The 72,089-nt window shown below is 35.4% G+C and overlaps 5 protein-coding genes across 6 annotated transcripts; 2 read left to right on the top strand and 3 right to left on the bottom strand.

The window, feature by feature from the left end:
- The first annotated feature begins 63 nt into the window (after positions 1-63).
- Positions 64-2,652, top strand: LOC125668325 (kelch-like protein 24). The gene has a single exon (XM_056163743.1). It carries the CDS (start codon positions 528-530, stop codon positions 2,340-2,342), a length of 1,815 nt encoding a protein of 604 aa, XP_056019718.1. The 5' UTR covers positions 64-527; the 3' UTR covers positions 2,343-2,652.
- Positions 2,653-17,072: 14,420 nt separating this feature from the next.
- Positions 17,073-38,592, bottom strand: LOC125668326 (polypeptide N-acetylgalactosaminyltransferase 5-like). 2 transcript variants are annotated; one of them, XM_048902305.2, is made up of 12 exons: positions 38,527-38,592; positions 33,157-33,520; positions 29,632-29,785; positions 28,530-28,696; positions 26,894-27,058; positions 25,566-25,779; positions 24,684-24,801; positions 24,346-24,540; positions 20,569-20,697; positions 19,371-19,469; positions 18,932-19,060; positions 17,073-18,745 (listed from the first exon to the last, which is right to left on the bottom strand). In XM_048902305.2, exons 2-12 carry the CDS (start codon positions 33,485-33,487, stop codon positions 18,608-18,610), a joined length of 1,839 nt encoding a protein of 612 aa, XP_048758262.1. In that variant the 5' UTR covers positions 33,488-33,520; positions 38,527-38,592; the 3' UTR covers positions 17,073-18,607. The 2 variants fall into 2 exon arrangements, with proteins under 2 accessions (XP_048758262.1, XP_056019717.1); XM_056163742.1 differs by lacking the exon at positions 38,527-38,592 and having other exon boundaries at positions 33,157-34,911.
- A 2,197-nt stretch (positions 38,593-40,789) lies between these two features.
- On the top strand, positions 40,790-51,494 carry LOC125669144 (peroxisomal N(1)-acetyl-spermine/spermidine oxidase-like). The gene is made up of 5 exons (XM_056161455.1): positions 40,790-40,863; positions 41,779-41,937; positions 43,065-43,195; positions 50,520-50,693; positions 51,212-51,494. Exons 1-5 carry the CDS (start codon positions 40,790-40,792, stop codon positions 51,448-51,450), a joined length of 777 nt encoding a protein of 258 aa, XP_056017430.1. The 3' UTR covers positions 51,451-51,494.
- Positions 51,495-56,917: 5,423 nt separating this feature from the next.
- Positions 56,918-64,100, bottom strand: LOC130054311 (uncharacterized). The gene is made up of 4 exons (XM_056163741.1): positions 63,803-64,100; positions 60,609-60,821; positions 58,552-58,703; positions 56,918-58,374 (listed from the first exon to the last, which is right to left on the bottom strand). Exons 1-4 carry the CDS (start codon positions 63,828-63,830, stop codon positions 58,327-58,329), a joined length of 441 nt encoding a protein of 146 aa, XP_056019716.1. The 5' UTR covers positions 63,831-64,100; the 3' UTR covers positions 56,918-58,326.
- Positions 64,101-65,885: 1,785 nt separating this feature from the next.
- Positions 65,886-69,773, bottom strand: LOC125669142 (hemicentin-1-like). Its single transcript, XM_048903592.2, has 5 exons — positions 69,671-69,773; positions 69,119-69,283; positions 67,611-67,736; positions 66,802-66,972; positions 65,886-66,055 (listed from the first exon to the last, which is right to left on the bottom strand). The coding sequence occupies exons 1-5, from the start codon at positions 69,771-69,773 to the stop codon at positions 65,886-65,888; spliced, it is 735 nt and encodes a 244-aa protein (XP_048759549.2).
- Positions 69,774-72,089: the final 2,316 nt, after the last annotated feature.

The raw sequence follows: 72,089 nt of genomic DNA, 5'->3' as shown, positions 1-72,089 counted from the left end.
CTTTAATTTTCCCTAATTTGGGCTAATCCGCACCCCCCCCCCCCCCCCCCCCCCACACACACACACACCATCACAGTACCAAACACGGGGATTTAGACACTGTGCACAATCAAGAACCCTATCTGCCCTTCTCAAAAATCTACCTCTCATATGGGGTCATCCACCTTCCCTCACAGCTACAGACCTTTTGCTAGACCCTGCATGTTTTCACCAGAATTTCTTCAGCAACCGACCACGTGTCTTAGTTTCGTATTTGCACCCATCTATATGCTAGGAATCATGGTGACACCTACATGTTGTATATCAACATTTTTATTAAGCACTCAGCTACATTTGACATGCATCCTAAAATTATTGTATACATTTTTACACATGTAATATCACTTCAAATATGGGGTATTTCCATTTTTTGAAAAAGTTGACCGGGCCTATAGTGCGAAACTGTCCCCTGCTACCTAAACACAAGTAATCCCAGTCAGTTTGTACTGAGAGGATTATAAGAAACCTAATATACATACATTGTACTAATGGCAAATACAAAGAAATCAAATGAATGTTGTTGCTTTTATTCTACAGACTTGGGGAGAGAAAAGAAGAAGAAAGTGAAAATGGAAGAAGCACCGTCAAACGTTTGTGATTGTTTGCTGGAAGGCATCCGTAGAATGTACAAAACGCAGCGGTTTACGGATGTCATCATCCATGTGGAAGACCAGTCCTTCCGGTGTCACCGAGTGGTCCTGTCATCTGTATCTTCCTACTTTGACGTCATGTTCTCCTCTGGGATGATGGAGTCCAACTCCATGTCCACAACTATTCACAACGTTAGCTCTCAGACATTCGATGAAGTCCTGCAGTACATCTATTTTGGAAAAGATATCATAGAACCAGACAACGTCGGGGAACTCCTGCAGGTTTCCGCTATGCTCCAGATTGCGCATTTACAGTTTGAGTGTGAAGAGTTCATCCTGGGTAACGTCGACGTCAACAACTGTTTGGGGGTCTGGAAACTAGGGATATCTCATAACATAGAATCACTGACAGAAAGTAGTCAACCATTTCTCTTATCCAATTTCGACGAAATTAGTCAAAGTGACGACTTTTTAAAGCTTGAAAAGGACGAATTGGACCTCATATTACGCGACGAACGTCTTATCTCCTCTGGGGAAGAGATTGTTTGCAAGGCTCTTTTTCGTTGGATAGAAGCGGACGAAACTCGTCGAAAAGTTGCTTTGCCAGATCTCTTTGAAAATATTCGACTTACTTCAGTCAGTCTTGAATACTTGTTGGATCACCTAGATCAACATCCGTATATTCTTGAACATGAAAGTTGTCATAAGGAAGTCAAAAATGCAATCAAGTACCACGCCTTGCCTTCCCGGCGCCAGGAGCTGATGTGGGATGAGAAACCGTACAGATACAACGCTGAGCAAGAAATGGTTCTAGCGGTTGTAGGGAAACGCCTTGCCAGCGATGGTTTGATTGTTACAGAGTTCATGGGATACAGCTTTTCAAACAAAAGGTGGGTTGCGCTTCAACCGATCCATACCCCACTTGGAGACGACTTTGCAGTTTGCTCTTATGGTAATGACATATTCATAACCGGTGGAACTTCGAATATGACCTCTTGCTTGAGATATTCCGCCAAATTTTCACAATGGAGTAAGCGCTCGCCGATGTGCTACGGCAGATATAGACACTCAATGGTGGCAGTGCGAGACTCGCTTTATGTACTTGGTGGCTACAACTTCGGGACTTTAAGTAGCATCGAACGATATGACATGGAGACCGAGAAATGGGAATCGGTTGGAGAACTCAATCACGGGGTTGATAAATGCTCCGCGGCAGTCATGGGCGAGAAAGTTTTTATTTTGGGAGGTTGTTTAAGCTTTGCAGCGAAAACAGCCGGGATACAGTGTTTCGACACTAGGACTGGCACGTGCACATTAATTGCAAACCTCCCCAGGTCCCCTAAATTCACAAATGCTGTAAAATTCGACGACACTGTCCATGTTGTCTGCGATAATGGGGATATAATATCTTTCAGTGGTAAGGAGGAACATCACACACTGCGAAAGATCAAGGGCTTTTCCAAAAGGGACTTTGGACTTTTCATGGACCACGGATCACTGTGCATTGTTGGTGGGAACCTGAACTTGATTTCCGAAAAGGAAGAACTTTGTTGTGACGTGATAAAGGTCGAAGGTGAGGAACAACATATATGCGAGCACCTCGAACTACCGTTTCCTATGAAAGTCACCCAATGCTTACGTATTGTTGTTGAAAGGAAATATCCACTCTTGGATATTCATTCTTTAATACGAGACTTCGAGAACATTGAATGATTCTGCTGATCACTTGCTTCAAACAAACCTGGACTTGGTCACCTTCTTGAATGTACAATATATTGTTTGTTCCATCCAAATTACGCCTCGTGAATGAAATATCGTAGGTTCAAATCATGTCTAATTATACTATCTTTTTACGAACAATAACTTATTTGTTTTTACATTTATTAGCGTGTAGTACATGTATTCAATGAAATGATATATTTTAATGTATGTTCCAAGAACAATCAGATGTACAATTTCTAATATATTTACGGAAACTTCGTATTAACTAATCGGAGTTCCATGTCATAAATTTAAATCTTTACTGTTTTAGTTTTGTGATTTTATTCCAACAGAAGAACGTCCAGAGACGTCATGCGCTTTTTGTGCTACATTGATTTGTTATCGTTAAAATAACGTTTTTCACGTTACATATAAATTCAAGATTTCAATACCCACTGCAGTGTGGAACATTAATACTAAATTTAATGACACTTGCTGCAAAGAAACTTTTTTTTTTCAATATTATAAAAATTGAAATGAATTTTTGTGTTTTCATAAGTAAATTGAATACATTCATCGTATGGAATGTATTCTATTTCCATGATTTCTCAATTAAGTCTACAACATAGGGGAGAATGTGAACAGAGTTACATATGAAGAATGGAAGGGGTCAAGTACAACAATTTTTGAACATCATAGAAAAACAAGTCCCTTATTTTCTAAGAATTTTATATTTGTATTAATACTACCAAACTAAGTAAAAATTAGATATATTTAGAACTGGCAAACATTATTTATACATATTGCTAATAATTCGTTTTTGTTTGCAAGTCCAAGTGGAATACTAAACTAATTTTTAAAATGACACAATATTAATTGCGTCAAAAGTTTTATATATAGTTAGTGGGTTAAATCGACAAGTTGACTTATTCCAAGATATTGCAATTTTCTTCGGCGAAGTAAAGAATCCTATTTTGCTTAGACACATTTTGACAAGCGTGAAGCATAACCAACTCGGAAATGTTGCTTGTTGGGCGTTTTAATAGTTTATTCTCCATAACGGAATTTTCCGGCTTTTTTTTTTAACAAGTACATTCCGTGAATGACTGAAGTATGGCGTGTAAAACGTTGCACTATTATATTAATCTTGTTATTCATATTCGAAAACTTGTAATTTATATTCTAAAGCATATCATTCATATTCGAAAAGTTGTTATTCATATTCGATAATTTTATCATTCATATTCAAAAACATATTATTCTTATTCAATAAATTGTTATTCATATTGTAAACTTTTCATTCATATTCAAAAACATGTGATTCATATTCGATAATCTTATCATTCATATCCGATAATCATGTCATTTATATTCGATAATTATGTTATTTATATTCGACAATCATGTCATTCATATTCGATAATTTTGCTATTCATATTCAAAAGCATGTAATTCATATTCGATAATCATGTCATTCTTATTCGATAGTCATGTCATTCTTATTCGATAATTTTTAAATTCTTATTCAATATAATTTGCATTGTGGGTAATATTATCTGTTTGTAAAGTCTCTGCTTATTGGGTACATGTATGTGAAAACGAAAGTAGATTATGGTGTTACCATATCTGGACCACGTGTAAGCAGCACATTCATAGGTAATGAATGGCTATTGATTGATAAACTTTTGGTAAATGTTCATCGTATTACACTAACTAACATAAAGAATGTACACTTACCACCAGATATGGTAACGCCATAATCTACTTTCGTTTTCACATATATGTACCCAATGAGCAGAGACTTTACAAACAGATAATATTACCCACAATGCAAATTATATATATTTTTTTTTTTATAATTTATTTATTTTTTTTGGTTTCATACAATACATCAAACACTTACACAAACATACCTTTCATACATGCATACATCTCCCTGTGGTTTAGGTTACTTGCTGTACAATAGTGAAAGTAATAATAATAACAATAATACATGTACTAAAAATAATGACAAGTACATGTAGTAATAATTAATCAATTGCAAAAATATTTTCCCACTTCATCCATATTTTATCAAAGTTATGTATTTTAAATGCTTGAATTGCAGCATATTTCTCTACATGATATTTAAACTTTAAGTGACATAGTAATCTAACAAGATTTGGTTCTTTATTCTGCATTAAACAGATAAATATGTATTGTTTAGCATATAAAATTATAAAGTTTATGGCTTTATTATTTAAAGACAGTGGAATTTCACCAAATATTATATTTGACACATTAAAACCAATTCTTTCTGAAATTTTTCTATATATATGAAGACTTAACTCACTCCACAATGTTTGGGTCTTATTACACGAAGTAAAAATATGTGTTATTGTTTCAATATTACTTGTACAAAATCTACAGAGATCATCTGTTTTAACACTAATGTTTTTCAAATAATAACCAACAGGAAGAATTCTATGTAAAATTCTAAACTGTAGCCACTGAACAGAAGAATCACTAGATGTTTTGAAACAAATTTTAAACAGATCTTGCACTGAAATATCATCTACTCCATATGAAGATAGTTCAGTTTTCCACTTGCCCATAGAAGTTGGGATATCTTCTTTTGCATTTAAAATATTGTAAATAATATTAGAACATCTTTCATGTAATAAAACTGGTTCAAAAAATATAGGCATACATGGATTAACATTTTGTTTGGTTGAGTGTCTATCAATTGACAGACGTTTTAAATATTTTGAAATTGCAGTAATAATGCTATTGTATTTCATTACACATACTTCTTGAAGATTGTATAAACACTGAAATTTTTCTATGGTATGGAAGTTACAATCAGTATCAAAAAAATCTTGAACAGCTTTAATCCCCTTTTCATACCATTTCTCATAAAACACAGGTTTTCCCGCAATTCTAATATTAGAATTGTACCACACTGGAATATTATGGAAATTATTTTTAATATTTGGAAGATTTTGACTAGTCTTCAAATAAAAAAACCAAGCATTAAAAACATCCTTCCAAAAAACATTGCTTTTAACACATAATTGTTCCACAATAAAACTATCTCCAAAGTCATATAATTTCTTTAAAATATCATTTCCATACATGGCAAAAAAAATATTCATCCATGGTTTCTGACAGTTGGACCTAGTAAGCCTTTTAATCCAAGAGCATTTCAATGATGTAATAAAATTGCTTATATCAACCATCTTGATACCACCCGATAGATAGTCTTGTGTTATCACAGACCTCTTAACTTTATCTACACTAGATTTCCATAGGAATTCAAAAATAATTTTGTATAAATAAGAGATTGTTTCTTTCTTTGGAGTAGGAAGTGATATAAACAAATGATTCAATTTTGGAATAAGCAAGGTTTTAATGACAGTAGCCCGCCCAATGGGAGTAAGAATCCTTCTTTTCCACTGTTCAGTAAGAGCAACGATTTTTGGTATTTGAATTCCGAAATTTATATCTTCAATTTCTGTAAGGTCAACTGAAAAATTAATACCCAATAAATTAAAAGTTGTTGATCCCCAATCTAATTTCCATCTTGTATGGTGAAAAACTTGATCTGAAAATTTCTTTGAACCAATCCAAACAATTTTTGTTTTAGAAGAATTAATCCTTAGACCAGAAAAACTGGAAAAAAATTCTATCGTATCTAGAGCTGCAAAAAGCGATTCAGGTGATCCGTCAAGGGCTAGTGAAGAATCATCTGCATATTGCGATATTTTGTGTTCTGTGTTTTCTATACATATGCCTTTTATACTTTTGTTTTGTTTAATTAATATTGCAAGAATTTCTGCACATAGGATGAATAAATAAGGTGCAATGGGATCACCCTGCCTACATCCCCTTTGTATATCAAACTGTTCAGATAAGAAGCCACTCTGTAAAACTGAGGCTCTGAAATTTGTGTTTAAGATTTTTATCCATTGAATAAAGTTTTCCCCAAAACCAAAATACTTTAAAACTTTATATATGAATGACCATGACATTGAGTCGAAGGCCTTTTCGAAATCAATGAGAACTAGAAGGCCTGGGATATTATTTCTTTCAGTGTATGACATAATATCATATATAAATCGAGTATTCTCCCCTATATATCTACCTTTTAAAAAACCAGACTGTGTATCGGATATTATATAATCCAAAACTTGTTTAATTCTAAAGCTGAGACAACCAGATATAATTTTGTATAATACATTTAAAAGTGTAATTGGTCGCCAGTTTTTTAAAAACTGTCTTGGTTTGTCCCCTTTAGGTAAGCATGAAATGATTCCTAGTCTTTGCGAAATAGGAAGTTCCCTCTTATGATATATACAATTAATAGCTCTAACAACATAATATTTAATGTCATTCCAAAATTTTTTAAAGAATTCAGTTGTATAACCATCGCTACCCGGGGATTTGTTGTTTTTCATATTTTTTAATACTTTAAGAACCTCTGCTTCTTCAATATCATCCTCCAGTTTTTTGGTTGCATGTGTATCTAACTTGGGAGAATTGTAATCTGAGATGATGTTTTCCAGGTCGACATTAATTAAGTTAAAATCATTATTAGTATATAAGGCTTCATAATATTTCTTGACACCTTCTAATATATCTGACTGATTGTAAATTGTACCAGTATCCAACTGAATTTTTTTGATAGTTTTATTTAAATAATTTCGGGATTCTAAATTACAAAAGTATTTTGAAGGTTTTTCCCCTTCCTCTATCCAACGTGCACGAGACCTTATCATGTGACCTTGTAGCTTTTCTTTTCTAATGTTTTCAAGAGCTGCTCTCTTCTCATCTAGAATATCAAAATCAATAGGAGAGTCAGACTCTAAAATTTCAATTTCGTCTAAAAGTTTCTTTTCTTTGATGTCTTTTTCTCTTTTCTTAAATGCTGAGTATGATATAGTAATTCCCCTAATTTCCATCATTAAAACCTCCAGAAATAAACTTTCATCAATATCGTTTTTGCACTGAAAATTTATATTATCTATGTTATCCAAATATTGGCTAGTAACAGATTGAATAGTTTCTTTGACCTTCATAACATATTTTTTGTCTGTTAATAAATTGTTATTAAATTTCCAAAGGCCACGCCCTCTTGTAAAGGGATTAAATTTTAATTCAAGAATAACAACAGAATGATCAGATCTATATCCTGGCTTTATGGTACAGTTTTCAACCAAATTTGACAAACTATCAGATACAAGAAAGTAGTCAAGGCAACTTTGTTTTAAGGGATTTTTTTTCCGCCATGTATAAGCTTTTTTATCTGGATTTAGCACTCTGTAGTAATCTAAAAGTTGTAAATCGTCCATGATTTCTAGAACTTTAGCACGTGCTTTGGGATTATTGATTCCACAATAGTTATAAGTATCCAGTGAAGGGTTTAATGTGAGGTTAAAGTCACCACATAGAATAAAATATTCATTGTCATATTCCAAGAAAATATTTCGTACATTTTCGTAAAATTGAGGGTTATCAGTATTAGGCCCGTATATATTAATAAGAGTTACTTTGTTTTCTTCAATTGTCATATCAAGTGCAAGTAAATTACCTTCACAATCCCTTTTTACACCATGAATTTTAAACTCAAAATTATTATTGAACAAGATGCACACACCCCTTGAGTTTGACATATAAGAATTAAAAATACATTTGTATCCCCACTGTGATTCAATATATGGTTCACATTCAGAAATAAAATGAGTATCTTGTAGACATATAATAGAAAAACGCTTTTGTTTCAAGTAATTAATAACATCTTTACGTTTAGATGGAGTTGCCAGCCCCTGACAGTTCACTGTGGCTATTAAAATATTTTCAGACAACGACATCGCAGAAAAATAAGTAAAACAACTAAACATCTAGACATTTTCAGCAAGTAACTTACCCGTCCATCGTTTACCCATTCACACACACTAACACTCACATAATAACACAAACACATGTAAACAATTTGTATCGGTTCGATGATCCCGATCCCGGTCCTGTCGCTCATCAGATAATGGTATTTCAAACCCGATCCAAATTTGTTGCTCCCGCATGTAAATTTAAAGTTTGTTTAGCTTTCTACAGGGTAACAGGCTGTGTCCATAATATCGAACTTGTGTCGAACACCTTTCTGGTCCAACCCGAAAATTTTTCCGTTGTAGTACCAGGCACTCTGGATTTTCTCGTCGTTGTTGAGATCTCTTAGTAATTGAGAGTTCATCTGTGTTATATGATCGAACATCTTGAATCGTTTTTTGACTTCTTCCTTAGACCTGTTTCGAATAACTGTAATTTTAGATTCTGAGTTTTTGAATTTTGCAATTACTGGTCTGATTTTTCCTTTCGCCCCTGGAATTCTGTGAATGGCTAAAATATCAGCGGGGTCGATGGTCACTTTCGCTGCTTCCTTCATTATGACACACAGTTCTTCTCGAAGGTTTTCTTGTGGTTTCTCCTTCCATCCCAGAAATTTTATATTGTTTTTCTGAGAGTACTGCTGGTTGTGATTAGCGAGGGTCAACGCTGATTCCGTCAGGGATCGATATCTTTTCATCGTGCTCTGTAATGATCTCAATTCTTTAAGGTGTTCTTGAAACTTCTCTCTTATGTTTATTAAGTCCATATTCACCCCATCTTCAATTTCTTTAGTTTTCGACACAAACGTTTTTACTTTTTGGTCGACTCTGCTTTCAAATTCGTCTTTCACCTGAGCTTTCACGCTTTCAATGACTTCTTTTGTTAGTGTCTCTTTAACATCCGAGATGATTTCATTTTTTATTTCTCCCTTCATTTCTGACATAATCACTGCAACTATGCTTTTGATATCGTCTTTCTTTACCATAGATTCCCTGATCTCTGTTAGGCTTTCATGAATTCTTTTTAACTCACCCGATATGTCGGCACCTGGAGACATGGGTGTCGTGGGTTCTGCGTCGGAACTACTAGTCCGTTGTTGTAGCCTTTTGTCCGAGACATTCGTACTTCTTAAAGTTCTTATAGATGATGGTACCGAATCTATCTTCAGTTGACTCTGTACCAACCTTTTCTCCAGAGATTTTCCGCTGCGATCTGCTTGTTTCTCATTCTTTTTCTCTGTTTTCTCTTTCCCGTCCATGTTCTCCGATATTCCAGTGAGTAGATCTCTGCTCACGATGATTTTTAAACTTCAAGGAATACAAAGTCAAAACCGCAAAGAATACCACAGAAATTCCACAGAAACATGCACAAATCGGTCTTTCATTTGATTAGGCGTCTTTTGAAGCTTTTATAAAGTTTTTGAGAAACAAAATCGAATTTTAGCGGAGCGCTCAAAAGTACGTCAGCCTACTGCCATCACGTGACCGGATCTGTCTTTTTTTTTTTCAAAATTATAAAAATTGAAATGAATTTTTGTGTTTTCATAAGTAAATTGAATACATTCATCGTATGGAATGTATTCTATTTCCATGATTTCTCAATTAAGTCTACAACATAGGGGAGAATGTGAACAGAGTTACATATGAAGAATGGAAGGGGTCAAGTACAACAATTTTTGAACATCATAGAAAAACAAGTCCCTTATTTTCTAAGAATTTTATATTTGTATTAATACTACCAAACTAAGTAAAAATTAGATATATTTAGAACTGGCAAACATTATTTATACATATTGCTAATAATTCGTTTTTGTTTGCAAGTCCAAGTGGAATACTAAACTAATTTTTAAAATGACACAATATTAATTGCGTCAAAAGTTTTATATATAGTTAGTGGGTTAAATCGACAAGTTGACTTATTCCAAGATATTGCAATTTTCTTCGGCGAAGTAAAGAATCCTATTTTGCTTAGACACATTTTGACAAGCGTGAAGCATAACCAACTCGGAAATGTTGCTTGTTGGGCGTTTTAATAGTTTATTCTCCATAACGGAATTTTCCGGCTTTTTTTTTTAACAAGTACATTCCGTGAATGACTGAAGTATGGCGTGTAAAACGTTGCACTATTATATTAATCTTGTTATTCATATTCGAAAACTTGTAATTTATATTCTAAAGCATATCATTCATATTCGAAAAGTTGTTATTCATATTCGATAATTTTATCATTCATATTCAAAAACATATTATTCTTATTCAATAAATTGTTATTCATATTGTAAACTTTTCATTCATATTCAAAAACATGTGATTCATATTCGATAATCTTATCATTCATATCCGATAATCATGTCATTTATATTCGATAATTATGTTATTTATATTCGACAATCATGTCATTCATATTCGATAATTTTGCTATTCATATTCAAAAGCATGTAATTCATATTCGATAATCATGTCATTCTTATTCGATAGTCATGTCATTCTTATTCGATAATTTTTAAATTCTTATTCAATATAATTTGCATTGTGGGTAATATTATCTGTTTGTAAAGTCTCTGCTCATTGGGTACATGTATGTGAAAACGAAAGTAGATTATGGTGTTACCATATCTGGACCACGTGTAAGCAGCACATTCATAGGTAATGAATGGCTATTGATTGATAAACTTTTGGTAAATGTTCATCGTATTACACTAACTAACATAAAGAATGTACACTTACCACCAGATATGGTAACGCCATAATCTACTTTCGTTTTCACATATATGTACCCAATGAGCAGAGACTTTACAAACAGATAATATTACCCACAATGCAAATTATATTGAATAAGAATTTAAAAAATATCGAATAAGAATGACATGATCATCGAATATGAATTACATGCTTTTGAATATGAATAGCAAAATTATCGAATATGAATGACATGATTGTCGAATATAAATAACATAATTATCGAATATAAATGACATGATTATCGGATATGAATGATAAGATTATCGAATATGAATCACGTGTTTTTGAATATGAATGATAAGATTATCGAATATGAATCACATGTTTTTGAATATGAATGAAAAGTTTACAATATGAATAACAATTTATTGAATAAGAATGACATGTTTTTGAATATGAATGATAAAATTATCGAATATGAATAACAACTTTTCGAATATGAATGATATGCTTTAGAATATAAATTACAAGTTTTCGAATATGAATAACAAAATTAGTATAATAGTGCAACGTTTTACACGCCATACTGAAGCCCCTGAAAGAAAGGAACTAACCCACTTGTCTATTTTGACTCTTCGTAAAGTCTTTAACGTTCAGTTTATAAAAGTCATCATCGTCCTTCTCCGTGCACAGATCCTTAAAAAATAAGATGTCTCTGATCAAAAAAGTTATTCTCCTCAGAAGCGTCAATATATTTTCTGACTGTTCATCTTATTTCTATCCACCTACTGAGAGAGTCCGACTTCGGGTAAGTTCGTGCTCTGCTGAAAGTTTTCTCAGAAGTATTGATTTTCCCCCAACATATTTAAACATTCGTCTTTTGCACATGTGTTACAACGGTGTATTAAGATAGACTCTATTAAATTAAAATTCCTCTCTTCAAATTGCCTTATGTACACTGTACTGGCCAAGTTAACTTGTTCGAATAATTTCAGTTATTTTCAACCAGAATACTCTCTAAATCGTGTAAAAAAAAAATACTCATAAAAACCTGCTAGAGTGGTGCTCTGTGTGACGTCTATACACACAGTCTTGATAGAAACCAGCTAGGGTGGTGCCCTGTTTGACGTCTATACACACAATCTAAGAAATAGCAACACAACAAACATATGACTACATGTAGGACTGGTCATTTATTCAATCAAATAAATGACAGAGTAAACTTATGCAATAGTACGTAATCAAACAACAGTGGTTAAAGAACAATTTCACACATAAATGTTGCATTTTACAAATTAGTTATATCATAGTACCAAAAAGTTAAAACCCCGTTTTTCAAAGCATTTCAGGATCATTATGTTCTCCTGGATGCCCACACACATTATTATTTTGATACATGTAGAAGTCAAGGTTTAAATCCGTTTCTCTTCCCTTCTGTTTGAATGCTTTCTTTAAAAACCAATACATGAGATATTCAAGATTATATACCTGTGCAGTTTAGAAATCCATCATACAAGGATAAAATGGTTGATTTTATGGCAGGATAATGCGCCGAGCAGTGGGAGTTACGATAAAATATCAGAATTATCAATGTATGTCAAAATTGATGTTCTCCTTGGATACACAACTGCCTGATAAACCTTTATAATAGAAATGGTATAGTCGTGTCATGTCTGATAACCCACATTTATTGGAAAAAGTATTATCTTCATATTTCATATGAATATATCAATATCTAAGTTTGGAAATTCATGTTAAGAGGAAAGCAAATCTTGTCCAGTTTTTCTATTTGATAAAATCACAAATTACTGAATGAAATATAAATATTTCATATTTACTTTGACATCTTATGCTCAAAGAAACCTAGGAATTTCAAAACCTGCTTTATTAACAATTAGATATATTATGTCAAGGAGAAAAAGAATTTTGTAGACTGTTTATGATCACAAGATCTAAGGGCACTGTGTAACCTTGGCGACAATTTTTAAAATCGACTATACACATTTAGATTAACTGAAAGGTGACGGTCAGAGCTGTATGTCAAATGAAGGTCAAGGTCACATATTCTAAGACACGAATTGAACAAACACTGATTCATATGTATCGCAAACACCTTTTGTAAAAAATAATCGGTTTGATCCACATTTGCATTTTGTACATTTCGAGGAGGAACTTTTCAAAAAATTCCAAAAAAACCAAGATTTTAAAGAAGCATGTCTTTACTGTGCATCTGTTGATGATCTTTGAATTTGAAACATTTCCGGATCATTTCAGAAAATTATGTCGACTTGCGTCAAACAATTATGTCGACTTATCAGATGCTTATGTCGACTTGCAGAGATCTTTATGTCGACTTTTCAAATCATTATGTTGACATGTCAGATCATTATTTTGTTAAGTGGATGGCAGATTTTGGGCGTGAAAGCATTTTTACGGTTACTATTTAAAATTTAATCATTTGATAAGTGGACCAAATTATCCGACAAGTCGACATAATCAATAAGTCGAGATAATTATCTGACAAGTGATAGCAAAAATATGCCACCACACTTCATCAGGACTGAGGTTATCGTCAATGTTTTCTGTACGACTTTGTTCACATATATGTGGTATCAATATGTATTGCAGTGGTCGTCAATGACGAGGACACTTTATGGTAGAAATTTATAAAGTGTAATATATAAAAGATAATGCAACAACTTATTAGAAATAGGGAACAAGAACATTTGCACTGTTTTACATTTCTAATTGTACTTGTAATCATAGATCACATATCACTGGGTTGTTAGAATATAAAACAAATAAATTACATTATACATCCACTATCACATTGTAGCAAATTGAAGATTTTTATGATGTAGGCAGAGCATCGACCCTGTCGTCTACAGAACCAAGACAGCCTTGACATTAATATGACGTCGACGTTAGAACTAAGTCAGCCTTAACATTAATGTGACGTCGACGTTAGAACTCAGATAACCTGAACATGGATGTGCCACTCTTGATTACAGTAGGAGTAATGTACATCCGTAACCCCAAAGCAAGCACGGGAAACATGCAGCATTTTACACATCTTTGGAGTAAGTTTCACCATCAAGAAGTCTATGGGCCTTAATGGTCATCTGAGTAACATGCATCAACTCTCCAAAACAAGGTGTTAATTTTTTTAAAAGAAAAAAGATTTGTGTTTTTGCTTTTAATATTCAAGTAAAAAAAAACCCAATAGACTTTATTTCCACTTATATAGATTCTGCTCCAGGACACCTCAGTCTAGTGGTCATGGATTTTACAATCTTCAAAACCATAATTGTAACTGTTGTGTTTAGTCAAAATGCAGTGAAGTAAAGGGGATTATTATGTTTCAAATTAATTGTTCTAAGTCGTTCTTTTCATACTGTTTTGATTATGGACTACTTTATTTACCTGATCAAGATATAGGGCTAACGGCGGGTGTGACCGGCCAACAGGGGATGCTTACTCCTCCTACACACCTTATCCCACATCTGATGTGTTGAAGGGCCCGTGTTTGCCCTGATCTCGAATTTATATTCTTTATACGATTACGAAATTGACCACTGTTCGTTTATGGCGTTATCGCGAATATTTCTCTATATACAGTACATACTAAAACGGGGGCGGGCATTTCTCTATATACATTACATGTACGTACTACAATGGGGGCGAACATTTCTCTATATACAGTACATACTAAAACGGGGGCGGGCGTTTCTCTATATACATTACATGTACGTACTACAATGGGGGCGAACATTTCTCTATATACAGTACATACTAAAACGGGGCAAATATTTCTCTATATACATTACATACTAAACGGGGGCGAATATTTCTCTATATACAGTACATACTAAAACGGGGGCGGACATTTCTCTATATACATTACATACTAAACGGGGGCGAATATTTCTCTATATACAGTACATACTAAAACGGGGGCGGATATTTCTCTATATACATTACATACTAAACGGGGGCGGACATTTCTCTATATACATTACATGTACGTACTACAATGGGGACGAACATTTCTCTATATACAGTACATACTAAAACGGGGGCGAATATTTCTCTATATACAGTATGTACTAAAACGGGGCGAATATTTCTCTATATACAGTATGTACTAAAACGGGGCGAATATTTCTCTATATACATTACATACTAAAACTGGGGCAAATATTTTTCTATATACAGTATGTAGTAAATTTCATAGCTCAATGTCTAGGAGTCAAGAACATTTTTAAAGAAACAATGCATGCCCACGGTATTAATCATACAAACCCGCCCTAGCATCAGAACCTCTGGACCAGGACCATCTGAACTCATCATGATTACACACACAGATACAGGTTGTCTGCTCGATGTCCCTGAGTAAAGAAAATTTGTAAAGGTGGCATAATGTATTAAAGGTTCTAACCCCACCCCACAGGGGCTAACCCGTTTTGGGCCCGAACTCTGTGATACCATAAATATAGAAAGGGGTCTAACTCTGACACAGATAAAAAACTAACCACTCGCTTCAATTACCTAAAAATTCTTAAACTAGGTATGCTCTGCGTTGATGTGAAATTTTAATTGACAGGTCCGAAATTTTCCACACTAGTCTGAATTTCGCTGTTGTCACAGGCGAGAAACGACTCCGTGACCTGGACCAGTAAATGTCCTAGTAAAAATAAACAAGTGAAATCGAGAGAACGATGACGTACATGTATATCTTTGTTATTGTAAGAACCTGTGGCTTGAAATAGGGCATGCAAGTAGTGAAACATTCTTCTATGCAAGTAAAACGACAAATTACGCAGAACATACACTGTACCTAGCCCCTGTGCCCCACCCATCAGGCCCAGTGGCCATGCTATTCACAGTTGTACTTGTCCTTACCCCAAATTTGATATATAAAAAAAAACACGGCATGTACATATACTTAAAGATTACATTTCCAATGTTTTTGCCTTCGATATCTTTAACAACTGTAATGATGACCATTTCCTTGTGAATGCAAAGCAAGCAAATGTAAACAATGTGCGTACGAATCTCGATAAATATAGTACGTCTATTTCAACGCCTGGGTACTCCGACAGAAATGAAAGTAGAATGCAAATATAAAAGATATATTTCATTTTTGAATGTACATGAGGGTATGGACTGAAACGTGTCAGCATACTTTTTCATGAAGCTACTAACGTGCTTCGTGACGTCAGCATACTTTTCATGAAGCTACTAACGCGCTTCGTGACGTCAACATACTGGAGTAAAGCGTTGCAGTTCATATCCTCGTGTATTTTTGAAAATGTTAACGCACGACAGACAAATACCACTTATAATAGGTCAAAAACATACTGTGCTAACTCTATCGTGGCATATCTCCTTTCCTTTGTCCCCATTTCAGTCCATTGTCAATAACATTGGTGATTACAATTACTACATTGAAAATGAATTTACGACATTTTCAACGATTCAATGACCATATCATTATTTTATCCTGTCAGTGTTATGCAATATTAAAACAATTTTGTTACGCAATCCTTTATCTTTCTAGGCTTTTATATAGGAGAAAGTCCACTTGTAGTGAAAAGGTTACCTGTAGGTAAATGTGTTGATATGACATGTTGATATGGCTCAGTACTATAGAGTGGGTGAATATAAAACCTGCAGTACAAGACTACTTACCTGACACTGTCCAATAAGTGAACAAAAGAAACACACTTCTACGCAAGACTGGTTATATTGTCAGACTATTCAAAAATAGCTGTATTCATAATTATCATTTTCAATGGGTGAGACTGTCCATTCTTAGAACAAAAGATGTAATGTTTTAAGTAGGATATAAGCCTCAAACTGTCCATTCTGTGAGAGAAAGAACTGATCTCGGCCCTACAAATAACTGGTATTACTACATTATTTGCAAACACACCAAATGAAAGTGTGGAGAAATAAATTGAAGTCAAAGGGCAATAACTCAGCTAAAAGTACATGCATATCAAATGTATTTCCACAAATCCTGGGACTCCTTTGACAAGGCGTGATACAAGAGGCCTGGTATAAATGACAGTCAAACAAAAATTGTACGACTGACAACAAGCTTGGATAACTCAAGAGAAAAGCATTCAAAATATGGACAAACGTGTTTCTTATATGCACTATCGACTTCTGATTAGAATAATTAATCTGAAACAAATCCCATACACTGATTTATTTTCATGGAACATATTTTTGCAAGTGTAATACAATAAAACGCTTGTTGTTTTTTCTTTCATTTCCATTTTTCTTTGATCATTATATTGTTTTAAATACTAAGTGCGTGAGAATGTATTCATTAAAACATGACAGAGTGCGTGCACCAAGGATACACAAAACATATTATCATAAAAATCATATGCATAAATCTCATCAAAACATGTAAAACGGTAATGTTCGCATTTTCCGCCACACTCAACAATTTTTCAGTTATATGGTGGCGCCCAGTTTTTATAGGTGGAAGAGAGAACCCAGATACAATGCACCTGGGAAGAGACCACTGACCTTCCGAAAGTAAACTGGGAAACTTTCTCACTTACCGGCGCGAGCGGGATTCGAACCCGCGCCGACAGAGGTGAAAGGCCGTGTGATTTTGAGCGCGAAACGCTACCACAGAGGGAAAGTACAAAAGAGAAATCACGTGGTCTTAACTTGTGGACATCTGTGACTTTCGTATAATGAATCATGTTTTTTTTTTAAAGTGTGAATTGCAATTACTTCGTGATTGTTTGTGTGCATGTTTGTGAAAAAAAATGAACGATGACTGAGTAAACAAGTTCACATTTTGTCTATCAAAAAAAATGATAAGTCCAATCCAAACAGGTTTTCTCTCTCTTGACTTCAATCATGCGCACGGATAGAACTCGACGTATTTACCGTGTTATCCAAATATTTGTTTCATTTCTTTTTCATGCTTTTGAAAATGTGTCAATGCTTATAAAATTATGTTCAAAACTTTACTCGGCACATCTTCTGAAATATATAAATATATATATATATATATACCCCTAACAAACGAAAAAAAACGAAGCATATTTTAAAAATCTTGAGGATGAAATACTCCACTTGAGTACGAGAATGATTTTATAAAAGTTTTATAACCTTCACTTGAGTACGATTTACAGCATGGAGTTTGAGTAGGAAAACGTGCTCAAAAAGTTTTATAACCTAATTCAGGCCGGATCATGCAGCTTTAAGAAAAATATTGGGTGCTCTTCCACAAGCACACAAAATAGAGGCATTACAGAACTACCCAAACTTGAAACGGCGCAAAATGTACCTTAAAATCGATGTATAAAAAAGGCTTTAAAATTTCTAATAGGTGCATTCTATCTCAAAATTAATTTATAATAGTATAAATGAAAACCACAACAAGCAAACATGTTTCATATGATACTATTTTTATAACAATACGTGACCCTTTCTCTCTCCGCTGTACAATCAAATAAGCATCAACAGTGAATACAATTTCTATGCTCATTCTGGAAAAAATGAGGAATAAATTACATCTATTTTAAATTTTGACTGTGAAACTGCCTGCTACATGTATGTCGGAATTCTGATGATTTATCAGATGAATAAAACAAAGAAAACATCAAATACAAAATACTCGGTGATGAAATAAAAATGACACGAAGAGTTTATTAAGTAGAACTGTGAGTAAAGGAATATGTAGTTAATCATTGCACACAATAATCAAGACAGATTTATAGTTCTTCTGCTCCACGTCCATCTCTGCAGAAGGCTTCGTGAACAATTTCGAGCAACCACTATTCCTTTTTTCTGATCTAGTTCCATACATGCATTGCCAACATAGCTTTTGATAGTGTTATCCTGGGGGGAAAAAAGACACTTAATTTCACGGTTAAATAAATATTTCTTTATACATATATATATATAGAAAAATTAGTGATAACTGCGAAATACAGAGAATGCTTCACAGGCAAATACATATGAATTACCAATTTCTTTTTCTTTTTTTTTTTTGAAAATTCAATGAATAAGATTTTTTTTTTTTACTTTTGTGTACTCCCACTGTAGATATTTGCTGAGGGTAGAACACGGTCCTACTAGGACGCTGCTAATCCCGTTATATACCAGACAACCCTCGTCTCGTCTGATCATGTTGTCACGTGTTAACGTCCAATGCTAATCAATATAATATCATTACAATATTCTCTGGGCGGAGTATACCATTGAAAGCTAAGAAAGCTCTCATGTGGCAATTCAAATGTTTAGATTAGAAACATTTCCTAGAATAACACTATATCCACCGTCAAATTTAATCTAAATGTGCTACTTACATGTATATATCAAAATTAATATAAACAACTTTACATTTGAGTTCTATAGAGAATTATTTCCAAAGAATACTGCAAAAAATACTGTCTCAAATCTCTTTCATTGATATTTTCGTCTTGCATTTTCTATTGATGATACAAAAAATACAATGACGTACCTGTGACAATCCCAGGAACATACATCCTTTAGCAGAGACCGGTTTCCCATATAAATTTCCACTGACGTAGGAATCTATGCAAGTACTGTTGATCTTCACCTGATTATTCAAAGTATTTACAAATTAATTCATGGTCATAATCAATACGATAAAATTATTGTCATGGACTCGGACAAATCTGTCCAAATGCAACAATCATAGGTGCCATCTACTACATGTACATCATATTCAGGCGTCAAATCCAATATTGTCACACAGGCAGATTTACCTGTAAATATCATTTTATTTTCGTTGTACCAACGATCTGATTGACCACTTTTGTTAATCGTTGCATTGACGAGAAGCTCCTACACAGTTGAGAAGGAATGCAGAGTTAATGAATAGATTCCAGTCATTCTAAAGCACCGTGGACCATCGTGAAACGATTCAGTAACGGACGGTTTCCAGATTGTTGAAGCGATCGGTCTATTTATTTTTCTCAAAAACAACATAAATGAAAGTTTTCTTTGTCTAAAACATACATGTATCGCACAGACGTATTAAGAAACAGAATATGTCCCATACTTTTAAATGAACATAGTTACTTTTCTCAATCACTCGTGTTTAATATCGAGTACCTAAGAAAATTTGCACGGATGTTTGCTTCATGAGCTGAATTCAAGGTTTGGAATAATTTGAGAAAGAACCATGATAATGTGTCACAATAATATAAAAAGACATTTAATTTCTTACTAAACTGGGGTTCATAATAGTCTTTATTTTGACGAAATGCTTGAAAATGAAAATAACGCAGGGTGAAAAGATGGAAGGTGTACATGTAGTGTTACCAAGGTGAAAAGATATCAAAGATTCCCATATTGATTAATATCATCCGGTAAATTCACACTTTTTAAGTTTTTCCGTCACATATTATATTCTGATTTAAGGAATGAGAAATTGGAGCAGGAAGATATCTCAATTGAGCCACACCTGCTGTGACACGGGACCTCGGTTTTTGCGGCCTCATCCGAAGGACCGCCCCATTTAGTCGCCTCCTACGACAAGTAAGAGGTACTGGGGATGATCCCTACGGGATAATGACATATTGAAAACATTTGAATGTATAAGATATGAGGTCATTGTATCAAGGTACAATGCAGTTTAACCTTATTTCCGTATTGTGTTACTATCAAGTGATACGTATTAAAGCATAACTGACCTGGCCTGTCGCTTTGCATCCATAAGGAATATAAATTTCGGGATACACATGTTTAATGTACCAGTCAAATGATTTACACTGTAGCTTCTCCCTTATAGCTTTTCTCTCAGATAAGTCTCCAATATTTACCTGTAAAGAATACGTGAATATTAGCAGCAACATTGGAATACCTGTAAAATGCGAAACGAAATCAAAATGAAACGAAACCTACTGGAGCGAAACGAAGCAAAACCAAATTGAAATCTAACGAAACGAAACATTGTCTAACTGAATTCTTTAATTATAATAATAGAAAAAGGGCGAGTATCTCAGGCCCCTGTGCAAGTTGCCACATATAAATGGAATTCCCTTCCCTTTCGGGTTGACTGATACATTTTTAAGCGGTCTATCGGTTAGCATCAAACATTGTTTGAATACGCTGGTGTCTGAGAAAGAAAAAAGAAAGAGCACGTTGCAACATCTTACATTATCTCTAACTGCTGAGATTGCGAGTACTTTCGATCAAGGAAGAATTCCATTATAGTCCGTGTATCATATTCTACCAATACCATGCGGCTAGATATAATTAAGAAACGTCTTAGGTTTAGCGCCGCGCAGGGATTGAACACGAGCCTCCCGGTTGCGAATCGAACGCCCTAACCACTACATCACCGTAACCAGTTTGACCTACAAGTCAATAGAGGTATAGAGCGAGAGCGAATTACATGGCTCTATCGGAATTCTAAAGAAAAAGAATACGACTGTAAAAGGTTAAGCCGTGCTTGCAGTTATAGAACTACATGGTTTTTGGGGATGTGAATGATTGACTTTTGGGTTACGATTGTATATTTAACCAATTAACCAGTTGTGGTGCGTTCGTTTCTTGACCGGAAGACCGTGAGTTCGAGCCCCGCTCGTGTCTTGGCTGCATTTAACCTTAAACGTAAACTTCGGTAGAACTTCTCTAACAGTGAGATTCGAGGATCGTTTGGATATGACCTTGAAACTGAGGTCGCGACAAGCGTCTTCACGTATAAACCCCTAAATGCTACGGCTCTGAGCGCTAAGTGTAGGTTTATTTGTAATGATTCAACCCCAATAAAGGGGAACTTCTCAAAATGTGTGAAAAATTCTCGAAGGTATGAAAGGTGAAGACAACGAACAGTGATCAATTTCACAACTCCTCTAAGCAATACAAATTAGACATTTGGGCAAACACGAACCCCTGGACACACCAGAGGTGGGATCAGGTGCCTAGGAGGAGTAATCATCCCCTGTTGACAAGTCACACCCGCTGTGAGCCCTACATCTTGATCAGGTAAACGGATGATCAGAATCAACATTAGTGTGCCAAGAACGGCTTGACAATTAATCGGTGTGAAACACGTCAGACAACATTTGATCCAATTATAGGTTGTATTGGCAAACTAGATCGTTATAACAACTATAGAATTTACAAAATGCTGACTTTAAACGAGACCGTTGAAACCCCTGCACCATAATCATTTTTGGCAATAACCTGCCTCGATTAAAAAACTGACCATATGCAGAACAAGGTCTTGCATATCGAATCAGTTGAGAGATATACACATCCAAATGCAGGACTGGTGATAATGGAATATTGCTACATAAATATGGAAGTTGATGATGGAGAAGCCGAAATCATTCCGTTTGTCATAAAGTTGAGTTGTTAGTTTGCCGTTGATATATACTTTTTTCTTCTTCTTTTTTTTTTTTATCATGCTTTATAATATATACTTTTAATGAAATATCTAAGCATGAAGCAGAAGTGGACGACTCTGTGATGTCTTTTATTTCGAGCTCACAGGGATATATCGAATCGACATATGGATGGAAATTATTATTGTTAATAGATAATACGTCATCGATGTATAACAATCAAAAGTGAAGTTCAGCATATCTGTGCATACTCCCTACAGCGAGTGTCCATTCTTCGAGACTCCCGCGATTAATGACATTGGAGTAATAACGTAACGGAATATAATGAGCTGACCGATTCCTTGAACATGTGCATTGTATAACTCGAGAATTTTTCACTAATATGGGCGGATCCAGGAATTGCAGCTACGGGAGGCGCCACTTTATGAGGCAGTGGGTCCAGGACAAAGCCCTGGTGGGAGTCCAGGGGGCAAAGCTCCTGGATTTTACAGATTTTATGGGGCTTGAAATGTTTCTCCTATTTAGTCATTTGTACTGTTTTCTATCATTTTAATAAGGTGAAATTAATAAAATGACCCAAATTTTAAGGATTTTTTGAAAAAAATTAAGTTCTCCAAATAAAGTAATTCAAGAAATCGAAAGATTTTGTCATTTATTTCTCTGGAAGTGGAAGAAATTATTACTTCTTTTATCGTTTAGTACATTTTCCGAAACAAGATACCGCGATTTACCTTAAATTTGAAAACTTTAGAGGGGGGGGGGGGGCTCCGCCCCCTTTAAATCCGCCACTGACGTCACCAATGCAGGTGAAGGGCCGCAAAAATTCAGGCTAGACTCGGTGCTTACGGCCTTTGAGCAGGGAGGGATCTTTATCGTACCACAGCTGCTACGACAGGGGCCTCGGTGTTTGAGGTCTCATCCAAAGGACCGCCCCATTTAGTCGCCTCTTACGATAAGCAAGTGGATACTGAGGACCTAAGCATTGGAGAACCTTTGATATTGATGATAAATATTCGTCATCAACACAAAAATGAAAGATGAAGATAACGAACAGCGATCACTGAAAGGTGAAGATAACGAACAGGGATCAATGAAAGTTGAATATAACGAACAGTGATCAATGAAAGGTGAATATAACGAACAGTGATCATTGAAAGGTAAATATAATGAACAGTGATCAATAGAGAGGTGAAGATAACGAACAGCGATCAATTTTGTTACTCCTTCAAAGAATACAAAATATAGAGTTGGCCAAACACTAGCAGTCATTATTCTGACGTTTTAAGGATAGCTTTCTCCTCCGTACTTGTCCATCGACGTAAATACTACCCTATATGGCATATGCAAATAAATGGCAATCGGAAGTTGAAACTTCAGTACATCAAACATGGCGCACAAATATGAATCGAGAAATTGGAATATACCGAAATTGTTGAAAACGGTAGAATAGAGCCCCATAAATCGTAAGTTTTAGGTTGTAAATTTATATATTAACTCAGAAACATAGAGTATTATTTCATGTACGTAAAGAAAGTCAGCAAATGTTTAGAATGATCCAAAATGTTGCGGGAGTGAATGACTCCCGCATTTGCACCATTACGGAGATCCTAAGGAGTTGTAGCCCTCTCCCCCCCAAAAAAATCGTAGAGGGCTATATTATTGCAGTTAGCCAAACACGGACCCCTGGACATACCAGAGGTGGGATGAGATGCCTAATCCCAACAATGATTCTTTAAAAGAATTGCAATTTAGGTTTGCCCAGCTCTCTATTTTGTATTGTTTATAGGAGTTATGAGATTGATCACTGTTCGTTATCTTCACCTTTATAGGAGTTATGAGATTGATCAATGTTCGTTATCTTCACCTTTATGGAGTTATGAGATTGATCACTGTTCGTTATCTTCACCTTTCATCTATAACAGGGACAGACTACTGCTACTCTGTTATATTTTCACTTTGTTTGAAAATATAATATAAAGAGTTTGAATTCTTTCAGCTACTTTTCCGTTTATTCCTCGTCAAATGCCATGCCCCTACCATTACTCCTTAAGAATATACGGACAGTACAGATTATGATTGAGTAATTGCAATAATGATAAGAAACGCAGCTGTCCTTACGATGTTTTTACTGTAATAGATGCGGTCATAGAATATCTCCTTGTACTGGTCCATCCAGACTTCAGCCACTCGGAGGGAGTTCCTGATCAGGGTAAAGAACCCATCCTTACCCATGGAGTAGGGCATCGTTTTCCGAAACAAGTGACCCAACTGGGAACAAGGGACTATCTCCATCGTGCCTCCACACATCCAAGTCTGAATAACGAATGCTATATGATTACTGACATGCCATAAATTACATATTGATATCAATTAGTTTTCATAATCTACCTATATACGTAAATACAATCTACATTGCAATTTTCTTTGAAGGTAAACTTGGGTGGAATGAACGATACCTTAAAAGAAAGTTCTATATTTTCGCCTCCCCATATCATCAGTTCAGGATCATATCTCCCAAGCTCATTGAAGAAACGTCTGCTGATAGCAAAACAGCAGCCGAGATGAGTAGGGGATCTACAACAAGATACATGGAATCATTTATCGCTAACCTTTCCTCGACATTATTGAATGGAAAATTCGTGCACTTTGCATGAGTAAATTAAGACCACCTCGTTGCATTAAACAAATACTCTTTAACACTGCTGTGTTCCAAACAACATTAATAAGAATGGTAAATGTATACTAATAAAAAGTTTGTCTTATCATAGAACAGACAAGCTTAAGATAAAATGCATCTTCATAAGCCAAGGGTTATCGATTCGTTACCTTGCACTAACCCTTAACGTCAGTAACCATTCAAAACTTGGGTTCGAAACGGAGCATATGATTGGTGTTGCAGCCTGTAGCGTGGAGCCAATCCGAAAGCGGTTTTTATAATTTGTCCGAGAACGAATTTTCAAAGTAAACACGCATAGCGACTACAACATGGTGTAGAATGTGTGGCCAGTTACCAGTAGTCAGAATCCATCGATTGATCCTCGGAAATTTATTTCCTTGGAAGAAACAATTAGACGAAGTTTTATATGCATTTAACTTATCTTTTCGTCAATAGACGTCATTGTTTTGTTTTTTTTAAAAAAGTTTTTGCTTATGTTCTTTAAAACAACACTTGCATCTGAAACAAGAAACATCATTAACTGATTCAATTTTAAAGTTTTGCATCATCCTGCGTCTCGAACCCATGTTTTGAATAGTGACTGATCTCAAGGGTTAGTGCGAGGCAACGAATCTTTAACCCTCGACTTTTGAAGATGTACTCGATACTGATATTGCTGTACCTGATTGGGGCAGTTAATGAGCCCCGTCTTCTTTGCTCCCTTTCGGGTATTGGCCGCCATGCATAGGTAAGGTCAAATTCAAACCCTCCTAGAACCGCGTTGTCCAGTTTCGAGTCTCTGTACTGGAACGTGTCGTAATCTATAGTGTTCGTCAGAGGAACGGCTACATTTCTGTCGTCTTCTGCTATTCTGTCAAGGAGAGGTTCTAGCCATCCTTGAGAAAATACATCAGTACTTATATTACTATTATTGAAATAAGCGCTAATATGTAATGATATAAGTTTTCAAACAACCCATTCATTAAATTGACAAGATTGTAATCACGGAAGATGATATTGAATGGTTTTCAGGGATACACGATTTCTATAAACTTATTGCATGTTGTAATATTTCTGGAATAGTGCATGCTACAAATCATATGACAAGTCATATCAGCCTGAAGGCCCGATGGTGATACGACATATGACATGGATTTTAGCAAGTAATATTCTTCTCCTTTCATTTTTACGCAGTTTCACGCAAAAATACGCAGTTTTGTTTGTGACGCGGTCAATATTTTCCACAAAAAACGTTGCGTTGATGCATTGTGTCGTCATCAGTTTCAGAGAATACTGACTCGGAATCAGAAAACCAGTGTGGTGATCTGGAAAATCGGATCACACTGTGAAAACAACAGTATAAAAAAAAACCCACCGAAACATTGATGGGTATATAATAAATAAATTTTCTTCTTTTATTACCAAACGTCATAAAAATCCATTTAAAAAGTAACAGAAAACGTTGAACTTTTATGGTGATTAAGCTGGATGTGCTTAATTGTGGTTCGCAAATATAATGAACAGTGATCAATTTCATTACTTCCTATAGGGAATACAAAATATAGAGTCTGAGTTGCGCAAACACGGATCCTTGGATATAGTAGAGGAAGGATCAGGTGCCTAGAAGGAGTAAACATCCCCTGTAGACCGGTCACAACCGCTATGAGCCATATATCTTGATCAGGTAAACGTATTAACCTATGAATTCAACTAAATGGGATTTCAAGATATTTAACAGTTACATTTGAGTACCTTATTATACAATGTACTTGAATGTTTGACCGTTTTAAAAAGATTCTTTCTGTAGTGCATTGTGGGTGATCTACATATATTACATAATTGATGTGCTAAATTGTCCTTTGTGAATCTGAGAAAGACTAGGTCCACCTCAATGACTAACGATATTATACAAATACAGCTATATATGACTTTAATGTACACTACTTCTGATGACAATCTACACTACATTTAATGACAATTTACACTACATTTAATGACAATCTATACTACCTTCAGCACACTCACAATGGGAGTCTAAGAATATGGCCACGTCTGTTTGAACTCTACTAAATCCTAGATTTCTGGCCTGAATCAGACCTGTGCGATTCTTGGCACGGACTAAGCGGACATCCCTGAACCTAGCCACCTCCTGATCAAGCCTCTCGCCCAAATGTTCTATAGGAAAAATGAAAAACAAAACGATTACAAAACGACTTTTGTGCCAGAACTTTGATTAAAGGACCTAGGAAAAAAAGCCATTCAGTGTCATGATTTGGCAGCAAAGTCTAGAAAACTCAGTCATGACATGTACATGTTAGGGATGCCCATACCCATACATGTAGATACTACCCAAACTCTCGACAACGTTTACAGGAGTTGGTCGGGTAAAGTTGACCCATTTAACTATCCATCAATAGACCACTGAATACCAACGATACCACACACCCTTCAATTGTGGCGAGTCGCACTGCTGCCATCGATGGGTAAGGGGTGTTTCAAAATGCTGCATTACGTTATTCGGTCACTGCAGTTCAATTATCTGCATACTTACATTTCGAATTATTAAATCTCTTTTACAGAGGACGGTCGAGATAATGCCCTGTGCGGTTCCCATGCTATTGATGAAATATTTCGTGGTCACGATTTCAAAAATACTTTCTTGAATGGAAAAGGGTGTCGTTCCGTTATAATTCAAGAAATGTACATTACTGACTGTACATGTATTCTTATCTTACTGCATACATGTAGTATGTTAGATTTTTCGTCAATCATCACGGTAAAGGATCTTCCCACTTCAGCTGTGACATATGGCCCCCAATGAATTAGGAAAACATCAAAGTTTGAATTATGCAATATACAATGCCCCAAGATGTTCATCAATACTTTAACATAGATGGTAGCAGGGATTAGTTTCTAACTATAGGCCAGGTTACAATTCCTTAAAAATGGAAACATCCCATATTTGAAGTGATATTAAACATGTAAAACAGTGTAAAATAAAATTAGGCCAATTGTAGCCGAGTGCTTAATGAAAAACATTATATGCAACATGTAGGTGTCACCGTAATTTCTAGCATAGGGATGGAAAACCTACATGGGTGCAACATATGGTCTGTAGTTGAGAGGGAAGGTGGATGGGTCCAGATGAAAGGTATATGTTTAAGAAGGGCAGACAGAGTTGATTGTGTACATTGTCTAAATCCCCTCGCAGGGTACTAAGATGGAGTTAAGGTGGTTCAAATTTAGCCCATATGAGACCCCAAAAAACCCCAACAAAGTGAGAAAGGGGCATCTGCTCACAGCATGGTTTGTGACCAGTATGTGTTAGTGTGTGTATGTATGGATTACAAGTAATTGAGGGTCATAATATATTAAATATATACTCCCTACCCACAAGTTTCAGAACTAAAACAACTGTCACCTAAATCAGAGAGGGGTATGTCAGCAAACTGTTTAGGTTACTGGTAGTATACTGAGGAAACCTGATTATACATATATACGTGAATTACCTGTAGGACTGAATCACGTTATCAAAGACATGGTAATATTCTAAGATGATGATTACACGTATTTGAAAAGGATTTAAAACTTTATATGTAAATAGTGGTTAATTTTCCTTAAATATGATGCATGTAAATAAGTTAACCATGAACAGAGGCGTCGTCCACCAGTATAATTTCTCTAAGAAGACGACGTGGGGAGTTATTCCATATACTGTGTACTGTCCGCCAGAGGACGCTCCAGGCCTCGTTATAGAATATAACCACCACAGACGCCGTGGGTAAATTCCTTCTGTAGCTTTTCCGTTTGCATCTACAGTAAAAGAATAAGAATTCTAAAGGTATTTCTTCTATTTTTAGATACTATAACCAATACATTACAGTCAATATATAATTTACTCCAAATAGTAAAAGTTTGATATCTTTATTTGTTATGGACATTTGAGTAAGCAACCGAATATATCTTAGAATACATGTATCTTTTCGAATAGTTTGATAACCTAGTAAACGTAATCAAAATTAAAACCTTGATATGGTATACCCAGGGGTCCGTGTTTGCCCAACTCTCTATTTTGTATTCCTTATGGGAGTTATGAGATTGATTACTGTTTGTTATCTTCACTTTTATACTCTATCGAAATTATTCATTTACGATTACACGAAATATGAAATTAATGGAATGAGTTACCGGATTTCATATTTTCCGAGCCTTGGCGAGGGAAATATTCAAATCCGGTAACAAATTTCATATGTCATAAGCACGAGTGCAAGATTCTATTTAACACATAACTATCATTAAACGCACATGTCAATTTACTGTCTAATTCACAACCCGAATGTCACAGAAATGTTTGCTTTCAATTCGATTGTGACGTGGTCTTTATGTCTCGTTTGCAAAAATTTTCATTTCATCCTCTTGGAACAACCTTGACGACAAAACAAGGTCATTTACCGTCAATGTTAACAATTTCAAAGGATGACATGTTGTTTTGTTTATTTGGCGTTTGAATGATTGACCTACCTAATTTATATAATTATGAACCTGTGCTACGAGTTCTTATCATTTTTCCGAACCCGTGTTATGAACCCGGGAAAAGTACAGTTGTGGAGAAATGTCATAGTGAAAGTTGATACTAAAGTTACCTATGGTTTACAATTGTATTTTGTGTTGGGGTAGTTCTAATACATTTACGTATGTACAGGTATAATGACGTAACCTTGTTTTGTACTAAAAATGATGTGACGTACGCTGTCTCTGTTACGTTCCCCAAGTATCTGTCCAGAGGAATCTTATCGCTGGCAAACTGGTTGAATCCATTCTTTCTGTACCCCTCGTTATATACCCAGAGCTCTTCCTTCGTCAGTAACGATTTGTTCACAGATACGCCTCCACCATATTGACCTACAAAGAGATCAGATACATACACACCATAAGGCTCACCCGAACCTCAGAGGAAGTTATTTTCGTATTAACTACCCAGGACAAAATCAGTATATAACGATCGGCCTCAATTGGTATGAAACACTTCAGACAGCATATTACCTAATGACAGTTTACTTAAACAGGCAGCACAGTACAAAAAATGGACATTAACTACACCTTCGTTCAATGTTATTTTGCATGTTTGTACAATCCATTCGAGAGTTTCTCATTCACTTAGAGACGTCACCACTCACCAGCTAGGTGAAGTGTCATTTTAACTCTCAGGGCCAGATCAATGAAGGTTTTTTTTTTTATCCTTCCAACACCTACCGGACACAGAACCTGCGTTTTCTAGTTTCTAAAAGAAAGACTCGTGACAAAATGTAGGGCGTGTCATTACCTGTTATAAACGTCTTCGGTTTGACACGTCCCCGAATTAATTATTAACTGGGGCTTACTGTTGCGAATCAAACGTTCTAAACCCTAGTCTACCACGGCCAGTATCATATAGTGTGAATTTTAGATTGATTGAGTAGACTGGATTCGTGATGCTTTGAGCTGAGACAGAATTGAAGAAAATGAAGTTAACCAGGGTAGAATATGAGAAAAAAACCTCAAGATAGAGCATGCAGCGTGGAAATCTCGAGCCCTTGCCCCATCTGCCCTCAGGTGCAACAAGGACTAACTAGGTGGGTGATAAGGAATCAGTCTTGATTACAATGTGAACAACATTTAAGGCCACCTGAGTCACTCAAGTGACCTTTTGCCTTTGGTCTTCGTGCGTCGTCCGTTAACAATTTTACATTATTAACTTCTTGAAAACTACAAGGCCCATTGTTACCAGTTTGGTGTGAAGCATCTCTATGATAAGAGGAATATATTAGTACATTGTGAAATTTATTTCATTACCACCCCCCTAGTGCCTTATGGGCTGGACAAAAAAAGCTAAGAAATGTCTTATTTTAACAAGATTGCTACACGTAGCCTTGTCCCCCACCGTCGCAAAAAAAGTTGAAGCACAAAAGTCCCATAACTCCTGTAACATTTGTAGAGTAGTTGATCATATTGCGCCGTCATTTTGATTCGACAAATTTTATTTTCGCCTGACTCATATGAAAAGGGGACTCTAAATGCTGCAAAAATAAAACTGGCTAGAAAAAATGTACATGAAGATGTAAGAAATTACTTTGACCATGACAAAGAGTTCTTCATTTCATTTTTTAAAAATCTTTTATTTAATTCAATATCAACAACATTGCTACACGTAGCCATGTCCCCCACCGCCGCACAAAAGTCCCATATCTCCTGCAAAAATTGTCGAATCAAAATGACGGCGCAATATGATCAACTACACATGGTGACTAACAATCCTACAAAATTTGAATGAAATCCAGTGAGCGGTTTCGTAGGAGTTGCGTCCACAAAGTGTTCCTATAGAGTAGCACGTACAAAGTCAACAAAGTCCCATAACTCCTGTAAAAATTGTCGAATCAAAATAGCAGCGCAATTTGATCAACTACACATGTTGACTAACAATCCTACAAAATATGAACAAAATCCGTTGAGCAGTTTCGGAGGAGTTGCGTCCACAAAGTGTTCCTATAGTGTAGCACGTACAAAGTCAACAAAGTCCCATAACTCCTGTAAAAATTGTCGAATCAAAATGGCAGCGCAATTTGATCAACTACACATGTTGACTAACAATCCTACAAAATATGAACAAAATCCGTTGAGCAGTTTCGGAGGAGTTAGTCCACAAAGTGTTCCTATAGTGTAGCACGTACAAAGTCAACAAAGTCCCATAATTCCTGTAAAAATTGTCGAATCAAAATGGCAGCGCAATTTGATCAACTACACATGTTGACTAACAATCCTACAAAATATCAACAAAATCCGTTGAGCAGTTTCGGAGGAGTTAGTCCACAAAGTGTTCCTATAGTGTAGCACGTACAAAGTCCCATAACTCCTGTAAAAATTGTCGAATCAAAATGGCAGCGCAATTTGATCAACTACACATGTTGACTAACAATCCTACAAAATATGAACAAAATCCGTTGAGCGGTTTCGGAAATTCATGACTTCTAGGTCAGGCAGGCCCTAAGGCGAGACCAATATGACCATATACATGTAGTAAAAATGTATTTAATCTTAGGAAATCTTCTTCTCTACTCCAATATATAGTGTAAAAAGATAAATGCATCATTATGATGTCCATGATGCTTTTGACTTATATTATAAAATTCATGGCTCCTAGGGCAGGGGTTCAGGTTCTTGTGCAGGGCCAATATGGCCACATAATGAAAATGTGTAAAACAATTAGGGAATGGTAAAATAATTGATATGCTTCAATTTTTCCTTTTTCTGTAATTGAATAGGAATTGAATGTATTTAGAAAGATCATAAACATGTGCACAGAACTCCATATTGAGGCTTATATGCAAATACTCCTAGTATGGGATATGACACTCAGGTGACCGTTAAGACCTATGGGCTTTTTGTTGTGCCTGATCAGTCAATAATCTCATTGTTTGAAACCTGACAGGGGCTGTATGGGATCTCTTTATCTTACAGGGCAGTGAAGACGTATCGTTCACGTGTCTGGATTGTTAACTCCGTCACCTGACCGTAGATCCTCTGCTTGTGATTAGGCCATTCTCTCCTCTGAAAGGGAGAGAATCCCGGGTTACAGTGCACGAGGGATAGGGATGGGAATTGAAACTACAAACGAACATTGTGTGGCTAAATATAGGCGTACTCAGTTAACATCAAAGCCGTTTTTGATTGACTGGTAGATTGAACAAAATATTCATGCACGTGTTTCTGACGTTTTCTGGTCTCTATTCAGGGAAGAATAATACATAGTCCGAACGGCTAACTTCTTCTTGAAATATAAATATACTACCACTAGAATATACCCTATTCAAAAGGTGAATGTGTCGACTGCTGAACTGAAGTTCCTGCCTTCGAGTCCAGCAGGGATTTTATAAAAAAAAATATTCCAGAATACTTTCTACTAAAGCTGCCTTTTTATCTAAATAAGGTAAATTTGGAATGTTTTAATTTCTACATATTATTGTACATATCCTTCACTTCCTATCCATTTCAGATTTCCATGGCATGTTATTCCTCCTTAATTTCATTTTACTATTGGATACAAAAACGTTCTGGGAGGTACAATGCACACGTGTTCTTTGTTGCATTATGGGTAACAAAGTTTGACTTTTCAAATAAGTAATTGTGTAGAAGCATTCCATAAAATCACATATCACGAAAATCAGACACTTTCTAATTAAAAAATCTAATATATTGTACAGTACATTTCAACGTTCGGAAATTAAAGCGCACAATACCTGGAGCTGACAAGTTGTATCTCTGATGTAGTGGAAGATTTATATCTCCTCGATAGTCATTCAACGTCACGATTCTGGTAAGTCCCAAGTCCTTTCGCTTTAATTTATCAAGTAAGATGTCGTTGTCCTTTGAGACATTTGAGTTTCTAACTTTTTTCCATTTAAAGTCCTTTTTAATGATTGTTGTCCATTGCGGCTGGAGTCTGAATAACTCATCGTCTTTGAGTGTATGAAGCAGAATCTTTTCGTTCATACGTCGCAGAACCAATATGGTCATTAAAATCCACATAAATCCAAGAGTTGTCATGATGTACATTACACTTTTATTCATGGCGTATATAATAACAACAGCAGAATAAGATATCTGCAAAATATGCATTACATTTTTAGATATGTTACTGTAAATCCAATCTATGAAATCAATCTATCAAGTTTTTAAGTCATTAGATCTCGCGACACACTATTTGTATTTCGCGATATACATGTACTATTTGTATCTCGCGATATACTATTTGTCCATTAATATTGTAGCGACTGGACTCATCTGTTTCTAAACTTCATTATAATTCAATTACCTTATAGGTAAACCTTCAATTTGCAGGGTGACGTGAATGGGATTGGACAATTTATGAATCCCAGGAGATTGAATGTATAAAAAAAAAAAAAACAAAAAAAAAACCCCGCCATGTCGAAGTTTTATTCTTCTCAGCGTGTTGATATAATTAAATCCATACAGAAGAAAAGATAACATTGAAAAAATAATAAAAACTGAAGCAACAGATTCCAAGTAGCTTGTTGAGTTCGCTGACCTCCGCCAACAATATGGGACACTTATCATGAAACCAGATACGATCGACTGTTTCCCCTTTCAAATATCAGTCCACCCATTCTTAATAGACTATTGATACTGTCAACGCGCATATTATGTAATAAAATGATACACGTTCAATATTTCTTATTTTTACATCAAATGTAATTGTATTTGAATCTCACGAAAAATGCCCCACTGTGACCCCCGTGCAAACATAATCTAGATCTGTACATTGTATTTATAGTTTCATTTATGCGTATGATGCTATTGCACACAAAACATTCTGCTCTTACTTGTAAATGCCCATTGTATTTATTGACCAATTTACCATTTATTCTTTATACATTTGAATTTTCAATGGTTTTGCCTTCGTGGCCGAGTGGTTAGAGCATCGCGCTCAAAATCATACGGCCTTGCACCTCTGGTCGGCGCGGGTTCGAATCCCGCTCGCGCCGGTAAGTGAGAAAGTTTCCCAGTTTACTTTCGGAAGGTAGGTGGTCTCTTCCCAGGTACATTGTATCTGGGTTCTATCTTCCACCAATAAAAACTGGGCGCCACCAGATAACTGAAAAAATGTTGAGTGTGGCGGAAAACAACAAATCAATCAATCAATCATGATATCTTTATAAATTACAATGATAGATAGTCATTTCATCGATCATGAATGCGCTGCATCTGTGGACAATGGGCGTATGAATCTTGATGAACATAGAGCGTTTATTTTAACGGCTGCGGATTCCGACATGAATAAAAGGAAAATAAAGAAATTTCACTTTTGAAAAAATACACGATTCCCCATCAAAAGTTATTTCTTAAATATCATTCTGGTTTTAATTTTTTTTTTATTGGTTATATTCTGTGTGGTGTTAATTTTTTTCAACCACCATAGCTTCATCATTTCTGTCTAATTTGTGAACTTGAAGTTGATAGCAAAATTCTCATGATAAGTGAAAGTAGTCAAATTGTAATAAAGATTATTGTCTACGCTGTTAATGATGAACAAAAAACCCCACCCCAACAATGTTTTGAATTGTTTAGATACAATGGAAGTTAATCTTTCTCTTTAGTGTTACATTAAAGCTGCATGATCCGATGTTCATATATTATTAGCTCTTCTGAGCCGAAGGCTCAAAGAGCTAATGCTATGGCCATTTGTGCGGTGTGCGTAAACTTTTTAGAAAAAGGGCTATAACTCAAGAACCCCTTGGCCAATTTTTTTCAAATTTGTTACAGGGTATCATTGGTCCAAGGGCTTTCATACATACTAAATAGAGGAATGTGACCCTTTAACAAGGGGAGATAATCAGGAAAATACAAACAAAAGTAGTGGTTGCTAAAAAATCTTTTTCTCAAGAACCACTGGGCAGATTATCACCAAACTTACATATAAGGATGAGGATATGTTGTAGATTAAAAATTGTTCAAGGCATTACCCTGGGGCAAAGGGCGTGGTCTTAAGGTCACTTCAAAGTTGACCTAAATTTATATTTCCTTAAATCTTTGATATTTTAGTCATTATAAGGACTAGGATCATCAAATTTTGACAGTTGATGCATCTTAGGACCTTGTGTCAAGTTGTCTCAAAAGTAGGTCACGGTGACCTACTTTTTGAATTTTGCAGGTATTTATTTTAAAATTAACTTTGATGCATATCTTGGACACTTTGAAGCCTATGATCATCAAAACTTGTCAGTTGGTGGATCATGGGACCTTGAAATGCGTCAACTGAAAAATAGGTCACCGTGACCTACTTTCTGAATTTTATGGCTTATCATTTATAGATATATTTTAAGTTGTTATTTTAAATACCGAGAGGTTTAGAATCATCAAATCTTGTAAGTTGATGCATCTTGAGGCCTTGAAACATATTTATAAAAAAAGTAGGTCACAGTGACCTACTTTTTGAATTTTGCAGATATTCAAATTTCACATTTTCAATTTTAGATGCATATTTTGGGCACTGTAAAACCTTGGATCATCAAACTTTGTAAGTTGATGCGTCTTCAGTCTTCGGTTTGTGTCGACCAAAAAGTAGGTCACTGTGACCTACTTTTGGCATTTGACAGTTATATTTATATATTTCAGTCACTAATTGACCTACAATCATCAAACTTTGACAGTTGATGCATCTTGAGTCTACGGAGTGTGTCGGCCAAAAAGTAGGTCACCTTGACCTACTTTTGGAATTGGACGGCTATATTTATATATTTCAGATACTATTTGACCTACAGTCATCAAACTTTGTCAGTTGTTGGATCTTGTATGTTCGAAGGGTTTCGACCAAAAAGTAGGTCAATTTGACCTACTTTTGGAATTGGACGGCTATATTTATATATTTCAGATACTATTTGACCTACAGTCATCAAACTTTGTCAGTTGATGGGTCTTGCATGTTCGGAGTTCGCTGACCAAAAAGTAGGTCACCATGACCTACGATTGGAATTTGACAGCTATATTTCAATATTCAGATACTAATTGGCTTAAAATCATCAAACTTTGTCAGTTGATATTTCTTGGGTTCTCAAAATGTGTAAACCAAAAAGTAGGTCACATTGACCTACTTTTTTTGAATTCTTAGGATTTAACTAAAGATTTAGAATATTAAGAGGCCAAGAATAGAAATGGTGGGGGTTGTACAATTTATCAGAAGAGCGATTCTAGGCCCTTGGGCCTCTTGTTTTTGTACATAATTACTTTCAAGCAGATTAATTTGTGTTAAAAGTTATTAACTTTTCCTTACTTACATGCCTGAAAACATTTGCATGTGAAAGAAAACAGTGAGAAGATTATTTAGAAAGTAAATATAGTGTGGTACACATAAATCACCCGGGGCACCTCTGGCCTTTCACCGAAAACATGGTGTGTGTTTTTTTTCGTTGTAAGGTTCGAGGTGTTCCGGATGACACATAAATTATACATTGTTAGGAGTCTCTAAATAGCCCCTCGCGCGTTGGGGAATCCCAGCATGATGTATTAACCCATACGCAACTCTCTAGTTTTAAGGCTGAAAAAGCGTAAAACAACGAATTACTAAGAGGTACTTGATATTTTTATTTCTATTAAACTTATGGCACAGTACTGTTGTAACAAAATACACAGCTTTACACAGATAAGACCATCGATGATCTGAAAGTTTGAACTGGTCACGTGACTGTCACTTGAAATGGCAGTGTGACGTGATTGTTTGTAAACACGAATTTGAAATCAAATAATTTTGCTTAAAACAGGTGAAATAATGTATGACATGTCATACAGCCTCATAACTACATACATGAGATGAGGGTTTTTACAAGACGGGACAAAATTGTCGTAATTCGAACTATACACTTTAAAGCTGTAACTGTCGGTATTTGTTCAACTATCCAATCATGCAACAAATAACACCTATCGGTATAATTAATATGATCCCCAAGATCTGTAGAAAAATTTAGCAAAATAAACAAAGGAATATTGTTTGAAAGCATATCTACAATAATCATTTCGTATAAACCGCCATTGCGTCGTATACACGCCTACACGGACGTGGGAACGATGAATGCCGAACATAAGGTTGCTGAGACCAAGGTCATATACAAAAACGGAAACTGGCGTGAACTACACTTTTCGTTTGCTTCAAAATATTATATCATTTCATGAATGACCAGTACTATAAGTGTAAAAAAGTGATAATTACGCAAATGTGGCACTCTAATGAAATTTTGATAGTAAATGTTTTATAAAGTTTCCATGTTGAATTATTTACAAATCTGACACGTGCTCAATGTGTCTCTTTCGCTTCTTTTTTTCGAACTGGTGACCTCCGGGGTCAAGGCACATCGGAGCTCACGAGCAGGAATTACTGACAGGATGACAATGATTCATGAATCGACATTTTCTGCTGATTTGACGGATTCATATTCACTCTGATTCTATGGAGTTATATGTATTCCATCACAAATATGTTGAATATGGGTTCTTTTATTTTCCAATTTATTTACTGTCAGTTACAGCTTGTATTGCTTTAAGTTTGTGACACAATTCAGTATTATTGTTTGTAAGATATTTGAATTAAAAGTTTAGAATACTTTATAATATTTTGTTTAGAAAAAAATTATATAGCTGTCCTATCAGTGTTGAAAATAAAAAAAAGCTGGAGTCCTATCAGTATGTAAGTCAAAATGAATGTGTGTCCTATTGCATTTTGCACCGGTCCCCACCCCCCACCCCCATCCCCCAATAAATATTGACCGGTCCCTCAGGAAATCACATTTTGATGCACATTTTATAAACAAATGCACTTGCTAAGCAAAACGTTAGTGTCAAAATCTGCTGAATCGAGTTTGGGAATGTATTGAATTGGAGATAGAAACACGCCGTTTCTAAAGTAAGCCTACACGTTTAAAAAAAAACCCAGTGAGAGATAGGCATTCATGACCTGGCGCTTTAAGGGATTTTTATTTACAAATGATATATCTAAAATTGAAAATATTTTTTTTTAAAAATCAAATATGATTATTTCTTATACTTCAAAAGAAAATGGCCAAGATGACTTTAAACATCTGCTTCTAAACAGAACCTACCTGTGTGTTTTCAAATATAAGGTCTGTTGAACATAGCGGCGAAAAAAGCTGTAGAAAGCTGTCGTGTAAAGTGATAAGAAAAAAGCTGTCGTGTAAAGCGATAACAAATTTTGATTCACTGTTATCGCACAATGACACGCAATTTTCTTCTCTTCACGACACTCGATGTGGACATGGGGTGTTTTTTTTTATTCATATCACGAAATCATTTTATTGAATAATACAATGCAACAGTACACGCGCGTCTTCTGAACAAGATAAGCACATGTGCGTGTATTGCAACTGACCGGCTCTAAGCATGTGAAATAGTTCCATGTCGGAAATCAAAGTACTGAAAAGCGCTAAGCCGACTTCATAAATGTCTGTAAAGTTAATGAGAAGAAACAACAGGAGAGGAAGTGCATGCATTACTCTCTATTTTCACGCAATTAAATGATACATTTTCTATAAGGAAATTACAGATATGGATGGGAAACAATGTCAACAATTGTTGACTATGTTGACATATAAACTGTATATGACATTGTTAAGCACAATTTAGTGATTTAATATATTAATTTTGGCCCAACTTGTCCCGGGAACCAAAGCTCTACCCCTAGGATCGTGAAATTTACAATTTGGTAAAGGGCTACCTGATCCTTTTAAATATCTATTTAGTCTTAATTTTGGTATCGATAGCACTAAAGAAGATGATATTAAAACGTTTTACCAATAAAAACTATCTACCAAGTTTGGTCCCACCCTGCAGTCAGAACCTCTGTCTTGAAATTTACAAATGTGATAAAGGGCTCCCTGCTCTTAATGACTATGCAATTGATTTTTTTTTTTAAACAGATGTGAGGTTGTAGAGAAGAGTTTCGAAGTTTGGTGACGTTTTGGCAGTGTTTGAAAATTTGAAAAGAGAATTTTAATGGTAGTTATCGGAAGGTAAAGGTGCTGAATTGTGAACGCACGACGGATGCTGACCAGATTCTATAGAAATGAATGGAATCTTCCAAGCCATCATTCACAACTACTTATCTAATAAATAACTAACTACTGTGTTCTAGTTAATTAGTGCATGAAGCATTTTTAGAATACAAATAAAATGAAATTAATCTCTATAGTTTGATACTTGTCAAGCAAGGAAGGGAAGAAGAAACAAACAACTGAACCCCCCCCCCCAAAAAAAAAACAGAAAGAAAAATACACATATTACTCACACATACCAAGTAGCAAGTGCCACACATATTCATGTCAACATAATAAAGAAGGAATCTGAAACACTTTACACCCTGTTCCAGACATCATGTAGATGTACATAAGTATGCATCTTTATGTCTTACACTACAGAGTTCAGTGAATAATTACAGGTAGCAATTAAAACATGAAAGTAGACTTAATTTTTTGTAATCAATAATGAGGCTGATTTCAATTCAAAATCAGATTACCAAGAATGTGAATACAAACAAACTAGGAAGTTATTTAAAAAAGAGATGGTCATTATTCATGTGTAAAGTGAATGCTGATTTTAAAGAAGAGTGAAAAGGACCCATTTGTTAACAAAAACAGTTACAGAGTTCATGTTTTAAGTGCAAGGGGATATTCCAACAACATGCAGAAGAATCTACTGTACAATTCAACAAAAACGTTCTACTTAAAAGGGCATGGACGCGATTTAAACCGAAACTTTTGAAAGTTCAATACCAGCCAAATAGAATTTATATTTCAAGAGTCTGCGTGCCTTATTAAAAATTAGGAGCTTAGTGTTTGATAAATTAATACTCAGACACCAATCATTACAATACTGCTGCAAAATGTTTAGTTTTTGTTGTAAACCATTCGCTGAGGAGGAAAGTAAAATTATCTCATCAGCGTGCATTAAACAATGGAATGTTCGAGAATTTAAAACCACAGGATCTGGTGATGAATTGAGATAATCTGAAAGATCATTGATAAATACTTTAAACAAATTTGGATTTAAATCGTCACCCTGTTTGAGACCTACCTTTATTTAACGAACACAGGACTTGCTTGAAGAGTACATGCTTTAATAACCTGATAAAATTTGCTCCAGCTCCCAATTTTAAGAGTTTAATTTTAATTCCTGAATGAATAACGGTATCAAATGCTTTATGAAAGTCAATGAAGCAGGCATACCCATAAAGGTCTATGATGAAACAACCCATTCACGAGTAAATTCTAATCAGCGAAATATTCAATATGTATGGGAATCTTACAAAACGTGTCCACCAGGGGCAGCGTGTTTGTGGTGGGGGCCGGAATGGCCTGGCTGTCGGCAGCAGAGCACCTCAAGTCTGGCCTCACGGATGTACAGATTCTGGAGGCCAGCAACCGGTATCAAACGTCGACTATGTTTTTATTTAAGAATTGTCAATCTTTTTTTGTGTCGTTTGAATTTGCGGTCGAATAAATGTTAAAGACATTTGAATTCGCAAAATTTCTTTACGGGTTACTTTGCTTTTTATCTGTGGTTTGGACATGATTGCATGTCTATATATACTAAAGCATAGATTTCATAACTCATATGCTATATACAGCATGCTTCCTCGCTTTATGACCCTTTTTTGTGACCACCTTTTTGCTCTAGTTATTGTTTTTAGCATTTGTACATGTTTTATTGGCTGGGCTACTTGTGTCATATGACTAGTCAGCCTGTTTTAAACACTATCTAGTCATTTTGTAGTTATTAGTCAATTTTATAATGTAAGCCCACAGCCAATTCATTGTTATGTATGATTATGTAATATGCAATTTTAGTTGGTAGTCATTTGTAATTTCAATAAATGACAAATTCACACAATGGTATTCATTAATATCTTTTTATTTGTAATGTACAGCAAAAAAGAAGCTGCAAATTACCAGAATCGTTTTTTCGTATATTCTTTGGGAAAAATTGTGAATATAAATTTCATTTTCACACATTTAAAAATGTCAATATGTGATGGAAAATACACCAATGATAGAAAGCAAACACGGTTACACTGCTGTTGATCCACGCCTTTACTCCTTTTTGGATCAACAATCTTTAAGAAATATCCAACGAAATTTAAAAAACAAATTTATGATTATTTACTAATATGTGTTGCTCAAAACCCTACATTGTCATTCTAAGTAGCAGCTCAAACATCGTCATCACCATAAAACTGGTGTTTGTGTTTACTCACTGAATTCGTTGTCTTCGTATTATATAAATAGAAACAGAATTTCCTGAGAAAATTCAAAATCATTGGTTTTTTTAATATTTTCCAGAATTGGTGGGAGGATAAACACACATACGTTTGGTGAATACCATGGAAACCCCGCCCTGATTGAACTCGGTGCCAACTGGATTCATGGCACCAATGGAAACGCCGTGTTTAGCCTAGCAAAGGAGAACAATTTGTTGAACCCTTATGTCCTACTAGAGAAGTAAAATTTTACATACCTGTACATACATATAATAAGTCTTTTATGTCGATTACTAGAGCCCCGCCTTTAGGTAGCAACCTTGGAGTGGTCAGCGTGTACGTCCGTGTTGGCTATCTCTGCAGCTATGACATTATTCATGTACTTAAATGTACATGTATATAGTGGGTTGCGGACCAAATTTGAGTTTCGACTTTTTTGACCTACATAAAAGAGATATGGACATCGACCTTAGCAAATGACGCCACAAAGTGGGGCCCTTTTGTGATGCCTGCCATCACAATATCTAGTTGTTTATGTTTTAGAGTAGCAAGATATTAACGAATTTTTGCAGAACATGCAATGTAATTATTTACTTTTCATTTTAATTTAAACATTATTTTATTATGATAATTCATAATAGGATTGGACAGAAGGCACTGCCTATATAAGTCCTCTCCGTAATTTTCATTTTACTGGTACTGTCCCCGAAACACACAAAATACTGTTTCAACTAAAGCTGTGAAGATATTACTACATTGATTCTGTTATTGCCGTCACGGTCTACCTACTCTTCCTGAATGCTATATCGAGAGTTGAAGAATCAGGGCTGTATGTAACGATACATTGAGTAATAGCATGTACAGTGTTCACGCAAGTCGCTATAAATATAGACATGGACTGTAGATGACCAGTGTGGTTATTTATAAGTACAGAGAAACGGGTGTAAAATCCCACATTTACTATAGTTTCATAGAGTACTTTACGTAGGAGACGTGTTTATAATACATTTATTTAGTTTTATTTGTTTACTAGAATGAAGGAACGAGTGACATGTTTATATTATATTAGTTTTATTTGTTTACTAGAATGAAGGAACGAGTGACATGTTTATATTACATGTATATTAGTTTTATTTGTTTACTAGAATGAAGGAACAAGTGACATGTTTATATTATATTATATTATATTAGTTTTATTTGTTTACCAGAATGAAGGAACAAGTGACATGTTTATATTATATTAGTTTTATTTGTTTACTAGAATGAAGGAACGAGTGACATGTTTATATTATATTAGTTTTGTTTGTTTACTAGAATGAAGGAACAAGTGACATGTTTATATTATATTAGTTTTATTTTTTTTACTAGAATGAAGGAACAAGTCTACTCGGAGGACGGAGGGAAAATAAGCAGAGCTTTGACCGAAAAAGTTTGGAAGGTTTTCAAAGAGATAGAGATGGGATTGAAAGATATTGTACCCGAGGATACAACAGACGCTGGTGTGGATCTGGCTAGTCACATCACCTCATTAAAATAAACCTGTAATATTTTCTCATGCAATGATTTCCAAGAATATCTTGTACATGTATTAATTTGTCACGTTTTCTATACATCTTAGATTTATCACAAATTCTCATAAAATTCAAATGTTTCTCTCTCAAAGTATGTTTCAAGTTTCTACGTTGAATCTCACATTAATTGCGACATGTATGTTCTGATATTTCAGGAAATTCTTTGAAATATTTTAAGACCCTCCTCAACATACTATTTTTAACATTCAGATTCCTCGGTAAATCTCAAACTTATCCTCAGTACACATAATTTGTCATAAAGATGCTAAAATTTGAATAAACACTTCAAACAAGCAATATATGCTATATATTTTTTCTTCAAATTTTAGCTCACCTGAGCTTTTCTGATCGCCTGTTGTCCGTCTGTCTGTAAACGTTTTACATTTTCGACTTCTTCTCCAGAACCACTCGGCCAATTTCAACCAAACTTGGCACAAAGCATCCTTGGACAAGGGGCTTGTAAGTTTGTTTAAATGGAGAGTCAAAGGGAATATAATCACAAAAATGCAAAATTAGGGTGAGTTCATTTAAAAATCTTCTCAAAAACAACTAGGCCAGAAGAGCTGAAATTTACATGAAAACTTTCTGACATAGTGCAAATTCAAGTTTGTTAACATCATGGCCCCCGGAGGTAAGATGGGGCCACAATAGGGGATCAAAGTTTTATAAGCAAATATAATAGGGAAATCTTTAAAGATCTTCTCAAACCACTCGGCTAGAAAAGTACAAATTTACATGAAAAGCTTTCTGACATATTGCAGATTCAACTAGGTTAAGATCATGGCCCTCGGGGATAGGATGAGGCTACAATAGAGGATCAAAGTTTTCCATACTAGTATACAGAATTTTGTTTAATAAAATCTCATCAAGAAGCATTGGGCCATAGAAAGTATCCCATTATCTCGTTATTATGACTTATAATCTGGTTATTACGACTTAGTATCTCGTAATAACGACTTATTAGGTCGTTCGTACGACTTAGTGTTTCTCGTACGTACGAGTTAGTACTCGTTATTACGACTTATGTCGTTTGTACGACTTATTATCTCGAAATTACAACTTATTATCTCGTTATAACGACTTATCATGTCGTACCTACAACTTAGTATGTGTCGTTTATACGACTTATTATCTCGTAATTACGACTTATTATGTCATTCGTACGACTTTTTAAAAATTGGTTTTTGTATACATAATAAAGTACATGAATACAACAAGTCATATATAATTATCATTATGTGCATGGAGAGAGATGGTGAGAAAGAGAGAAAAAGAGATGCATGTTTTAAGTAAATATTAAGTTCCATCTGTTCCATTGAGTATCAATTTTTTTCTTTTCACCATTCTTATATGCTATATATTTGTGTGTTTCATAAAATAATTTCATTTGTGATATTGCAGCGAGCAAGTTTAAAGGTTTCTTAGTGCATCTTGCAGTATAGACAAAATACTTCAGAAATATTATTTTCAATACAAGCTAAAATAAAGGATGTCTTTGTAATTGTAATCTGTCGCTCAGTCTTATCTTCTAAAAATTGTTTGAATTCTATAAGAAATAGTTGTAAACAATTACATTCCCATAAAATAAGTTCTATTGTTTCCTCCTCAGAGTGACAAAAGTTGCAATATTTAGAATCTATTCTTTTTATTTTGAACAATAATGAACTTGTTGCTAAAATTTTGTTTATAACATTATTACGACTTATTGTGTCGCTCGTACGACTTAGTATCTCGTACGTACAATGTACGTCATAATTATTATCTCGTAATAACGACTTACTATCTCGTACGTACAATTCACAATATAATTTAAAAAATTAAAGCACAGAATCAAAAAAGTTTTATTTGCTGAATTGAATGAATATAGAAATGGATTTGTGTGTTTTCTCCAACAAAGATCTAGGTACAGGGAAACAAGTGAATTACGGGAAAAGGGAAGCATTGGTATTAACAAAGCAAGCCCTGAAAGAGGTGATTCTAGATCTACTAGGACTGGACAGGTCGTTCCTGAGGAATACCGACGCACTTATGTCAATCCCCTAGTCATAAAAAGTTTGAAAAGAAAATCAACATCACCGGTAATCTCTATTCCATCCAAATTACTTAGATCAGAAAAGCAATTTAATTTCAAAGAAGACTGTCTATTTTGCGGAAAACCAGTGCATGATAATGCAAAACGGAAAAAAACCGCATGGTGTACACTCGGTTCAAATGACAGTTTCAATCAACATTGGAACAGATATTAACGGCAAACTGACAACTCAACTGTATGACAAACGGGATGATTTTAGTTTCTCCATCGTCAACTTCCCATATTTATGTAGCAATATTCCATTATCACCTGCATATTGTGTTTATATCTCTCAACTGATTCAGTACGCAAGAGCTTGTTCTGCATATAGTCAGTTTTTGAATCGAGGCAACCTACTGACAAAGAAGTTGATGGTACAGGGGTTTCAACAATCTCGATTGAAGTCAGCATTTCGCAAATTCTATGGTCGTGATAACGATCTAGTTCGTCAATACAACCTATCATTGGGTCAAATGCTGTCTGACGTGTTTCATACCGATTGTTAGGCCATTCTTGGCACACTGATTTTGACTACGGATAACTCCGTTTACCTGATCAGGATATAGGGCTTACGGCGGGTGTGACCGGTCGACAGGGGATGCTTACTCCTCCTAGGCACTGATCCTACCTCTGGTGTGTCCAGGGGTCTGTGTTTGCCCAACTACGGTATCTATTTTGTATTGCTTATATGAGATTGATCACTGTTTGTTATATTCACCTTTCATATGCAAGGATAGAAACGATGAATGGGTAGTCGAAGTTAAAGGTAGGATAGGATTTGCTAGGGGCCTTTATGCGGCTGATGCCATACATCATAGTACCTGCAGTGGTAATTTTCGAGCTGGCAGAAAAGTGCCAGGTGTTTTCAACATGCAACGAAAATGCATCTTTTTCACAAGGTCGGCAAAACAAAATTTTATTTGATACATAAGCAATGCATGTGTTTTTAATATTACTGCATTCAATACTTGGCCTTTCATGCAGATACAGGTTTTTCTTGTCATACAATTCATTAATATTTCCATGTATAGGGTACTAGATGTAAAATCTAGTGTTATTGGGATACTACTTTCCACAAAATGAACACTCTCGAATATTTTTAACAACTGATGCACCAACACAGTATACACATTTTGGAAACGTTCAAGTGGGATCTATAAATTGAACAAGTGAATATTACGAACAGTGATTAATCTCATGAAAGGTGAAGATAACGATCAGTGATTAATCTCATAACTCCAATACGCAATACAAAATAAAGAGTTTAGCAAACATGCTCGTCATCTTTACCTTTCTTTTCCGTAATTGATGGCATATAGGGGGTATTACAAATTATCTATATTAAAAAAAAGTTTTATTGCGCATGCAGTAATGCAGCTGTGAAATTCAATGAAATAATTCTGCCTGTTATCTTTCATCATATGAAATTCATCATCAAAATGCCAAATGATCATGCCGGGAAAATATAATGCTAGGAATGTGAAGATTATTAGAAATGTATTTTAACAGGGGAAACTCATACTCATATCTGGTGAATACGTAAATACAGCATTTCTTAAAATACTTACGACGACCATCCACATTTTGAAAAAAACAAAAAACAAAATCGGGGCTAAACCGTAGACCCCTCCTTACAAAATAATATTTCATAGGGCAAAAAGCATGTGGTGGAGTATTCTATTTGTCCGATCGGAAACGATTTGTACACGAGTTGATATTGCAGAGGGAAAGTCTCAGAACACGGCATCTTGTACATGCACCATGTGGATTTCTTTTTAATACTTTTCAAGGAATTTAATTTTCTTGATAACAAAATATAATTCTCTCTTTGAAATGAATAAACGGAATACAATAAAGTGTAATCTAGAATTATAGAAACGTTTATTGAAGGAAATTTTTTTTCTTTCCTCATGCAAGTATATTTTAATGTTGACCAATGGATGTTGGAATATTCGTTTTGGCAATGCACTTTACAATCTGTTTCATCCCCGTGTCAGCCTGTTCTCATAAACGATACCAGATGACAAACCAATAGCGTATTAGTGATAATTATACCAATCCATTAATCACGTTAATTGAACAACCAGATTGAAATGGCAGCCAATGTGGACATATATCATGTAGTTTGGTTATAAATGGACAGCGTACATTTTCCTCAGCATTAAGCATTGTAAGTTTACCGCAGTAAGTATCATTCATCTGATTTCATAGCTAAAGGTATAACAAAACACGAGATGAAAAAAATAATAATAGCATATTGAATCAAGATATAGATAAGATTGATTTATAGATTGTTTGCTTGGGATTTAACGCCCTTTTGGCGGTGAAATAAATTAAATATGATAGAATATCAATTTCAATATTTACGAGAAAAATGACTTTGATTGGGAAACAATAGAATTTTATGATAACTGATACTAGTCATGTAGGCGTGGTATTGTTCTTGTTTTCAGATGAAGACGAAGAGTATATTGAGTTATGCAGTTGTCCTAGTCCTCATATTGGGTAAAATCTCTTTCTGTAGCCTTTAAACGTTCGTATTGTTCGGTTACAAGTAATCGTAATTCAAGGGTTAATGAATTCAGACATACTAAGTGAAACAAACTTCTTGAACTGTATTCATTTTTCAAATCTTCGGGATTATCATAATATGTTGCACCATTGTTAGAGCGAGCGCAGGTACATGTACATGTACATGAGAAAATTAAAACAGGAGTGGGTTCTCTCCAGGGAAGGGGTTCAATCTATACTCGGGACCAACATTTAGTATTTAACATCTGGAAGTGTGGATAAAAATCGGCGAATTTATAATATTTATTTCCTATCAAGCTCAGGTGGGAGAGGGTTCGTATCCTCGGTTTACCCTATATGTGCGCACCTAGCATAGGCTAATTAAAAAAAAACACGGGGGAAAGCAATGTAAAGAATAACACACAATAGAATAAAATATCTTCATATTTATCCTTAAAGGGGCATGGACACGATTTGAGCTGAAAATTTTCAAATTTTATTTTTCCATTTTTAATTCTTAACTAAGGTATTTCTAATGGTCAGCAAACATTTGAATGTCAGTTATCGAGATACACGGGAGATAGAGAGCTCACATTTCTTTGTTATGTAAACAAGGCTTGTGCCATGCTTTTGTTTACATTGGTTAAATATACTGGTAAAGTTTCGTTTAAAGCAATTTTTTCTTCTTCAATTTACAAGTTAAATCTGAACATAGTTAAACAGTTTTAAGCGTTTGGCACATCTCGATTTTGTTTTGAACATGCTATTTTCTATTAAGTAATCTATAACCATGCCCCTTTAAATCCAAACGTGACAACCCCCATGGAGTATTGGCGTATATTATGTAGAATGTGTGGTACTTCACTTACAACTAGTGACATCTTACTATAAGTGAAACATTCTCGACGGAACGTAAAACTATCAGTAAAAACTATTCCTTTAAAATTATTTGTTTACCTGTGAGATAGAAATTCGCCGAAGTTTACAGACATGGAGAAAAAGAAAACCCACCATTAATCGGTATTACATTTCGCAATACATTAGGCCAAATGTCGCGCACTGCATTGTGCAGGGGGTCCACAAGACTAGGAGGGAATTGAGAGTAAGTTCATAAACTCAGGTCAACGAGATGTAACTCTGCGATATCAAAAAGAACAGTCGTAACTTAGATTATTCCACTTGCTACTATTATATCGTCGATAGCATTATTGTACGTGAACCTTGCCATGGAAATCATATGGTTAATTGATTGATTGAATATTGTTTAACGTCCCGCTCGAGAATCTTTCACTCACATGGAGACATCACCATTACCGGCGAAAGGCTGCGATTTTCAGGCCCATGCACGGCGCTAACGGCCTTTGAGCAGGGAAGGATCTTTATCGTCCCACGTGACCTCGGTTTTTGCGGTCTCATCCGAAGGACCGCCCCATTTAGTCGCGTCTTACTACAAGCAAGGGGTACTGAGGACCTATTCTAACCTGGTTCCCCACTGAACTCATGTGATCAAAAACATTAGAATTAAGAATCAACCAATTTAACAATTACGAGTCATCCCCCCCCCCCTGATCAGTGGCATACTGTACATGTACCTTGTGTGCATAGGGTGGTATACCATTAATTTGCACGCCTTTGAGTAATTTTAATTTACATAGGACAGTTGCTTTGTACACACTGTAAACACTTAATTTGTATACTGTACCACTGTATACAATAGATTTACATACCAGTGTATACAATAGATTTACATATCACTGCATACAATAGATTTACATATCACTGTATACAATAGATTTACATACCACTGTATACAATAGATTTACATACCACTGTATACAATAGATTTACATACCACTGTATACAATAGATTTACATACCACTGCATACAATTGCATTGTAGCACTCTTTATTTCTTGGAAATGACAATACCATGATTTACGCGGTGACACAGGCTTGCATTTTTGCCATTTTCTAAAACTCTTTTTTCATCTCCTCGATGTGAAGTGTTCTCGTAAGATTTCCGGAATAGGTTAAAATATTACATTGTAGTGATGTTACTATCATTCGTATAAAGACTGGTTAGATCACCTAATTTGTAAAACAGGGATTCCAGTTTTGATTTTCGAATGATCCAATAATTTTCTCCCCTTTGCTACAACTTAATAATAACCATATAGCCATCCTTCTGTGATACATGTACATAAAGAGTTGATTTTTCATTTTACGCGCCACAATCAGAAACAATAAAAATATGCTAACTTCAAACAGACATAGTAATATACCCAAGTCTTTGTAGAAACCAGATAGGATACAAGGGAGTTGTACTTGAAATGTCATGAAAAATAATATATTATTAAGAAACGTCACATGTGTCCTTCAACGTCTTGTTTTTGGACTTGGTTCAATCTTACTACATGTATGTCACGTTCATATTACAAAACAGAAGACACTCATAAATATATTGCCAAAACAGTACTTTAAAAAATTGAAAAGTTACTATGTGAGTTAGTACTATACATGGGTCTGGTTCATTGGTCTTTCACCCTCAATCCTTAGCGGATTCGTAGTCCGATTAACAATTTAGTTTAATAGAATATTGATTTTAATGATGTACTTTTGCTACGCAATCTCCTGTATTCTAACAGACATTCTAAACACCACTGTTCACAGGCACAGTGTCCGGGCGTCGGTATTGCCAGAAATATGACGTCAGAAGACAGAATTCCAGGATCAGCTCCTGGAAAGACGCCAAAAGAGCGTGCGAGAGGATGGGGATGGCCTTGCTGAAGGTGGACAATTTCGAGGAGGATATGTTTCTTCAAAAGTTCCTAAACCGAGAAAACCGTATGTTATTAGATGTGTAATCAGATCAAGTGTTCATGAATTTATCTGTTCTAAAATCTTTCTGAGAAAATTTTATTTCCAACGAATTTTAATTCTTTGTTTAGGAAAACAATATAATTGTAAACAAACCCTGCTCTTTTGAAATCAAATTATAATGATGAGAAAGGTGAAGATAACAAATAGTGCCCAATGTTATAAATCTATGCAGAATACAAAATTGAAAAAAGGTCAAACTCGGACCCCTTGAAACACCAAAGGCGGGATCGGGTTTGCATGTAGAGCAATGATCCCTTTTGATCATGTTATCGGATAAATTACATTACAATTACATGCTTACTCTTTCTAGGCACCTGATCCCACCTCTGGTGTGTCCAGGGGTCCGTGTTTGCCCAACTATCGATTTTGTATTGCTTGTAGGAGTTATGAGTTTGATCACTGTTCGTTATCTTCACCTTTCATGTATCTACCATCATTTTCAAACAAAATCATGCACTGCTCTTTTGCTATGTTTTTATTAGCCGGATATAATGCCGACGGATGGTTTATTGGTGGGGTGTATCGTAAAGGAGAATGGAAATGGTCCGATGGGTCACGAATGAACTACCAGGCTTTCCCTGGTCAGGGACTTGGTTATGTTGCCGGCGCTCAAGATGTGACGAACTACGCTTTCATTATGAAGAAGGGCTACCAGTGGGGCTACGTTTCACCTTTCGGGTCCCAGAGAATGGGATACATCTGCGAAAGTACACGATGCTAAATGTAAATACAATGTCAAGAGATTCCACTTACTGACAATGTTAAAAAGAGCAAGCTATCGAAACACGAATAAAGATTTCATTTGGATTTAAGTGTTTGTTGGCTTTGTAGTTTAATGTCATATGTACAACCATGGAATTGCAAACAACAACTTGAATCAAATTTTTAAACGACATATTGCTTGGAAAATTACAACCTCAGAGGACTGATCTAAATTTCTTCACGCGAGTTAAGTAAAACTAAACTACAAATAGGTGTTTCTATGCAAATAGCATTGCTTGATTTTTGTTTTGTTTATCGTCCCTCTCGGGAATTTTTCACTCATATTGAGACGTCACCATAGCCGGTAAAAGGCTACAAAATTTAGGTCAATGTTCGGCGCTTATGGTCCTTGAGCAGGTAGGGATCTTTGTAGTGTCACACTTGCTGTCACAAGGGGCCTCGGTTTTTACAGTTTCACCCGAAGGACCGCCCCATTTAGTCGCCTCTTACGACAAATAAAGGATACTGAGGACCTATTCTAACCTGGATCCCAACGGGATAAATAAGATGATCTAATATAATTGATATGATTTGGTTGTAAGTGTCATTAAGCTGTACATCACATAATACATACAATCAAAGAAAACCAACAATATACGTAATAATTTTCATTTAACACAGGGTGTGTACGGTTAGTAAGTCATTCAGGTGACCTGTCTGCGTCCGTTGTCGTCCGTTAACAACTTCTTCCATGAAACTACTTGGTCAATCTTGACCAAATTTGGTATGAAGCATCTGTAGGTGAAGGACACCGGAAATTGTACATTTGAAGACCCCCACCCTAAGGGGCCTTAATTTTGGGGTAAAAACTAAAATTTATGTATTTCTTTAAAAATCTTCTACTTTACTCCTGGGCATCTAGCAGAGAAAGTGAGTATATAGTAATGATGAGCAAGGAAGCTTCTACCAAAATTGTGCATTTCATGACCCCCGAGGTAGGGGTTCTGACCTCAGGGTGGGGCTAAACTTTGTATATAGTGTTTATGTGTGAAACACTTAAATAGCATCTTCATTAGTGCTATTGATACTAAATTGAAATTAAATGGATATTTAGAAAGAGCAGATAGTCCTTTACCAAAATTGTAAATTTGATGATCCCAGGGGTAGGAGTTTGGTATTAGGGTGGGGCTAAATGGTCAGTTATTAAATGTGGGAACAATCTAAAAAATTTAAATTCTTGATATCTATCATTCCAATTCTTTTCAAATTTGGTATGAAGCATCCTTGGAACAATGGGGGCATAAATTGTACATTTCAGGATTCCTGCACCCCTGGTGCCTTAGTGGCGGGGCAAAAACTGCCCAAAATTGACCAATTTTCAAAACTCGTCTTCTCTACAACCGCACATGTTTAAGAAAAGCTAATTGCATAGTGATATAGAGCAAGAAGGCCTCTACCAAAATTGTAAATTTCATGATCCCCGGGGTAGGGGTTCTGACCCCAGAGTGATTGATTGATTGATGTTTTCCGCCACACTCAACAATTTTTCAGTTATCTGGTGGCGCCCAGTTTTTATTGGTGGAAGAGAGAACCCAGATACAATGTACCTGGGAAGAGACCACCGACCTTCCGAAAGTAAACTGGGAAATTTTCTCAATTACCGGCGCGAGCGGGATTCGAACCCGCGCCCAAACTTAGTATATAGTATTTATGTGTAAGTTTGCTGATACTGTATAAAATCTAAATGTATACTTAGGAATAGCAGAAAAGGATGTAAAAAAAAAAATTGTGAATTTTACGATCCAGGGTTTTGGCTCTAGGATGGGTCCAAAATTAGTCATATCCTTTAATGTTTTAATGGTAATATACCTATTATATTATTTAAAGTCTTTCATGAGTGTATGCATTTTTATGGGAATTGAAGTTTTAAGAACACATTTTGTTTTATACCTCTGGTATATCCAGGGGTCCGTGTTTGCCCAACTCTTTATTTTGTATAAGCAATACGTATTGCTTAGAGGAGTTATGAGATTGATCACTGTTCGTTTTCTTCACTTTTCATACTGTTGTTAAACATTAGAATTTAGCTAAGATATTCAGAACAGGAATTTTCCCCCAGATTTCATAACTCTTGGGAGTAGTGATACTTTTCACTAGTACTCAGGTGACCGATTAGGCCTGTGGACCTCTTGCTGTGAAATGTTAGGATCCGCGCCGAACCCGTCCAATGTAGAAGATAACGTTACTGCCCCTAACTAAACATAGCACGATCCTTGTTTACATAACAAAGAATTGTGAGTGCTGTAACTCAAAGTAACTCGACAACTGACATTCAAATTTTTTGCTGACCATTGGAAATACCTAACTTAAGCATTGTAAACATTAAAAATGTGGGAAAGAAATTTTTCATATTTTCATTTCAAATCCTGTCCATGAAAGTAGACCAGATATGGTTCGATGGGATGAAAATACCACACCCAAGGAGGAGCAATCACTACCTATGTTTACGTCTTCAGTAGATTTGATGCGACCATGGCACGAGTGGAACTCGAACTCACTATCTTCCGGTTACGAAACTAACGCTCTAACACTGAACTACCGCGAACGATTGATTTATTCACGTACAAAGTTTGTAATCTTGAGAAAGGTTACTCCATCAAAATATGCCTTAAAACTTCAGTTTGTTGACCCGCTAGTTATATCTAGGAAACCACGCGTGGAGGCGAGAACAGGATTTTTGAAGAGTATGTCAAAAATTTCAATATTTCGACATTCGTTAATGATAAAAAAAAAATTGGGAACAAGTACAAAAGGGGAAAGAAAAGACAATTTTCATTGTATAAGACGTAAACTCTGGAACTGCGCTGATAGTTGAGTCACGTGACATACAAACATATGGAGTGGTCAGATGGGTTCGATCACCGGTGGCCAGATATTTCTGTTGGTAGAGCACCTGACTAGAGATTCAGGGGGTCCAGGCTCGAATCCCGATCTGGATCATTGCATTTCCTCCCTTCCTGTTACACATTAAAGGGACTGGTTCACGTTTTTCGAACGAAATATTTTTAATTTTAGATGTTTAAAATGAAAAATATAGCTCATTTAATGTTGACATCCAAAATTTGTACCGTCTGAATGCAAGGATTTCAGCAATATTTTAGCTTTGATTCTGTGTTATGTAAACAAAGACTCGAATTTTTTTTTATGTAAACAAACAAACCAGTGAAACATTCATTTTGTAATTCAAAGCATCTTCATTTCGTACAGTTACAAATTCTAACTTTTAAATGACACATTGTACTTAAAGTATACTTGAGATGGGATATATATAATAAACTTGGATGAATATCGATTTGTTTTGATAACTTCGTAAACAATAACACACCTCAATCTTTGTTTTCAAAACAAATAATGAACTCTCTATGATGAGCTTCCGTCATTATGAATAACCCTAATTTTTTGTGAAACCTTCTAAAACATATTAAACTGTAGATTATGATCATTTAAAGTGAAAAACAAAATTTGGAGGAAACGTTTTAAATTAGATGTCTTAAAGACATCTTATTTAGGTTTGTTGCTATGTTTTACATACTATCATTGATTTTTACGAAAATCATGTCCATACCCCTTAAGTGTCTATATCAAGCTTTATACACGTAAGAAAATCGGTATGAGGAATTGTTTGTTGTTTATAATCAGCTTCTGATGAAAAAAAGGTACAGTATAGTGTAATCCGAGATCAATGGCTTTCAAAACTGATAACAATGCCCTTTGGATGTCTATTGTAGAAAAGATATAGACGCACACTGAACATGACGATGTTAATATTTATTTTAATTCAATATCAAAGACAGAAAAACATAATGCTCAATGGTTTCTAGTCTACTTCATTATACTACATTAGTAAAGTTGTTTGAGCATAAATATAAGTTTTACAAAATTTGCATAGCCTCTAACAAATAGTTTCCTATGTCCAAGTACAATATTCGCACGAAAAGCGAAAAACCACAACTGTTCACCGTGAATTCTGTTGTGACACTCATTTTTATTATTTCAATCGTGAAATCTTGGAGATATTATGAACGACTGTATGGATTCGAAAATATTGAGTATTTAAATGATGTCTATTTTAAAAGTATCATGATACACGTTTGCAAGGAAAACCTATTCTGGCCTATGATACATTATGGTACACTGTAATATAGATATATACATAAATCAGTGATTATTGTAAATAATAACTTTTATGTGACGTGCGAGGTATTTGTCTCTCACTTTACCCTGACCTGTTGTTATGTCTGGGTGGAGTAATGGCTGTTTTGGATCTAATTTTACCCTTCTCCTTACTTGCTGTATTTCATCCAATCAAATGTAACATATTCGTCACGTGGTCTTTGTCTGTTTGTTTACTATGTACCAGGAGCCACGCTAGTTCAGAGCAGCAATTTTTGTATAAACACTCCGTATAGCAAGATTTCATTGTCACAAGTTGAGGATTGAATTACGGAAGGATTATTCTTGTTTGCAGAATATTCCATTCTCACTCAACGGTGAGTGTTTGTGTATCTTTGATGGATTTTTTGGTCTGATCTAATGGTATACAGATAGCGTGGGTCGAGATAGCGTGGGTTGAGAAAATCCGGTTCTAACTAGTATGGAGATGGACCGCAACATGGACAGCTCGAATTTGTTCAGTGTTTGTTTGATTGGACATTCTTTTATTACACGTTTTGTCCTTTTTGTTTGTCACTGGTAAAATCATATATATGCCTTGGTTTCCATGCCCCCTCTTATGTGTGGTTTTATCTCTCTACTTGCCAAGTGGCCTTTGGGTGGGGTTAATCCAATTCATTTTGCCTTGGATTCATGGCCTTGATTTCTTGTTGCTACCCACCCTTTTTTGTGGGCAGGCAATATTTTTATGCTAGTCTTTTTACATATGTGTATGCAATAGGGGGTCATCTTGTTATACCCCCTATCGGATGTTTTTATTTTGTGTATATATGTTCTCTTTCTCAATGTCAATTTTATAGATGTATGTAACAGGGGGTCATCTAGTCATTTGCAGCATATGATCTTAATTTTTACTTGGTTTTAATGACCCCCTGTACTGTATATACTTTTCGTCATTTACTAAATAAATGACATTTTCTATTCTCAAACTTGTTCTGTTTTGCCTGCTTTGAGCAAAAAACGAGTGCAGTCCACTTGGCTGGTGCTTTTGAGCTAAGGATCATAAAGACTGTTACTATAATAACAAATCAGTGATATCGCATTATTTGGAATATATATATATATATATATATATATATATATATATATATATATATATATATATATAAAATTGTATAAAATATTACAATGCCGATTCAGCGTTCTTGACTACATTATTGAGGACTAAAAATTTAAGGATTCAAAATTCAAAACACATAACATTGCATGAAATCTCTCTCTCTCTCTCTCTCTCTCTCTCTCTCTCTCTCTCTCTCTCTGTGGTAGTGTGTGCATGGTTTTATACAATACGATGATCAATATTATTTTTTGAATTTTCAAATTGAACTAATCCTACAAGAAAAACTAGAACTGTCCTAATGGGACTAATACCCCCCGCGGGGCATATAAGATGATGGGAAATATTTAATGCAAGCACATTGGATATTTTCACATTATCTACAGGGCAATCAATGTGAATACAGAAGTGTATATTCTACAGTACAGCAGTACATGAAATATTAAAAATATGCTTAATATAAACAAAGAATTCTGTTGGCACATTATAGGCTGTATGATTGCAAATCCCTGGTCAACTCTTCTAGTCTTTAGTTTATATTCACTTTGTTAAAGATCATTATGTTATGCAAATTTTACTTTGTCATTGATTTTGTCAGTAAATAAATGACATTAGCTCAAGTATTGGTAGAACTTCATTGTTGAACTTCTTTCCACTTTTTCAATTCCTGATTGACTTATGAGCGTAAAACGGTATTAGAAATAAACTCTGGACAAATTGTGTCTATTACTTTACTACATGTACAACCAAACCAGAAAATGTCCGTAACTTCCATAACTGTTAAAATATTTCAATGAAAATAGAAGATGCACAACTACATTATATATATATAAGATGAGAATAAAGTTTGAATCAAATCTGTTCAACGGTATTACAATTAAACTCTGGACAAAGTCCGCAACCCCCAACATGAAAAGAAAATGTGCGTAACTTCTATAACTGTTAAAATATTTCAATGAAAATAGGAGATGCACAACTACATAATATATAGAAGATGTGCATAAAGTTTGAATGAAATATGTCCAGCGGTATTAGAAATAAACTTCGGACAAATCGCGTCTACGGACAATCGGACGGACAGACGGACAAAGTGATTCCAGTATACCCCCCCCAAACTTCGTTTGCGGGAGGTATAATAAATCAGCTGTAAGCTCACGATATACATTGAATTTCACTCCTAACAGGAATTCTACGACAGGAAATGCAACTAGCAGACCGCATTAAATTACGACAGGAAATGCAACTAGCGGACCGCATTAAATAGAAACCGCATTAGCTCCTCCTAAATTGTCTTCACTTCTATGGAACGGAATATACACATGTACAGTATATAATGAATTGTATTGAACGGAATACATGCATATACATGTATATAATGAATTCCATGCAATGTTATATGTTTTGAATCCTCAATTTCTTTTAAATTGTCAGATTTAAATTCAAAACACGTGAATCTACACGCATGTGCAGAAAAATGACCTTAGATTTCATTCCATCAACACATTGTCTAATGAATATTTTCACAAGGATAAAATTGTTTAGTTCAAGTTTCATCTTTGTCGGAATGATTTTGATAGACTGTAAATGAATTCTGATTCTGAGGAATCAACATCTATGTTCAGCATGTAAGGTCTTCAGTCGCTTCTTCAAGAACTAAAACAAAAAATTAACATTTATATCACTTTATTACTTAGACAACTATTTCTTGAAAAAGTCAATACAATCATCTCCTAGAAACTAATTTATCTATGATATGATAATTTCTATCATTAGAATGAGGATGGAAATCAAATCAATTTCCCATCAATATACAGCTATGGACATTCCTACCGAATTGGCAGCCGCAATGGTCAATGCCACAAACACCACACCGACAAGGGCACCCAAAACAAGTATAGTCCAGCCTTTGAAATTATATTCCTGGGACTGCTCACTAAGACGTTCGATGCTTGTCCCAACAGATCTCTTCTTCCTTGGTAGTCCTACAAAGGCATTTCAGAAATAGACAAAGATTTTATGAAGTTTATTTCCTCGGTAGTCTGAACAGTACAAATGGTATCGAAGGCTGCTTAATCTTTTTGGATAAATTCCGATATTTTATCTGTTACTTGCAAGATTCAACGTACTGATATTGTGGAAACCTGTATTATCAAAGAATTACGAAATATTAGATGCTCCCATATCGATAACCCTTTCGGGAAAAAGAATTCATCTCAACCTTGGTGTAAGCTAACCGAAAACGAAAATCAAAATCCACAGAGCTCACTGTAAAGCTACAGTGGACAAAAAATGGTGTCACTGTTCTCTGCTTCTATCGCACGCAGAACTACCGTTTTAATATAGATTTGTTCCTGAGAAAACCCTTCAAATGTTGATATAAGTTATGTGACCATTACTCGTTTGAATTTTCCATTGTGTTGACTTTCGTCACCGTTTTTTCGGGTAATCGATCATGCCATAGTCACGTGATTCGCTACCGTGATTTTATTTCATTTACATTTTTTTATTATTACCGCATAACCTCTAGAATCCATTGTAACAATTCTCGGCGCTGAAATCACTCCCCTAGAAATAGGTTGATTTATGAAAACTTCCGACGTATTCCACTTGCATTTGAGGCTCAATAATTCATGTTTTGTGTATTTCAACTTAATCTAACATAAATCACATATGTACTATACATCGTTAGCATTCGGTCATCAATGTTTCGAAAACGAAACGAAAGCCAACACACAATGTGAAGTCTGTTACGTTAACAATACAGAATGGAATGTTTTACAAAACGAAAATGGAAAACAACAGAAGCAAGGGCATTTTCAGGAACGTAGCGATGTTAAAGATATGGTTGTATGTCTTAGACGTGTGGCGGATTTGAAAAATAATCTCTGATTTAATGAACAAATGCTTTTGCAACATTTTCGTTTTCTGGAAAATCCATCCGTAAACCTTTTCTTACATTATATAGTCAAATCATAACGATTCGAATGCGATTAAATACATGCGATATTAGGATTTCTAAGGGACATTAAAATTCAATCGATTAGATACAAGTTATTTAACGGTAATGAAAGACTTAAGTACATATAGCAACAGATTGATATATTTGTGTAGATTTTCCTTAGAAGTCCATCCGACCAGTCAGACAACAATTGCTATATGCATGCAAAAAGTGACCTTTGACTCTTTAAATTGATATTCAATAGAAATAGCGGTTATCATGCCATGTCCAATGTCTGTATGAAGTTTAATGACCATCGAAGCTTTCTTCAGTTGCTGGTAAAACAACTACTGTATGCATACTAAAAAGTTCATAACCTTTTTCATTGTGACATGAAGAGCAACATGGGGTTATCAGCTAGTCATGACAAAGGTTCGAATCAACATACAGTTATTGGTTCATCAACTGCAGTATGCAAGCTAGGAGTCATCTACTTGTCTTGACCAACTACGTCAACATATACTGACTCCCATCTGTGTATTAAATGGCCTCGTTTGGTAATTACATAGATTTCAACGTAATTCAGAATACCAGCGCACCTGTGTGCTTTTAAGTTTTTCTACCTAAGTTGAAAGTGGATTTTAGTCTCATTTGAAACTTAAAACTTTCACTTTTACTTTGTGCCTGCAGTATAGTCTGATGTGGTATTCCCGGGAAATAATGGTAGTATTTCAAAATGGCATTTGGATGACTATGTGGCATTTTTCTTGAATTCTAAGTAAAAACATAGAGAACAACAATATTTGCGTTTAAAACAAAAGATGTCTTTGAATTCTGTTGTTGGAAGGCATCTTTGGTATGATAAACAAGTTACAGAAAGTAAGATGATTCATGTATAGAGTGGATATATGTATTCTTTAACAGGATATCAATAGAGACAGTTAAGTACCTGATAGGAATAGGTTTGGTAGAGTACATGTGCTGGATTTCTGCAAACATTTTTTGGCATTATCGTCAAAGACATAAGAACGAGGGTTGCACAGCCTAGTGTAGGTATTATAATTGGAGCACGTGAAGTAATTATGACACGACCAGCAAGAATGATAGTGTCCATTTGGCCTGCCCCTGCAGCCATCATTGTTTTGATTTAGAATACAGTTTCCTGAAAAGTAACAATAGCATATAGTAATAACATTGATAGCACAATAATGAACCTGTGTTATTTTCAAAATCATTAAAAAAAACTAGACTTGGAGAAATTTACTGTTTCAGAACAAATATAAGGAACCTGATTAAAAAGACAGATTTCAAGGTATCCTAAATTAAATGATACGTCTTCCTAAATAAATAAATTTGTTATGCAAAATTAATTAAGATTATCCGTCAGAAATATTTTGTTCTTGGAAATGTTTACGAATTTTACTCAAATGTACACCTGAAATAACAATGAAAGATGAAGATAACGAACAGTGATCGATCTCATAACTCTTACAAGCAATACAAAATAGATAGTTGGACAAACACGGACATCTGGACACACCAGAGGTGGGATCAGGTGTCTAGGAGGAGTAAGCATCCCCTGTTGACCGGTCACACCCGCCGTGAGCCTTAAATCCTGATCAAGTAAACGGAGTTATCCGCAGTCAAAATCAGTGTACCAAGAACAGCTTAACAATCGGTATGAAACACGTCAGACAGCATTTGAATCAATGATAGGTTGTATTGACGAACTAGATCGTTATAACGACCATAGAATTTGCGAAATGCTGACTTCAATCGAGACTGTTGAAATCCCTGTACCATCAACTTGTTTGTCAGTAGCTTACCTCGATTTAAAAACTGACTATACCCAGAACAAGCTCTGGCATATCGAATCAGTTGAGAGATATAAACACCAGATGCAAGTGATAATGGAATATTGCTACATAAGTAGGGGAAGTTGACGATGGAGAAGCTGAAATCATCCAGTTTGTCATACAGTTTAGTTGTCAGTTTGCCGTTAATGTCTACTTTCCATAAAATATCTAAGTATGAAGCAGAAGTGGACGACTCTGTGGTGTCCTTTATTTCGAGCTCACAGGGATATATCAAATCGACATATGAATCAAAGTACTTAAAGTACTCGTGGGAGTTGAACATTGTGGAAATTCAGTTAGAACAGATAGCACTGGAAGGGTAGGGGGATAAATGACTGAATATTATCATGATTTTAAATACAAATCAATTGTTGTTGTTTTTCAAAGCGTTACAACAGCAAACATGGATAATGGAAGGCCCATGGGCCACAACGCTCCTCGAGTAACTGAAGTCGTGTTGTTGTTTTCTAGAATTTCACCCCTTTATATTCTCATGAAAAATGTGACCACATATTATGGCCCATACATTCAAATCAATATGGTTTTCAATGCCTTGCAGTTATGAAGAAGTTTTCCCCCTGTATATATACATTCAAGTTTAATCCTAGTTGTAGCTAATTCTAAGGATTCATTACTTGAAAAGGTAGTCCAATATGCTAAACTGTCACCTGAGTATACTACAGTCCTGTAGAGGATCAATGGAATGGTAAATAATTGTATAATAACTCAAAATAAATGAAATGCAAAAAAATAAAAAAAATTGTCCGGCATCGGAAATGCACAAGCCGAGTTGCGCAAGGAATGGGCATGGAGGGAACCGGCAGAAAAGTTTGCAAGAATTATCAAGCAGGGAGCAAAATTTTGCGTACATAAATTTCAGCCGACTTAAATCCTTTGTGACCTTGACCTTTAACCCTTGACCAAAATCAATAGGCTTCTTTGTCTCATCAAGGGCGATATCCATCTAAGTTTAATTGAGATCCTATAATTTATTAAAAAATCATAGTGCAGAAAACAAAATTTTCTCCAAATTTCAGTCTATTTATAGCCACTGTGACTTTGACCTTGTGACCCCAGAATCGATAGGCTTCTTGTCTTACTTAATCAATCTAAGTTTGATTGGGATCCTATAATTCGTTCAAGAGCTATGGTGTGGAAAACAAAATTTTCTCCAAATTTCAGTCTATTTATAGCCAATGACCTTGACCTTTGACCTAGTGACCCCAGAATCGATAGGCTTCCTAGTCTTACTGAGGGTGACAATCCATCTAAGTTTGATTGAGATCGTATGATTCGTTCAAGAGCTATGGTGCAGAAAACAAAATTTTCTCCAAATTTCAGTCTATTTATAGCCACTGTGACCTTGACCTTTGACCTAGTGACCCCAGAATCGATAGGCTTCTTCATCTTACTGAGGGTGACAATCCATCTAAGTTTGGATGAGATCCTATAATTTGCTCAAGAGCTATGGTGCGGAAATGAAATGTTGATGCGTGCCTGCCTGCCAGCCCAAAGGCACTTCATCAGATCATAAGCTGAGTTCGACTTCATCGCAACTCCGCTAAAAATGAAACACTAGTCAAATAATGTTATTTATTGCCAAGGTATTTGGGATATTATACTGTGGCTCAAAAAGGGGGTGAATGAACCTGACAGTATGGAAAGCATATATAGTGGAATCAGACTTGTGATGCTGGAAATCTATAGTGATTAATAAACTATACATGTACAAGATCCATAACTATTTTTTTTTTTCAGTTTGTGAGGGAGAATCCTCATGTCTCTTTCATCTGTAGACAAATAAACAATGTGTTTTGACCAGAGCAATTTCCAATCCTTTTTGCAGCATAAATTCAACATTGTGGCAACTGGGTTAAACTTTGATAGTGAAGTCATACATGGCAGCACCTCATCCCATGCTCTTAAAATTTCTGTTTGACACACACTCATGACATCCACTCAAACATTACAGAGTGCAGCAAAATCTCATTGTAATAGGGGATTCAAAATGGATAACTGGTACAAAATATGGTACATATTATTAAAAAAGGATAATGAATTTGACATATTGATGTCTTGGAAAAGGAAATTCTGACATCGGGGCTCTAAGCGTTTTCAAACATTGTCATTTGATAAAAGTGTTCTACATTTTTAAAAATAGAGATTAATATGTCTTTACATACATAGGTGAGAAAGTTTCCATTATTCCTAACCGAGACATACCATGTATGCACAAAAAATTCATAAACAAATATCACACTACTCACGTAGAAAATGTGGACCTTACCGTCATCAAGCGCAGCGAAACACGCCATTTCGAGATTTTCGTCGACGAAAGCTCGGTAACAGTAATGAATAAGGTACACTCATTTTGTATCTATTTTGTGACTTTCTTTATTAAAAGACACAGTTCTCTAATGTGTAACGTGCAATTACTACGTAATCCAATAACTTGAAGCATGAAGCAGTTTCACTTTGCAACCGGATATAAGAAATTTTATTTCGTATTCCGATCCCAATCGAAAGTTGTTGACTGGGAATGACGTGTTTTAATTCAATATACATGTAACATCAAGCAATTTTTATATCACATTATAAAAAAAAACAAATATATACACATACGCAATGTTGTAGAGTTATTTCTTGTAAATATTCTGAGGTTTCGCACCATATTCGATATTTCGCACCACGGTGTCAATAGGTCTTGTGTGCAGTTGTCGTTCGTTTCCCTATCAATGTTTATAGGTGACGCTGCGCTACAAACGACAATTTTCAACCTTATCTTTTATTTTTCTATGTATATCAGTATCAATTTGATCGAAATCCTGTATTCAAATTGATTTGAATACAATATCATTGCATTTACTTACATGTCAATTATCAAAATTAGATTAATTCAGAAAAGTTACATGGATTATTTAATGGCGGATGTTTATAAAAGTTTATGTTGATTTACCTAGGAGTAAATCAGCTGACACAGAACCCCCGCTGACGACCACTATACAAATCAATACAAATTACTGCGCAGAAAAGTGCGTGATGACCCAGGAAGATTGAACATAGTTCAACTCCCAATAAAAGTAATTATTGTTAATAGACAAAGCGTCATCCGTATGTCTAAATCTAATGATTCTATAATAAATCCTGACATCTATGGTTATCGAAAGCATTTCGCATGAGGCGTGGTTTTAGGAGGGAGTTGACAGATTTCGGATATCACTGAACTACTGAGCATTTTAATGCTTATTAAATGTGCAGTATCCACATCACGTGCTTGAAAGAATGTATGACTTTTGTGGTATCTTTGATTTTGATATAATCACCACAATACAACAAGTCCCGGTAGCACGTGTCAACATTGAAAAGGTTTGATAAACCTAAAACATAGTCATGATATTTGTTTGATATGAATATTGCCTGCAGATGATATTCAATATCATTGGAATTCAAATATAAAACAAAATGGTCTCATATATATTTTAGAGGCAGGTTATGCAAATTTTAGACTCGCGTCAATCAAGAAAAATTTTTGCAGCGCGTTTCGGCGTGATTATGCATAAATCTTCCAATCCTTCACCGACAATGATGATGTCTCCATATGAGCGAAAAATCCTTGAATAATATATAACCAACTAATCCCCCCTCTCTCTCTCTCTTGTTAAAAACACATTTTCTATACCCCGAAATCATAGATCGGGTACATATTGACGAAAATGACGAATTCAGAATTAGAGAGGGGATGGAATGAGTACCAAATGCAATGTCCCTCTCGGAGAACCAAAAGGTTGATCCCCTATAAGATTTGCTTTCGATGATGCAAGATAATTAATTGTTGATTTATTTTGCCGTGGATGAAAAGGGTACTCTAAAATATGTGTGCAATTAAAAAGAGGGTTCGATCCCTCAGGCTCCTCCGAAACTCCGCCACTGGATCTGTCTCTTTCTATCTCCATTAACCTTGAATTATTCATACTCAGAGAACGAAAAAGCAAAACATTTCGGGAAAATAATGTTTTATTTATCAGTAAAACTTATCTCAACATATATATTTAAGGTATATATTTCAATGCTCATGCATATTGTAGGCATCTCCAAAAGTGGATGAAGTTTAACGGTGGTGGTTCAAATAGGATAACTGTGAAGGGTATTTCAGAAAATATGATGTCTTTCCTGTCTTTGCCCAACTATCTCTCTTGTATTACTTATACCAGTTATGAGATTGGTCATTGTTCGTTATCGTCACCTTTCATGAATAAAGTTTGAAAGCATACTCTTTCTAATGACATCATAAAGCTTTTGAATGCTGGTTAAATGCAACAAATGTAGTGTGTAATGTTTTCTGGCACTCTGTAAAAAGATAAAGTGATTGGCTACATACTTGGGCAAGGTGCCTGGCTGCATGTTTGAATATCCACGTCTCTGAAATCACACACAACTTCACTGTCCGACAGACCACAGTTCCTAAATCGTGTTTGGTTCCCGTCCCCACACGGCATGGAACACGATCCCCATACAGACCAGTCAGTCAAACTCTGCCCAGCTACAAACGTTTTCAGAGGTTGTGTTAAGTTTAATTGTTTAATATCCATTCGAATATATTAACTTATCGTGAGACGCCAGATAGATGAACATAAAAAATTATACCAAGTGACCGTTTATAAATAGTAAAATTTAAATAAATCAACCGGTGTGAAAAGTTAGAGATTTCATCTTCAGACGTTTAATTGAACTGATAATTTATGTAAAACGTCAGATGGTATATTACTGAAATAGCTTTGTCATTCTCTCTCTCTCTCTCTCTCTCTCTCTCTCTCTCTCTCTGTGTGTGTGTGTGTGTGTGAGTGTGTGTGTTCAATACAATATAGTCATATTAACCTGGACAGCCAATGTATTTTCGTCTTTGGGAATTTTCTCCTGTGCAGGGCCGGTTTAGGACTTGTACATGTTCGTATTCGAGTTGCTTGTCCATGTCCACAGTTATTCGAACACCCACTCCATTGATTCCATTCAGACCAACCACCATCAACTGTGTCAAGTATATAAACACGTTTTACGTTTCCATCGGATATCACGTGCCCTTAATATAGTTTACTGAATGCAAATTTTAGTAAATACAGAACATATACAGTAAACCATGCTTATAGCGAAGTGTTGGGTAGCATAAGTTTAATTCGTTATAAACGTAATTCCTTTTATCCAATGAGTTCATGGCATATTTTAAAACTACAGGGAATGACAATCACTTCGCTGTAAGCGTTTTAACTGATTGCGTTTTCTATGTCTTACCAGGGCAAGGCTGCATGGAACACTTTTCTGTTTCATTGTCTTTGTTGAAACATTGGTATCTGATCGCTTCATCTGGTGTCAAATTACAGAAGCGTGATCTGCGCATCTCTCCACCACTACACGTGACTGGACACGTGCTCCACGTTGACCAGATAGGATCGGGTTTTCCTCCTTTAATCAATGAAAAGGGGAAGATATCGAACAATGATCAATCTCAAAACTCCTATAATCGGTCACACACGCCGTAAACCTCTTGATCAGGTAAACGGAGTAATAATTAGTCAAATCATTCAGTGTATAAAGAACGGTCTGACAATCGGTATGAAACACATCAGACATCATTTGACCCAATGACAGGTTGTATTAACAAACTAGATCGTAATAACGACCATAGAATTTGCGAAATGCTGACTGTTAACATCCCTGTAATGTCAAATTGTCTGTCAGTAGCCTGCCTCGATTTAAAAACTAATCATACCCAGAACAATCTCTTGTATATCGAATTAGCTGAGAGACATTAACACCACATGCAGTTGATAATGGAATATTGCTACATGAATATGGAAAGTTAAGATGGAGAAGCCGAAATCATCCTGTTTGTCATATAGTTGAGATCTTAGTTTGTCGTTAGCATCTATTTTAACAAAATATCTAAGTACGACGCAGATAAATGTAATCTCCTAAAACTTATAATTTCTTGTGTTTTACAAGATTAGTAGAAAATTAAAGTTCAGTAACAAGTTTATATACATTTTTGTCAAGACTAAGAAAAGAGTGACGTTACCTGGACATCCTAAACAATTTCCGACCTGTTGACCACTGCCCACAGTCTGAACCGCCATGTTCTGGTGTTGGGTTGTCGCAGGTTCTTGAACGAGATCTTTTGTTCACGCAACAATCGGTCCACTCTGCCCAAATTCCCCAGTTCCCATCAACTATCATGAAAATATCAAGTATCGTTATGTTGTATTATAAAAGTGTCTCATCTTCAACCATAATAAAAATCAATTATTTTAATTCTACATAGTTGTTATCAATTGTAATTAAAAGAAACTAAATAATCATAATACTGCACAGCATCATCAACTGCAATAAGAAATCAATGAAGAAAATGCTGCAGCGGTATCTTCAACTGTGATAAAAAGTTAAGGTTGCTGCGTAAGCATCATCAACTGTAATTTACAACCAATCATCATAATGCTGAATAACTTTCATCACACAGAAGAGCTAGAGATTCCGATACTTGTACATTGTACAATTCATGGTGCTTGTTTACTGATACAAACCACGTCTGATACTTGTACATTGTACAATTCATGGTGCTTGTTTACTGATACAAACTACGTCTGACTTGATATCCAGGAAGAAACACCACATTTATGAGTTCCTACTGAAGATATAGTTTATAAAATGTTTGCTGCTTTGCCATGACAATATTTCTGCTTGAAAATCCCAATTGATGACAATCCTAAACTCACCCTGGGTTAAGTAAGCATTTAGAAATGTATTTAGATATCAATAGCAATGAATTTAGATATCAAAAGCAATTCAAAGCAAGGGTCGTTAGAAATCAACATATAATGGAAGTATCGACGGATCTAAGAGAGGTAATATATATGTACAATTATACATACTTGGACACAGGATCTTTGTCTGGCAATGCTTCTCTTCTTCCTCTTGATAATAACAGTTCGACTCGACCATTACCGGGTAAGGAATATCACAGACTCGGATTCGTATCTGTGTACCATTGTCACAAGTTACCGAGCAATCCGTTCATTCCGTCCAAGGAGTCAAATCCCCCTCCACTAATGAAAAGTATAACGTACTTATAAAAGATTTAGAATCTGATTGGACGAGAATTATTTTATAACACACATTATTGCCTTTCCATTTAAGATTATACGGTGATTATTGAATGTCGATTTCAGCCTTATGTCGCGATTAGCAACAATTTGATACAAGTACATATGCTATATTTAAAACTGTAGGAATTCTGGGAACCCCTGTGGCGACCCGCAATGAGCTTACGAGCGTAGGCATTTTGCGTGCCGAATAGATGCCCATGGGTTACAAAGTTCAATTCATTCAATTTGGAATGGAACCACAGTGCCCCTAATTTCAAGTTAGACATTCTTTGTATTAGAGTATATTTAGATAGTCGTTGATACTATTTTAACACTACATATACATCATCTACATGTCTGTGCTGTTGTCATTATTATATGTACACGTCACAATTAATTATTTCTCTATGCATGTAATTTATGTAAAATGTTGAAAAAAGTAGTACAGATGAAACCAGATTTTTTCATACATGGACAACCAACACATTCTCTTTCTTCAGTGTCATTTCCTTTACATTCCGCCCCTCCGTGATCGGGTGCTGGACTGTCACATGACCTGTCTCGATTCTGCGAACCTTTACCACAGTGATTAGAACACAGACTCCAGCTCGTCCACGGTGACCATTTGCCATCAACTGCCAATTATTGGATGAAATGAATAAAGAACTAAAATCCCAAATTAGGTCGCAGGCTATGCTTTTTAATTACTGTTGATCTCTGTGTTTTCAGTATTAAAATGTGATTTAAGGTAGTTATTAAATAAAATGACGTACTTTGTGACGTCTAAACAAACTACGGGGCAAAAATATCATTTAACATGATGCATTCATTTTAAAAAATATTTCTTATATCAAGAAAGTGAAAAGTCAACTTCTTTTTTACTCTTGATAATTAACAGGACCAAAACGCCCCATATAAACCTTGTTCTTTGCGTGATTTCATTCACAAAAATTGACAAGATAAGCAGGCGTACCTGGACAAGGTTTTATGTTGCACGGTCTGGTCTCAGTGGCGTTGCCCACACAGATGCTTCCTCCATGTTTCGGGGGTGGGTTGGTACAGACTCTTTCTCTTCGTTCCTTTCCACCACCACATGTCACGGGACATTCGCTCCAGGTTCCCCATTATGCCCAGTTTCCATCAACTGTGAAAACCAGAAACATACCATCATTTAATTTTTGGTCTGACTTAAAGAAAGACAAAATGCTATTATGATGAATACATTTTACCGATATAACTAGTATAATTGTATAACTTCCCTACCTTTATTATAATTTTTAACAAATACTATACCTTTTAGATAAAGTAATAAATACTCATTTGGTATTACCGCTTGTTGACCTTTCACATATGGAAGGTAAGGCCTTTGTACAGAGTTGTGGATAGGATATGTGATAAATCGTTCCGTCATCATTTATTTTTACCGCCACACAGTGAAAGGAATGCACGTTAGCATCGCTGAATGTATCGCTTCCTGAATAACAACAAATTATCTTCCATCATGTACGACTTCGCACACTTGGTGCTCAGCAAGGAATTTGGTTTGTATATATAAAGAAATTATTAGCATGTGATTGGGTGTACTTATTTTAGCGTATATAAAATGTGGTGCTTCTTCTGTAAAATCCTGTCCACAATGGACGATATTTAACTGAGTCTGTCAGACCAGTGTAATAGCCATTGAGATCTGTTCTCATTGTACCACATCGTCTGACCGCCTCCGTCCAGGACAGTTCTTCAGCTGCCGATATCTGACCATCTGTGTAGAAAGATCATTTTTACACTTTAGTGTATCAGACGGACAAAGTGCAAAGGAATAATGATTTGCTGTACCTCTTGCATTAACTTCGTCTTTATTCGCACGAATTAGAGTTCGGTAGAGGTCACGTGACTTACTTGTGCAAAAGATTCCAATTCTGTTTAGACAGGATGAATACTGATGTTTCACCGGGAACATTCCTAGAAATCTAAAGCTGGCACAATTTCCATAATCGTTTGCTGAAGTTTAAAGGAACAAATATAATTTTGTTGTGAGTTTCTTTATAGAGTGATACACCTACATAACCATACTTCTGTTTTTTTGGTTGATATGGTACATATTGGACTAAGTGTATACTTATAGGGTTCACGGCGGGTGTGACCGGTCAACAGGGGATGCTTTACTCCTCCTAGGCACCTGACCCCACCTCTGGTGTGTCCAGGGGTCCGTGTTTGCCCAACTATCTATTTTGTATTGCTTATAGGAGTTATGAGATTGATCACTGCTCGTTATCTTCACCTTACATACTTATCATATGATCGAATAATTCCGTGCTTTCCGATTGGCTGAGATCCATCAAGATAAGAAAAATAGAATGTAATGTTCATCTGCACGTGTCTTCGAATTGAATATAACATTTGATTTCTCCAACATTGGGCCAAAATAAATTGTGAATGTCAAAGTTGACACAATTGATTATCCTTTGTTCACGCAATGAAAACTCTCTTCTCTACCTAATTTCAACTATCGTTGGGGAAGTGTGCAGTAGACAATTGCAATGTTTTAAATCATTTAATAAAATCATATTATAAAAACTGCGCTTTATTTCGTGTTGTAAAAGTGTTAGAATAATAATGTATTACTGTCTGATAATGGTCTCTTGTCATGGTAAGTGAACACTACCACGCTCCCTCTGTTTGGGGCCCCATAGAGTTCATCTGGATTGTTCGGAAATGTCCTATAACGGCACTGTTCTTTGGGTAAACGGTAATTCTGGATATTATCGTAACAAAAGCAAGTCGTGCGCTTTGAAAAAATAAATAAAATAAATATGATAAATTCATCAAATAAAATCCATCAACAGTTATTTTTACTATAATGACGAAAAATCATTACTACTGTAACTGTTAAGCATGAAACAGCCTTGGAAACCATTTAATAATACAGATTCTACAGGCAGTTTTCTAGTAAAACTGATAGCATATCATTCTCTTTCTTTTATTTTGTGAATTAATTTCTAAATGAACTGAAACAATCGTTTCATCAGAATATCATTTAATATACGTACCGATATACCCATTGTAAAGTAGGATTTGAAACTTGCACAAAACAAGTAGCAAGAGAAAGTGGGATGCGCTTGTTTTGTAATGTCTAACATAGCTGGAGAATCCGACGTCTCGTAACACCCTGCAAATAACAAATACTCCAATCATTTCATTACATCCCTCAATTAACAAATACTCCAATCATTACATAACATCCCTCAATTTACAAATACAGCAATAATTTCATTACATCCCTCAATTAACAAATACTCCAATCATTTCATTACATCCCTCAATTAACAAATACAGCAATAATTTCATATCATCCTCCACAACGTTTCCCCCCTTATATAACTGGTACCAATAAACGGTACCATTCCCAATGACCCCCACCCCCCCAAAAAAAAAACCACGCTG

Source organism: Ostrea edulis, chromosome 4 (genome assembly GCF_947568905.1).
Source record: "Ostrea edulis chromosome 4, xbOstEdul1.1, whole genome shotgun sequence".
Taxonomy (NCBI): Eukaryota; Metazoa; Mollusca; class Bivalvia; order Ostreida; family Ostreidae; genus Ostrea; species Ostrea edulis.
Note: the sequence above shows the minus strand (reverse complement) of the source record. Positions and strands in the feature narration are given on the sequence as shown.

Excerpts from the sequence above, each read along its gene's own strand:
- LOC125668325 (XM_056163743.1), top strand. The coding sequence starts at position 528 with ATGGCAAATACAAAGAAATCAAATGAATGTTGTTGCTTTTATTCTACA.
- LOC125668326 (XM_056163742.1), bottom strand. The coding sequence starts at position 33,535 with ATGCATATTTTGCAGATATCTTATTCTGCTGTTGTTATTATATACGCC. Across the intron at positions 24,541-24,683 it reads ATATAGAACTTTCTTTTAAG|ACTTGGATGTGTGGAGGCAC; the intron begins GTATCGTTCATT and ends TTCGTTATTCAG. Across the intron at positions 20,698-24,345 it reads TCTATTACAGTAAAAACATC|GTAAATATTGGAGACTTATC; the intron begins GTAAGGACAGCT and ends TATTCTTTACAG.
- LOC125669144 (XM_056161455.1), top strand. The coding sequence starts at position 40,790 with ATGGCCTGGCTGTCGGCAGCAGAGCACCTCAAGTCTGGCCTCACGGAT. Across the intron at positions 43,196-50,519 it reads CGAGGATACAACAGACGCTG|GCACAGTGTCCGGGCGTCGG; the intron begins GTGTGGATCTGG and ends CACTGTTCACAG. Across the intron at positions 50,694-51,211 it reads GTTCCTAAACCGAGAAAACC|CCGGATATAATGCCGACGGA; the intron begins GTATGTTATTAG and ends TGTTTTTATTAG.
- LOC130054311 (XM_056163741.1), bottom strand. The coding sequence starts at position 63,830 with ATGGCGTGTTTCGCTGCGCTTGATGACG. Across the intron at positions 60,822-63,802 it reads TTTCGCTGCGCTTGATGACG|GAAACTGTATTCTAAATCAA; the intron begins GTAAGGTCCACA and ends GTTACTTTTCAG. Across the intron at positions 58,375-58,551 it reads CCATTGCGGCTGCCAATTCG|TTCTTGAAGAAGCGACTGAA; the intron begins GTAGGAATGTCC and ends TTTTTGTTTTAG.
- LOC125669142 (XM_048903592.2), bottom strand. The coding sequence starts at position 69,773 with ATGGGGAACCTGGAGCGAATGTCCCGTGACATGTGGTGGTGGAAAGGA. Across the intron at positions 66,973-67,610 it reads CTGTGGGCAGTGGTCAACAG|GAGGAAAACCCGATCCTATC; the intron begins GTCGGAAATTGT and ends CATTGATTAAAG. Across the intron at positions 66,056-66,801 it reads TTCCATGCAGCCTTGCCCTG|CTGGGCAGAGTTTGACTGAC; the intron begins GTAAGACATAGA and ends AAACGTTTGTAG.